Source organism: Salvelinus fontinalis, chromosome 9, assembly GCF_029448725.1.
Source record: "Salvelinus fontinalis isolate EN_2023a chromosome 9, ASM2944872v1, whole genome shotgun sequence".
In the NCBI taxonomy this organism is placed as follows: domain Eukaryota; kingdom Metazoa; phylum Chordata; class Actinopteri; order Salmoniformes; family Salmonidae; genus Salvelinus; species Salvelinus fontinalis.
Window position 1 is genome coordinate 15,159,000 of NC_074673.1, and position 52,794 is coordinate 15,211,793.

The following is a 52,794-nucleotide window of genomic DNA, read 5'->3' on the forward strand; positions in this document are numbered from 1 at the left end:
TTTCTGTTTTTTTGTCTTATTTGTTTGTTTCACAATAAAAAATACCCCCACAATCCATTTTAATTCCAGGTTGTGAGGCAACAAAATAGGAAAAATGCCAAGGGGGTGAATACTTTTGCAAGCCCCTGTATATTAGCTTCATTTCGAGGTGACAGCTTTATAATGTATTGTAGCCAATCTAAAACGTGTATGCAAAGGTGGATGTAAGAGAACAGGTTGCGCCGGTTTTAAAGTCTGGCCACAATGAGCTACTGGAGACATTTTTCCTGTATGCATGTTGTTCCAGGGACAACAAAATAATGAGGTCCCTGGGTATGATGTCCCAGGCTAGGGGCCTGGAACAACATATATTTAGGATGTTCCTGGGACAATATTTAGGCAAAGAGATTCCATCCTCTCTGATTCAGGTTTGATGTTCTTCAATGAAGTTCCTGGCCTGGGAGCCTCTAGCAGCACTTGTAACACTGGGTTACTTTGTAGCTACATACTGCTACCTAATGGTAGGTAATATTGAGACAGAATCCTCCTCAGACCTTCCAGAGTCCACTATGGAGGACATGTTAGAAAATCTTGTTCAGACAGGGATCTCAATTCAGCAACTTTGGATGAAACCATGTGCTCATACTATTGACATGGGGCCTGTGGCTCATTAAACTTCCCATTGTGGATGAGCAGTGTGAACTTTAGATTTGACTTGTAGGATTGCGCTCTTTTTAGTTTCACAGGTAACAATGACATCACACAAAAGCCATTGGTGACTTTAATATTCACATGGAAACGTCCACAGAACCACTCCAAAAGGCTTTCGGAGCCATCATCGACTCAGTGGGTTTTGTCCAACATGTCTCCGGACCTACTCACTGCCACAGTCATACTCTGAACCTAGTTTTGTCCCGTGGAATAAATGTTGTGGATCCTGGACTATCGGACCACCATTTTTATTATGTTTTCAATCGCAACAAATAATCTGCTCAGACCCCAACCAAGAATCATCAAAAGCCATGCTAAAAATTATCGGACAACCCAAAGATTCCTAGATGCCCTTCCAGACTCCCTCCACCTACCCAAGGACGTCAGTTTGGAAACCCAAATTGGTCTACACGGAAAAGTTCTGGCCTGGTTAGATCTTATCTGTCAGAAAGATATCAGTTTGTCTCTGTAGATGGTTTTGCCTCTGACAAATCAACTGTACATTTTGGTGTTCCTCAAGGCTCCGTTTTAGGACCACTATTGTTTTCACTATATATTTTACCTTTTTTATCATATTACTCCAGTGCTAGCCTCTACACTGACTTCCTGTTAAGGCAAGGGCTGATTTCAAGGTTTTACTGCTAACCTACTAAGCATTACATGGGCTTGCTCCTACCTATCTTTCCGATTTGGTCCTGCCGTACGTACCTACACGTACGCTACAGTCACAAGACGCAGGCTTCCTTTCTGTCCCTAGAATTTCTAAGCAAACAGCTGGAGGCAGGACTTTCTTCTATAGAGCTCCATTTTTACGGAATGGTCTGCCTATCCATGTGAGACACGCAGGCTCAGTCTCTACCTTCAAGTCTTTATTGAAGACTCATCTCTTCAGTAGGTCCTATGATTGAGTGTAGTCTGGGCCAGGAGTGTGAAGGTGAACAAAACGGCATTGGCGCAACGAACCGCCCTTGCTGTCTCTGCCTGGCCGGTTCCCCTCTCTCCACTGGGATTCTCTGCCTCAAACCTTATTACAGGGGCTGAGTCACTGGCTTACTGGTGCTCTTCCATGCCGTCCCTAGGAGGGGTGCGCCACTTGAGTGAGTTGAGTCACTGACGTGATCTTCCTGTCCGGGTTGGCGCACCCCCGTGAGGGAGATCTTCGTGGGCTATAATCGGCATTGTCTCAGGATAGTAAGTTGGTGGTTGAAGATATCCCTCTAGTGGTGTGGGGGCTGTGCTTTGGCAAAGTGGGTGAGGTTATATCCTGCCTGTTTGGCCCTGTTCTGGGATATCGACAGACGGGGCCACAGTGTCTCCTGATACCTCCTGTCTCAACCTCCAGTATTTATGCTGCAACAGTTTATGTGTCGGAGGGCTAGGGTCAGTCTGTTATATCTGGAGTATTTCTACTGTCTTATCCGGTGTCCTGTGTGAATTTAAGTATGCTCTCTCTAATTCTCTCTCTCTCCCATCTCCTCGGAGGACTTGAGCCCTAGGACCACCTGGCCTGATGACTCCTTGCTGTCCCCAGTCCAACCTGGTCGTGCTGCTGCTCCAGTTTCAACTGTTCTGCCTGTGGCTATGGAACTCTGACCTGTTCACCGGACATGCTACCTTGTCCCAGACCTGCTGTTTTCAACTCTCTAGAGACACCAGGAGTGGTAGAGATACTCTGAATGATCGGCTATGAAAAGCCAACTGAAATGTACTCCTGAGGTGCTGACCTGTTGCACCCTCTAGACCACTGTGATTATTATCATTTGACACTGCTGGTCATCTATGAACATTTGAACATCTTGGGCATGTTCTGTTATAATCTCAACCCGGCACAGCCATAAGTGGACTGGCCACCCCTCATATCCTGGTTCCACTCTAGGTTTCTTCCTAGGTTCCGGCCTTTCTAAGGAGTTTTTCCTAGCCACCGTGCTTCTACACCTGCATTGCTTACTGTTTGGGGTTTTAGGCCGGGTTTCTGTACAGACCTTTGTGACATCAGCTGATGTAAGAAGGGCTTTATAAATACATTTCATTGATTGATTGATACAACCCAACCAGGTTAACCTGTCTGCCAGTGTCCATAATATAGGCCTATGTGTGATTGAATAATCCATTTGTGATTTAAGTCAAATGAAAGTTACCACCCTGCTATCATCAATTCAAACATATCAAACCTGACTTATTCCAGGAAAGAAGGGATGAATGCATTTCATTGAAATTTGTGGCATATTGGGAGAATTTATGAAGAGTCCTGTCACATTTGCCCTATGCTAGCACTAATAATTGTAATACATTGGTTTTAAAGCGCCTGTTAAAAATAAAATAACAAGGACACTATAAAACAAAAAATAAGACAATAAATCAAGGATAAAAACAAAATTGTGAGTAGCTTAATGTCTCTTGTGTTTCAGATCTAGCCAAGGCATTGGATCTAATGCTTAGTGTACACAGAAGGTCTGCTCTGTATGTGGCTGCCTCCCAGGAGTACTCTGAGGCCCACAAACACATCCCCATTTTACCATAACAGGTACACTATAGTGTTAAGGTGAGAGGCTAAGGCTCAAAATAGTAAATATGTTTAAAAACAATAACTCTCAGAACTTGTCAAGATGTAACACATAATTGATGGGATTTCAAATGTTTTTTTTCCTCCAAATTGAAAATAAATGTGTTGGTCAAGGTAACTTTGAAAGTAACCAGTTGGTTCATACAATGTTGCATACAAATATACAAAATAATCCAGTCTCATGGTAAAAAGTTAAGTCAAACCTTTACATTCATGCTTTCAGCCCTCAAGGCATTGGTTTTCGAACTCAAGAAAAAATTATTGAATTACATTCTGGTTTAAATGGAGGGGGAATTTCTTTGCAACCATTTCAAAACAATGCACATTTTCTTTTTTATTTTAAAATGTTAGGAGGATGGTCTCCAAATATCTGAATGCACAAATTCGCCTCAAAGCTCTCATTCTCAAAAATTCGAACCATAACATTCTCACACACTGTGTGCTAGAAGTACTGCCAATCAAGGTAGTTGTAAAGTCTGGCTGGTTCATGTCACTTTGTATATGTAGGCGATGATGTCTAGCTGGTACTGTGTATCTTAAATGTTGGCTGTAGCTTGGATGGTAAACTCTTTGGCAGGATTCTGATTTCTCACTTATTCGCTCTCCTTGTTTCCTACAAATAGAAACAGATTACTTCTTTTTTATCCCCTGCTTTTTCCACACGAAAACCACTTGTTAGACTTAGAAACAGTATAAAAGTAAACAGTAATCTTTGATTTCAAATGATGAAACCAGGGAGTGTGAGTGGGTGGTACGTTTAATGTGTCCAGTCTCTAGGGGCTCTGTGCCAGTAATATTAAATATCTTCTGGTTTCAAATGGCCTCTATTCCTTGGTTGGCGTTCATTTTGCTTTGTGAACCAGTTTTCTTCACAACCCCGTACTGGGGGTTGTGTTTAAAACAGACAGGTGCTGTACACGGTGACTTTGTGACTGATCTCCTGCAGCAGCTCTTTGACAGCCTTCTCCAGATCCACCAACTGGTTGGCCTTGTCTTCCAGAGTCTTCTGGTTGTCCTCGTAGGACTTCTCTAAATCTGGATGGGAACCAAAAAGGAGAGATCCTACCGTCAAACTACTTGCTCAAAATCACAGGATGTGTAGTATCCCTCCACACACCGGCTTTATAATCAGAACATGTAGAATGTCATGCAGTGAATACACACACTTGAGGAGAGAAAGTTAAAGGGCCTGCGTAATTTCATGTTCAACTCTTGATTGGAAAAAGTGAATCAACATGAAGATCTCATAGCTATTACAAACAGATCATGTTTATATATCCACTAAGCAGACACCATTGAAAAGTAGGGTCTGTGTAGTGTAATGTTTGTGATAATGCCTGCCTCGATGCGTTGTAAGGACATATCATGGTTGGACCCTAAGGGTGTGTGTTTTAGGTAGTGAGTTGTGATTGTACACTGAACAAAAATATCAACGCAACATGCAACAATTTCAAAGGTTTTACTGAGTTACAGTTCGTATAAGCAAATCAGTCATTTGAAATGAATTCATTATGCCCTAATCTATGGATTTCACATGACTGAGAATACAGATATGCATCTGTTGGTCACAGATACCTTAAAAAAAGGTGGGGGCGTGGATCATAAAACCAGTCAGTATCTGATGTGACCAACATTTGCCTTATGCAGCGTGACACATCTCCTTCACATACAGTTGATCAGTCTGTTGATTGTGGCCTGCGTAATGTTGTCCCACTCCTCTTCGATAGATGTGCGAAGTTGCTGGATATTGGCGGAAACTGGCACATGCTGTCGTATATGTCGATCCAGAGCATCCCAAACGTGCTAAATGGGTGACATGTCTGGTGAGTGTGCAGGCCATGGAAGAACTGAGACATTTTCAGCTTCCAGGAATTGTGTACAGATCCTTGCGACATGGGGCTGTGCATTATCATGCTGAAACATGAGGTGATGGCAGTGGATGAATGGCACAACAACGGGCCTCAGGATCTCGTCACTGTATCTCTGTGCATTCAAATTGTCATCGATAAAATGCAATTGTGTTTGTTGTCTGTAGCTTATGCCTGCCCATACCATAACCCCACCTCCACCATGGGGCACTCTGTTCACAACCTTGACATCAGCAAACCGCTCACCAACACGATGCCATACACTCTGTCTGCCACCTGCCTGGTACAGTTGAAAACAGGATTAATCCATGAAGAGCACACTTCTCCAGCGTGCCAGAGGCCATCGAAGGTGAGTGTTCATCCACTGAAGTCAGTTACGATGCTGAACTGCAGTCAGATCAAGCCCCTGGTGAGGACGACGAACACGCAGAAGAGCTTCCCTGAGACTGTTTCTGACAGTTTGTTCAGAAATTCTTTGGTTGTGCAAACTCACAGTTTTATCAGCTGTCTGGCTGGCTGGTCTCAGACAATCCTGCAGGTGAAAAAGCTGGATGTGGAGGTCCTGGGCTGGCGTGGTTACACGTGGTCTGCGGTTGTGAGGCCGGTTGGACGTACTACTAAATTATCTAAAACGACGTTGGAGGCGGCTAATGGTAGAGAAATCAACATTAAATTCTCTGGCAACAGCTCTGGTGGACATTCCTGCAGTCTGCATGCCAATTGCACAGTCCCTTAACTTGAGACATCTGTAGCATTTTGTTGTGTGACAAAACTGCACATTTTAGAGTGGCCTTTTATTGTCCACAGCACAAGGTGCACCTGTGTAATGATCATGCTGTTTAATCAGCTTCTTGATATGCCACACCTGTCAGGTGGATAGGTTATATTGGCAACGGAGAAATACTCACTAACAGGGATGTAAACACATTTGTGCACAACATTTGAGAGAAATAAGCTTTTTGTGTGTATGGAACATTTCTGGGATCTTTTATTTCAGCTCATGAAACATGGGATCAATACTTTACATGTTGCGTTTATATTTTTGTTCAACGTATTTTCATGCAAGGCGCTCCCCAAGCTGTTGTGTAAGATTTATGTGGTGCATGTCTATGTGTGTGTGTGTGTGTGTGAGAGAGTGTCAGTGTGTGTGGATAGAGACCTGTGTGCATATAGCCAGTGCAGGTATGTGTGTGTGTACTGTACCTTTCAGTAGCTGCAGCTTGTCACTGGCCTGTAGCAGAAGGTCTGTGGCTTCCTGCTGTAGAAGCTCCGCCCTCTTCTTGGCATCGGCCACGCCCCCGGCCTCCTGTTTGATCAGGTCCTGCACGGTGCTGTACTTATCCTTCAGCTCCGAGTCCAGGTCCTGCGCGCACACACACACACAACACACACACAACACAACACACACACAACACACACACAACACGAACACGAACAGTCATAAGCGAGGTCAGCAATTTATTGTGAGAATGACAAGGATGAAAAATAAACCACAAACTCTCACTTCCCAATTTAACACAAAGTAGCTCACAAACCTTTTTGACCTGCTCAGCCACTTTGTTGATGCTCTCTGCATCTCTCTCGGTTTGTTCAGAGCTAAGCGAGGTGTTCAGTGCCTTCTCTCTGAGCAGTGTGATGTCTTTCTCTAACCACAGCAGCCTCTGGGTGGCGTTGTTCAGCTTGAACTCTGAGTCCGCTGTCTCCGACTCCACCTTTTCAGACGTAAAGACAAGCACAGGGTGTCTTTATGGTATACTTGTACATTTTAATGGGTCAAATACTTTAGCTGTGCTTGATTTAGTTTTCCCGGTACATGGAACCAATGGATTAGTCCCAAAAGTTCAAACTTGCTGTGTGTGATAAAATGGAGGATGTTGACTCACTGAGGACAGGAGGTCGTTTGTGCCTTTAATGTCTGTGGTGGCCTGTTTGATGGCCTCGGCTGCTGCTTTCTGGGCACGCTCAGCCTCTTCCAGAGCCTGCTTCACCATCTCTGCTGTTTCCCTCACATCTGTGGCCTCTTTACTGTGGGACACACACAGAGGGAGAAAATAATAAGCCCACCAAGCACCATCAACTGTGCTCCATTCGAGGATAATCTTGACAAGTGTGTGTTAATGTGTGTCACCTGGCTCTGCCTGCCTGCTTCAGTAGGTTCTCGGCTCTCTGCACGTCGTCAGCGCTGTGGTTGAGGATAGTCTCCACTTGGGCCAGGTCTCGCACCCTCTCCCTGATCTCGTCTGTCAGATTCTGGAGCTGGGCTGGCGTGCTGGGCATCTGCATGGCCAGCACCTCGTTGGCCACTGCCTCGATGCTCTCCATGTCTGCTGCATCCTCTAGGGGGTGCCACATGAGAGACAAGGGTTGTACTAAGCTTGTGAAAGGGACAGTTGTACTAAGTTTGAGACATGTATAAGTTACAATCTTCTAGAATCAATGGGTGAAATTATTTGAAACATTTAATTGAAATTACAATTGAACAGCTGGATTGTACCTTTAAATCACAGGTTAATAAACATATGTAGTTGATTGGAGGAGTAGACATACGTGTGAGGAAGTCTCTGATCTGTCGGATGAGGCTGCGCAGCTCCTCATTGCTCTGGTCCACGCGCTGCTTGGTCTCATTTGTCTTCAGCAGCACGTCCTGGGCACTCAGCTTGGCCTCATCTGCCTTCACCTTGGCCTCTGACACCTGATCACAAACAAACAGGTTAGGAACCAAAGTGGGTGTATTTCTTGTCTAAAGAGAGTTGGTTCATTTTAATTCAAAGACAGGATCTCACCATCTTGGAGAGCTTGTCCACCTCCTCCATGGCCGTGAGGATCTCCTGGTCAAAGTGGTTGGCCTTATGCCAGGCATTGTTGGCCAGGGTGACCAGACCGTCACACCCCTCGCCCCCACACCTCCTGTTCCCCTCAGAGTCCACACAACTCAGACCCCCGCACGGAGAGTCTACACACGCCTCACCAGCTGGGCTGCCGCACGTCTGCAGAGAGAGGCGCAGTAGAGTGAAAAGAGTTGACAAGTTCAAATGGGATCTAAGCATATGCTTCTCATTCAATCAAACCTATCATTCTTCCTGACCTACACAGAAGCTTTGATTTAACAGCTCAAGAAAATGTCTTGTTTTCGATGGTTTTATCTTGCAAACTGGAATTTGACTGAGTCTGATCTGTGTCAAACTCAGATCAACATCAGCAAGCCAGTTTCAGGCCACAGTTATGGCCTTGCTTGGCCTTACCTTCTCACTGAGTTCTGATAGGTCCAATGTCTCCAGCTGATCCGCCAGGTCATCCAGTCTCTTGGCGTGTTCTTCCTGCCTCCTGTGGAACTCGTCCCTGGTGTCGTTCATCTTGTCCTCCGTAGCTTGTCTTAGAACAAAAGAGCTCTCTACGGGGTTGCCTGGGTCGGTGGTGGAGGCGTTGGCCTGAGCCCCAGCAGCCAGAGACTGCTGGTAGTACTTTGTGACACTGTCTGTCGCTCCTGTCATTACAAAAACAATGTTCAATTTCACAGAGTTGACAAATGGAAGTATAATGGACATGACATTGTATATCACAATCATCAACAAGTCGAACAGCCTTGTCCCAGTCCCTTACCCCGAACATCAGAGTTCTTGATGAGCTCCACTTGGTCCAGCAGCTCCTTGACGGTGCGATCCAGTTTCTGGGCGTCCTCTTTGAGAGAGTCCAGTTTGGTGTTGGTGCTGTTGTCATCAGATGATACCTGGGCCAACGCCTCCTCAGTGAGGTTCAGCTTGTTGCTCATCTCTTCCATTAGATCTCTAAAGAACAGAAATGGATCATACAGAAATAATTAGTATATTATTGCTTTTGATGTGTCTACTACTGTTTTTGCTATTGATAAATATTGTCAATGACCCATTTTGACCCCACCCTTTGACCCCACTTACGTGGCCTGCTCCAGTAGCTGCTGTATCTCTGACAGTGGCTGTGTAGCCGGGTTCTGGGCCAGGATAGTTCTTATGGACCCGGCGCTCTGCTCCATGTTATCTATGGCATGTTTGTATGGTCCGGTGATGCCGCTGGCCTTGATGGTGTTCACCTTGTTGACCAGCCTGTGGGTCTGATTGGTCAGCTGACCTACGATCACGTCCCAGTCGGCGAAGCACTGGTGGCAGCGTTCGCAGTAGGGGAAGGTGCCAGAGTAGCCCCGGGCGCAGAGGTTACAGCGGGGACCAGACACGCCCTCCAAGCACACACAGTTACCGTTGGCCTTGTTGCACTGCTGCTCGGCAATGCCTTGTGGGTCACAGTCGCACGCTGCAAGGCAATAGGAAACATAGGTTTTACTACTAGTCTAGCCTTTTTTTCATTCAACTCTGAAACTGTTTGAGCATGACTCAAAAAACAACACTTTTTCTACAACTAATTTTGTTCCATCCTGATCCTGACTAGTCAGTCACCTTCCAGAGATCCTGAATGGGAGGGAGACATTTCAAACAGGTTGATGATGTTCCATAACAATGGACAAGAGCCTATAAAGCGGTCTTACAAAGCCAGGGAAGTGCTTTTAAGCAGCCAGCCTCTCTCTCGCTAGACATCTTGACCTCAAAGGACACGTCTGTCTCGTCAGGTCAACTTACAAACTCATTCAGTTTATTGGGATCCTCCTAAAGTCATTTCAAAGTGCTCCACTGTGGAGAGGGGAAAGGATGGGAGCTCCTGTTGCTTTATGGGTCGTAACCTTTATAGGTTTGTAATCACGCGTTAACGTGTCAAGCACAGTTAGCACCCTGTTGTAAGCACCTCTGAAATGTGGACTAGCAAGCCTAACCTTTGGTTCTAATAATACTTTTGACTTAATTTTCATTATAATTCAAGTTCTTTAATGCTAGCCATATTGCATTTTAAATATACTGGTAAGCCTACATGTATTTCTGGGTGAGTGTCCATTGGGAGTATTAAGAGTGGCCAGCTGATGTATTGACTGGTGGATAAAATGTTTTCGGTGGAGTTTCAACTCGTAAAGATGATGTCAGTTGAAATTCTGGTGAGCCAAAGATCAATGAACCGCAGCCATCCACATTAACCCAGTGACTTAAGGGGGGCTGGTTGAGTGAGATGGGATGGAGAGAAGGGGGGCGGAGGAGGAGGAATGGAGAAAGAGGAGGATGTTTGCCCACTTCAAAGCCTTGTTAAGGGAAGTGTGTAGAGTGTGTGGAGAACAAAGGGGCCACCATGGGGCCCCTAAAGACTCTGCAAACAACCCCCCAGGAACCACTGATGACAACCATATACCTAACTGTGGTACCTCCTGTGGTACCACTCTTACACACAAACTTGAAGAATGTATGGTGAAGTGTACATACTTTCTTGCACAAACCACACATTTGTACAACCACAAACCTTTACAAATGTGTAGATGTACACACATCCTGAAAAATTACTTTTTGTCACCTCAGGGTGCTAAAGCAACAAAAGAGGATGGGAAATGGGGGCTTAGATGTGTGGCGTAATCCTCCTATAGTTTTGTAAGGCAGGAGGATGAGGGGCCTGGGCTCAGTGGAAATATGTAATGAATGTGACCTGTCCTTTTGTCTCCCCTGTCTCTCTTCCTCTGTGCGTTAACTGGCTGTGTGGGGAGTCACTCACCAGTCTCCATTATCAGCAGACAGCCCCAAACTAGGGCCCCACACACCACACTACAGCACCACCTCTGAAGGTCCCCATTCACACAGCCCCCTCCCCCACTGCAGATTAAAGCACAGCCTCTGTTTACACTGGGTGATGGCTTTGACACACAAAATGGCCACATAGGCCAGGTACGGAAGAGAGGTAAATATTGACCCTCACCCCCTACCCGTCAAAATTAACAATGGCCCTCAGAGCAGATTAAACACACTACAAGCAATATGTAGAGGGAACTGGAATCCATGGCGCAGTAAGACATGGCTGATTAACGCAGGCTTTCGGCTGTTTCTAACAAAATCGCACAAATTTTTAATAAAGGCCTTTTATAGAAGGTAGCTGGACCTCTTTTCTTTCTTTTCTACACAGAATCTGTTGTATGTTACAGGTCAGATAAGATGATTGCGAGCAGGCAGGGTAGGGAAATTCCAGCTGTTTTAGTGACATGGATCCCACCATGGCTTCTATTCCTCTGTGTGGGGGGATGATGGGGGCACATCAGTAAACGACATCTTTAATGGTCTACAGCTGGAGCAGTCTTTCACCATGGGCCAACACAGACGCACGCACGCACGCACGCACGCACACACGCACACACGCACACACACACACACACACACACACACACACAGCCACAAAGGCTTTGATGAACCAGAAACAGTAGACATGGCTCCCACAGACAGACAGTCTTCAAATGGTAAACTGATGTGATTAAAAGGGTCAAATCATTGCAAAAGCCACAAAAATGGCTGGAGGTGCACAAGAAAGTAACTGTGATATCAATTAATGTGACCACAAATTGAGCAGTTGACCGTTCCCTCCCTTCATTGAATTGTTCAAAGTGTACAACGTTACTATGTTTCCAGAGAAACCAACATACCACAAACTAACAGGGATCTGCACCATTTGAAGCTAGTTTTAGTGAAATGTTTGGCTGTTAGACTGATCCAGATTAGGGGTATGTCAACATTAGTTGCGGTAAATGAGGTAATCCGATATCAGGGAACCAGAGCAGACTTCCTTCTCCAAACAAACAGTCAGGACTGTCAACACAGATCCTTCTCCGCAGAGCGAAGAAACACAAACCTTTCCGGAATGCAACACTCCCTGCTAGTAGCAGCAAGCCACAAGCCTGAGAAAACTGCACTGTGACGGGACAGCAAGGACTTTTATGACGCAATTGACATGGTGCATCCTGCCTGGAAGGAGTTCGATGTTTAAACAGCCGTCAAAGTGACCTCTGCAATTTTAGTTTGATCACAATAATTTTCTAATTTCATTGGTAACAATGCATACAGAAGTTTAAAGTAGATTCAACTACCACAGTGAGCCATTTATACATTCACTGCACGTTTCCACTCAAGGGACTAGCCTACATCAGAAGCCAATTCATGTGTCCTTCAGTAGATAATTAAGCAGGCTGCTCTGCTCCAGTGACGTTACCCTGGGACAAAGGCTCCTTTCTGTCAGCAGCAAGCACTGTGTTGGACAGCTGTCCCTCCAACAGGACACCCCATCAGAACAAAGGTGCATTGTGGGGACGGCGGGATATTGGGAGGCTCGGACAGATCCCCCGCCTGTTCGTCATAGAAACACAGACGTCGGGTGAGAGAGCACATCTGGCCTTAATTTTGGCTCCCACAGTAAGGAGAGGATGCTGTGAATTTCTCCACCACAGCTGAAACTCCTACACATTCCCATGATAAGAGGCTAGGGGAATGGGGCTGCTTGTTATATCTCAATGATTAACACTAAAGGCCTGCTTTGTGTGTGTTGCAATTTAAAATAGTTGGGTTGGAGCTTTCTCACACACACACATGCGCACACACACACTCCTTAATGTGTGTCAAGATGGGGATTTAGGCAGTGTAATGCCAGCACCGATAACTAATATGCTTCTGATTGAGATGTGGCAACTCACCATTGCATTTGACTTCAGGGTCTCCCCAGAACAACTCTCTGCACTCCTGACACATTTTACCCCCAAAGCCAGGTTTACAGGAGCACTGGCCACTCAGCTGTGGACAAAACACATAAATATTAGTAATGTGACATTAGGATAGGATTAAAGAGACAGGAGTATTAAGACCCAACAGAAGAAGGGTGTGGCCTTGTGAGAACCCACCTCGTTGCAGGACGTTCCAAATGAGTGGTTGGGGTCACAGTCGCAAGATTCGCAGCCCTTCTTGCTGGCCATGTTCCAGGTGTCGGGGGCACACTGGTCACAGTGCTGACCCACCACATTTGGTAGACACTGGCACTGCCCACTGCCCAGATCACAGTGGCAGTTGCTCACCGCCGGGCACGTGGCTGGGTTGGTACCCAGGTGGTTACACACACACTCTGAGGGAGAGAAGAGACGTCGTTAGCAGGTTAGCAATTGGACAATGACAACCACTCACATTGATATGACAAACACATAAAGAGTTGCAAGTAAAAAAAATTTACTCACTTCTGCAATTTTGTGTGAGGGCATCTCCATAGTAACCCAGCTTGCAGCTGTGGCAGCCTCGACCCTCGGTGTGGTAGAGACATTTGAGACATTCACCTGTCCTGGCATCACAGGACTCCTGGTCCAGCATGTCAATGTTGTTGTTGCACTGGCATGGTTGGCACTGCCCGCCGTTCTCATGGGGATTTCCATAGTAACCTGGGGCACATTCCTCACATCTGGCACCTGTAGGGGAGAGGAAAACATAGAGGAAGAGAGAAGAAACGAGAGGTAAAAGGGGGAGGAGAGAGAGCAACGTGCTTAATTAACCCTTCACCAAAAACAGTGTCATCACTTACCTCTACAACAACACATCTTTTCACCTATCCTCACAATCAGAAATAATAACTGCCTATACATTTACTGCCACAATAACATATGTCCTCCTGTCAAATCAAGCCATATATCAAACTGTAAATGTACACGGCCGGCAGCTATACATCGTGGACAGTCACCAAGCTTCCACAATGTAACAAGAATGCATACAAATCTACTGCTTCCTAGGAAACAGGTCTGAACAGAAGCACTTTGACATGAGTAATCCTGCCATGCGCTGCTAGTTTACAGGGTGCTCTATACAACTTGGCAAGTGGTTGTTATTGGCTGCCTACCTCTGTATCCAGGGCTGCAGATACAAAACACCTGGTAGTGAGAGTCCAGACCGTGATAACATCCACCGGCAAACTGCCGCCCGCTACCTGGCCCGTCCGGACACATACAGGGACGACAGTGATCCCCTGAACCCAGGACAGGGTCGCCATAGTAACCTTCCAGACACCTGTAGGGAAAAGGCATAAGGTGGTTGGTCATAATCACTCTATCATTCACATGCATGTCTATAATATCTAAGTTATCTATATTTTAGGAGACTGATTGACTACCTATTCTAATGCCGACCCATCCAGCACATACACCAATGAGCCTCCTTAACCCTTGACCCCTGACTCCTCAACCAAGACTAACACTTGTCTGACCTCTCACAGTTGTGCCCGGTGGTCTGTTCTCGGCAGTTCAGGCATTCTCCAGAGTAGGGGTCACACTGCTCAGTGTGGCCATTGCAGGTGCAGGGGCGACAGTTGGGGAAGCCCCAGTGTCCCGGCAAACAGTGGTCACACTGACGGCCGTACGCCCCGGGGATACAAGCACACTGGCCAGTAGCCTCATGGCAGAACGCATGCTCCGATCCCTGGGGATTGCAATCACAGGCTGGGGGGGAGAGAGCGGGCACAGAAAGTGATGAGTGTCCGATTCAGTGCCTTTTTTTTGCAATACAAAACACATACACTCAGTCACTTTTCATTCAGTCAAACTCACATCTACAGCCACTGGGTCCAAAGAGGTAGGTGGCAGGGGAACATTTGTCACAGTTCCTGCCTACTACATTGGGGCGACACTGGCATTGCCCGCCGCTGGCATCACACACCGTGCTGAGAGAGCCCTGCGGATCACACTGGCATGCTGGGAAAACAAATACAGGAGGAAATATTAAAGAGAGAGTGAGAGAGGGAGGGAATGGGCTTAAAATTGAGTTGAACACATAATCTGGAATGATCAGTTCAAATGGGGGCAATAGTTGCTGCTGGATACCCAAGCTGTTTTGAATATGGTATAAGTACTAACTGTACATAAAACTCTGGTTAACCCTTTATCTCAATACATCTTGCTTCTGACATACTAACAAAGGTTTGTTTTATTAATTAAGGCGACTGAGATATTTAATCAACAACACTTTTTATATATATTACCCTTACAGGCTGACAGGGCCTGTAACCTTCTCAATAGATGAGTGGAAATAAAGAGAAAGCCAGGGACCAGACTTTCCATAGAAGACATTGAGTCCATGTGGAGGAGAGAGACAAGTGAACTGGTATTCACTGGGTCACATCATGGGAGGGGGATTTTAAGCAAGCATGGGCGTGTGTGTGGTGTGTGTGTGTTCAAGCTTACGTACATGCAACCTTACAGAGTGTAAGTGTTGTGTCCCTATATCCACTAAACATCCCCCGAGCGGGTACTGACATGCTCTAAGCCAGACTCTGCCCAAGCCTAGACTCCTTCAACACTATCCTCTGAAGTCTCTGCTGTCCTCATAAATCTGAAACTTCTCCAAACCACTATTGTGTAAGTGGACACCACAGCAAGGTGGGAACCTTCAGATCTAGGATAGGCTAATTATTTATGGGACTAGATTATTAAACGCAGAACTTGAAGACTGTGGTTTAGACGCTCTGATCTTTACCAACTGCTAAGAATGGGGTAAGACTTAAAAGGGAAAGGCGAAACCACAGGATTTTTAAAGACCTGCAGCAATGTGTAGATGAGGGACCTACATCTGTGCAGGAGACCTCAAAAAACCTGCTAAGTGAGACAGGATTATGTGACTTTCACAGCTGGGAGGATTTGAACTCATACTGACTGCATTCCCAAGAAAAAATGTATACAATAAAATCATATCACACTTAGGTCATATTTCAATAACAATTCATTCTCATTTAACTACATGTTGCAATTTAAGTGCTGTGATATAGACGCTATGTTTAATTTTCCTTGATGCTTACATGTGTTCAGAAAAGTTTTTCTCAAGATAATAGAGTATTATATTTGACTTCATCTTTTATATTATGTTATACTCTTGTAATCTAATCAGACCACCTACATGAATAAATCCATGAAATCTGTCCTACGATAGCATGGACCCGGTATATACTACTAGACTGGCAACAGAGACAAGTTCTCACTGTCTGGCAGGGTAGGAGATTTACTGCTGCGGCGGGCTGAGAAATTTCCTCTGTGGTCTTTTCAGTGTGTCAAGATCCGAGAGGGCTTATAAATCAAGCTTAGGGCCCCAGGGTCCAATACAAGTCCACACATGAGGAGAGTAGACAGACATAGCGTAACTGTTGATGGGGGACATGGGTTGGAAACTGAAGACAACGGCAATATGCCAGAGGCACAGGAAGGGATAAGATACGGAATGAAAGGAAAGGAAATAAACAGATAAGAAAAGAAAGGGATTGAAACAGCTGATGTATAGAGGAGAGAAAAATATACTTTTAGTGTAGGGAGTGTACGAGGAGATGGACTGAGGATGATTGTCAGACGGAGGACAACATTGGAATGAAATCCTGTCATTTACAAACAATGCCGACCAGGGTCAATTGTATGTGATTGACACACAAACTTTATGATAATGACCTTTAGTTAAGAAACCATCTTTAGTTAAAGTGGAACTGACAGCGTTTGAACTACTTTGCAGATATGAAACAAATAGGCAATCATAATATCAGTAAAAAATATAAAATTCCCAGTTTATGCTACAAAACCAACTGCATAAAAATAGGTTCTATTTGAGTCTAAATTCCATGACGTAGAGTAAGGTATTGTTGTCAGAATAGATGGATGCAGTTCACTGCATAATTAATATAGCTTATTCACCAATACATTTCTTGGTCGTCCAGCAAATATTGCTATCAGGTTGTAAATCACAGCTGGCCTGGTACATTGTTTGCTGCCTCCAGCAATTCAGGTTCACTGTTTCAGTTTCATTGACTGAATATTTTGGACAAAAACAGACAACTGTAAAGAAGGCTGGGAATGTCAATACAATCAAACTAGCAAGGGCAATGACCAGATAACATGGCTAATAGGCTAGCTTATCCATTTATGTAGCAAGCTAAAAACCCAGAGCCACCGAAAAACTAATCCAATCGTCAAATGAAATGACATCCTCCCAGCAGCTAACTAGCTAGCTGCTGGGAGGATGTCATTTCATGTGACGATTGGAAGAGTTTTTCGGTGGCTACAGCTAGAGATATTTGGTTAGCTAGCAAGAAATGTGAAATTACTAGCCATGCTGAACTTGAACGACTATCCACAGTTAGCATATCTCTTAGTTGCCAATCAAATGCAGTTAGCATCAATCAAATGGGCGGACGGGCAGGCAGGCAAGTTCCCATTCAGTTGTCAAAACGTGGGTTGAGACAAACATGCATTGGCAGGCAAGCCACAGAAGGGTAAGCTGGCTACTATTCCCCATAATTTATCAGTGCAATTTTTACAGCCAACTACAACTTGAAAACATTTGAGAAGGGTTTATCTACTGTGCCCTCATTAGATTTGAGGTCATCTCATGCTGGCTAACATTAGTAGCAGGAGTGTGTGGAAAATGGCTTATTTGCATATACAGAGCCTTCGGAAAGTTTTCAGACCCCTTAACTTTTTCCACATTTTGTTATGTTACAGCCTTATTCAGCCTTAGCAATCTACACACAATACCCCACAATGACAAAGCGAAAACAGGTTTTTAGAAATTTTAGCAAAATGTATTAAAAATAATAAACAGAAATACCTTATTTACATAAGAATTCAGACTCTTCGCTATGAGACTTGAAATTGAGTTCAGGTGCATCCGGTTTCCATTGATCATCCTTGAGATGTTTCCACAACTTGACTGGAGTACACCTGTGGTAAATTCAATTGATTGGACATGATTTGGAAAGGCACACACCTGTCTATATAAATCAAATAACATTTTGATTTATATAAGGTCCCACAGTTAACAGTGCATGTCAGAGGAAAAAGCAAGCCATGAGGTCGAAGGAACTGTCCGTAGAGCTCCGAGACAGGATTGTGTCGAGGCACAGATCTGGGGAAGGGTACCAAAACATGTCTGCAGCATTGAAGGTCCCCAAGAACAAAGTGGCCTCCATCATTCTTAAATGGAAGAAGATTGGAACCACCAAGACTATTCCTAGAGCTGGCCTCACGGCCAAATTGAGCCCTTGAAAAGGGCTTTGGTCAGGAAAGTGACCAAGAACCCGATGGTCACTCTGACAGAGCTATGGAGTTCCTCTGTGGAGATGGAAGAAACTTCCAAGGACAACCATCTCTGCAGCACTCCACCAATCAGGCCTTTATGGTAGAGTGGCCAGATGGAAGCCACTCCTCAGTAATAGGTACATGGCAGCCCGCTTGGTGTTTGCCAAAAGGCACCTAAAGACTCTCAGACCATGTGAAACAATATTCTCTGGTCTGATGAAACCAAGATTGAACACTTTGGCCTGAATGTCAAGCGCCACATCTGGAGAAACCTGGCAACATCCCTGGCATGGTGGTGGCAGCATCATGCTATCAGAATGTCTTTCAGCAGCAGGGACTGTGAGACTAGTCAGGATTGAGTCAAAGTTGAATGGACAAAGCACAGAGAGATCCTTGATGAAAACATGCTCCAGAGTGTTCAGGGCCTCAGACTGGGGTGAAGGTTCACCTTCCAACAGGACAATGACCCTAAGCACACAGCCAAGACAACACAGGAGTGGCTTTGGGACAAGTCTCCGAAAGTCCTTGAGTGGCCCAGCCAGAGCCTGGACTTGAACCCGATCTAACATCTCTGGAGAGACCTGAAAATAGCTGTGCAGCGATGCTTCCCATCCAACCTGACAGAGCTTGAGGATCTGCAGAGAAGAATGGGAGAACCTCCCCAAATACAGGTGTACCAAGCTTGTAGAGTCATACACAACAAGACTCAATACTGTAATCGCTGCCAAAGGAGCTTCAACATAGTACTGAGTAAAGGTTCTGAATACTTATGTAAATGTGATATTTCATATATATATATATAAATTAGCAAACATTTCTAAAAACCTGTTTTTGCTTTGTCAATATGGGGTATTGTATGTAGATTAATGAGTGATAAAAACAATTTAATTAATTTTAGAATAAGGCTGTAATGTAACAACATGTGAAAAAAGTCAAGGGGTCTGAACACTGTAGGCTTACTGCAGCTCTGATTGGCTATGGCGCACCGGTCTGTGTAGAGTCAGGTCCTGAACGAGACTGATATGTTTTTATTAGGTTTTATTTACTGCAGTGTCTATTAATTGTCCAAATGCACAGCCGCTTTCCCACTCCATATTGCTATAGAATTTTCACAAATCTCTTACGTCATTACCAAACCTTCTATCAAAGTATGAAAATGTGAAAATGACCTTATATAAGTGATCGCTTCCCATAAAATGTTTTTTTTTAAAGGCATTATATTCTTCCTAGGGGTGTATATGAACAGATTTTAATACGATTTTATGTTTCTAAAACGCTGTCAGTTCCACTTTTAGTTAAAAAACCTACTTAGACCTTTAGTTAAGAAACCCTTTTAAACCCTTAGTTGAAAAACCCATACATGAGCAAACAAGTATGTTCAAGCACACATGACTGGAGTGTGGTGCCATACCTTTAGCTCCCTGGTGCAGCAGAGCGGATATGCTGAAGATAAAGTTGTGGCAGATGTCTGTGGACGGGGTCTTCACTACGCTCTGACTGTTCTCCAGACAGCGGTAGCGTTGGAAGGTGTCCCAGGCACTGCTGGTGGCCAAGTCACCGCCCTCAGAGCCAGTGAAGATCTCCAGGTTCTTACAGTGGGGCATCAGCACAATCTACAGATGGGGAAGAAAGTTACAGGAGATGGAATGAGATTTAGTATGGAGTCAGCAAGGGCCCAAAACTAATATGAAATCCTAGTAGCTGAAATTTCTGCCTAACTCTCGAATAGACATCGATGGATATTTCAAGCAAAAGTCAGAGTTGTGTCTACGTGTTTGACAGTGTGTGTGAACTAACCGAGTCGATGAGTGTATATGGGGACTGGACGTCACTGAGTGCGGAGTAGAGGGGCAGACTCAGACGAACAGTGTAGTTCATCCCTGCCTCGAAACACACTGGTCTGGGGAGCACTGCATATCTGAAGAGACAAGAGAGAGAGAGATGGATGTCAGAAAACACATGTTTAAAAAATACTCCTATGACACACACTAAATCAGTGTTTTCAAAGGGGAACCCTCAGGGCGTATACATGGTGCATACACAGACTCAGAGAATACCTAATACACAGACAAGAATCTACCACCTAATATACAAATTCAGAGGATACCTAATATACAGACTCAAAGTATACCTAATATACAGACAAGAATCTACCACCTAATATACAAATTCAAAGGATACCTAATATACAGACTCAAAGTATACCTAATATACAGCTTTGGAGTTTACCTAATATAAATACTCAGAGGATACTTAATATACAGACTCAGTGGATACCTACTATACAGACTCAGAGTTCATCTCTCACACCCACCCACCAGTTACCCAACAGTCCTCCTTCCTCAACATTGACAGAGGAGGCGGTGTGTGTTTACCGTGATCCGGGGTGGAGGGATATCATCTGGTTGTCGTCGTCAGGCATGGTGTTGGCACAGCGACTGTCAGCTGAAATCACACTGGGCCGCATCACCGTCATCAACACCTCCTCCCACTGGTCTGGTAACTACGGCAACGTAACAGGTACATAGACATTGGTAAACAGGTAAACAAAAGGGTAATGACAGGACCTTGACAAGCAGTGACGTTACCTAACATAATCAATTAAGTAAAGGAAGAAATTAAAACCCTCTGACACTCATGTGCCCCGGAGTTTACGTCCATTGGGAAGGCAGTATGTGCTGGGACTGACCTGAGGCTCGTAGCGGATGAGGATGTCATATTCCATGGAGTGGGGGATGTTGTCAATGGAGAACTCCAGGTAGGCCCCCTCGGGAACATTGACGAAACCTATCCCTGTCCAGGTGGGGCCACGGTCCTGAGGGTGGGGTCTCTGCACTACTGTCACACCCTGGAGATAGAGAGGGAGAAAAGAGTCACAAGGATTAGTAGGGAACACCCATGATCCCAGAAGAACTTAGAAGAAGAAAGACACATCAGGGTCATTGGCCAAAGGTCAAAGGTAGAAAGGTAACTCACAGGTCCAAATTTGGCATCCTCTGCCTCGTAGGTGTAGTGGTCCAGGGCGATGAAGTAGAAGCCTGACTCCACCTGGTCACAGCGCCGGCCAAACATGTGTTCTCGACACACACACTGACCAGTCTCTTGGGAACAACTGGAGTGAGAGAGAGAGAGAGGACAGGGAGGGAATGTCAGGGAGTTTAATCAGAGTTTAAAAAGTGTTCATCTTAGTGTTGCATTCAAGGTAACAGTTCCTTTTAAGACTTCTGTGGCTGTATGAAAAGAGGCAACTATGAAGAATCGTTTAGAAATTATACATTTTTTAAGTGAGGCATTTAGATTAATGAATTAGCCAGGTGAACTTTGAGCTCACTCGTTATTGATGGCTCCACCCAGGTCACAGTCACATGGTCTGCAGCCATCCATGTCATTGCTTAGCCCCCAGTGCTGAGGCTGTAGGACACATAAACACACACACGCACATTGTTAAAAACAACCCTTTAATGACACCCATCTATGCACAATACCCCACAATGACAAAGTGACAACATGTTTTAAGACATTTTTGCATATCTTTAGAAAAGTTTATGCATAAATATCTCATTTACATAAGTATTCACACCCCTGAGTCAATACTTGGTAGAAGCTCCATTGGCAGTGATTACAATCTTTCTGGGTAAGTCTTTAAGAGCTTTCCACACATGGATTGTGCAACATTTGGCCATTATTCTTTTTTAAATTCTTCAAGTAGACAGAACCAGGTTTTACTCTACAGTAGGTTTAGCTCCATTTTGTTTCTTTTTTTATCCTGAAAAAAATCCCCAGTCCTTAACGATTACAAGCATACCCATAACATGATGCAACCACCATTATGCTTGAAACTATGGAGTAATGTGTTGTTTTAGATTTGCCCCAAACATAACACTTTGTACTCAGGACAAAAAGTGAATTGCTTTGCAACATGTTATGCAGTATAACTTTAGTGCCTTCTTGCAAACAGGATGTGTAACGGCTGTCACTGTCGTTCTCCTCCTCAGACGAGGAGGAGCATGGATCGGACCAAGATGCGGAGTAGGAGGTATTCATGATTTTAATGGCAAACCAACAAACACTACAAATTAACAAAACAACAAACGTGACTAACCTGCAACAGTCCTGTGTGGCCCAAACGCTAACACAGGAAACAAACACCCACAAAACACCAGTGAAACCCTGGCTGCCTCAGTATGACTCTCAATCAGAGACAAACGATACACACCTGTCTCTAATTGAGAATCATACCAGGCCGAACACAAAACCCCACATAGAAATAGAAAACATAGACTGCCCACCCAACACTCACGCCCTGACCAATAAAGACATATAAAACAAGAGAAAACAGGTCAGGAACGTGACAGGATGCATATTTTGGAATATTTTTATTCTGTAAAGGCTTCCTTCATTTGAGTCTGTCAATTAAGTTAGTATTGTGGAGTAACTACAATGTTGTTTATCCATTCTCAGTTTTCTCCTAGCACAGCCATTCAACTCTGTAACTGTTTAAAGTCACCATTGGCCTGATCTCTGAGGGGTTTCCTTCCTCTCCGGCAACTGAGTTAGGAAGGACGACTGTATCTTTGTAGTGACTGTATTGATACACCATCCAAAGTGTTTTAATAACTTCACCATGCTCAAAGTGATATTCAATGTCTGCTTAAAAAAAATCAAACTACCAATAAGTACCCTTCTTTGCCAGGCATTAAAAAACCTCCCTGGTATTTGTGGTGCAATCAGTGTTTGAAATTCACTCCTCGACTGATGGACCTTACAGATAATTGTATGTGTGGGGTACAGAGATGAGGTAGTCATTCAAAAATCATGTAAACACTATTATTACACACATGCAAATTATTGTGACTTGTTATACTCCTGAAATATTTAGGTTTCCCTTAACAAAGGGGTTGAATACTTATTGACTCAAGACATTTCAATTTCTAATTTTAATTTATTTGTAAAAAAAAAAGAACATTAAAAAAATATTATAATATTAATAACGTTGAAAAACATAACTTCACTATGACATTATGGGGTATTGTGTGTAGGCCAGTGACCCCCAAAAATATTACATTCAGGCTGTAACACAACAAAATGTGTAAACAATCAAGGGGTGTGAAAACTTTCTGAAGCAGTGTATGTAGTAGATGTGTGTAGCAGATGTGTAACTAGTGGCCATTGGTGACGTCAAATGCCATGAGATCATAAGTCAACTATCTCTTACAGAGTGAAAGCGTTAACCTTTTGGTACATCAGACAGCAATGTGGACTTTGATTAGCGACTCTTGTGTACAAGTATGTAAATCAGAAAAATAATGTTCCTTACCATACATTGGTCACAGTCCCTCCCGGTGACCAGGCGTTTGCAGTAACAGCCTCCCGAGTCTGTATCACATGGGCTCCCTCCAGGAACTGTCCCCAGGGCATTACAGGTGCAGGCTGGGAAAAACAACAATTTATAGGTATTCAAATAAAATGTAGACATCTTACTGCCTGAAAAAGCTACAGACTCCAATAACACATGAGTAAATGTGTGTGTGTGTGTCTTTACCCATGCAGCCCAGAAGGTGGTCTCCCAAGCCGTAGTGGGCCTGTTTGCACTGGTCACATTGCTCTCCCTCCACATTGGGCTTGCAGCGACACTGGCCAGCGATCAGTCCAGACGACACATCAGTCATCCTGTCACAGATCCCACCATTCAGAGAGCCCACCGGATCACAGTTACACGCTACAGAGATGGAGAAACATCAGGAACATTGAGTTAGGCATTATGATGTAAAATTGAGTATTGCGAGTGGAACTGGGGGAGTAGAAAGCTGTAATGGTGACTAGCTAACAGGACGAAGAAAAAATTGTGAAATCCACATTCATGGAATGGAAGTCAGACTTAACAAGCAAAAGGAAATGGTCAAGCTCAGTATCAATGGGAGGTATTTGATCTTTCATAAGGGAAGTACATCCTCTTCAAGAAAGGTACATATTATAATCTCTGAAGGTTATTTTAAAATCCCTTAAAAATGTTCTTTCATCTGCTTGAAGAATTTAGTAGCTACTGTAGCTACCTGCAGGCTAACAATAATATCAAACTGAATACCAAAGGGAAGAAAAAAGGCTTACAAAGGGTGTTACAGCATTGTTGGGAAAGAGCAAGCAAGTAAGGCATTTCACTGTACTTGTGCAAGTGACAATTGTAACGGCTGTCATATTCGTTCTCCTCCTCAGACGAGGAGGAGCATGGATCGGACCAACACGCAGCGAGGTATGTAGACATAATGATTTATTAAATGCAAAGACGAACACGAAAAAACACTTGGAAAATTACAAAACAATAAAACGACGTAGACAGACCTGAACATGTGAACTTACATAAACACGAAGAACGCACGAACAGGAACAGACTAACCAAACGAACGAAAACGAAACAGTCCCATGTGGTGCGACATACACAGACACAGGAACAATCACCCACAAACAAACAGTGAGAACAGCCTACCTTAATATGGTTCTCAATCAGAGGAAACGTCAAACACCTGTCCCTGATTGAGAACCATATAAGGCTAATAGAAAAGAACCCAACATAGAAATACATAACAAAGAATGCCCACCCCAACTCACGCCCTGACCATACTAAACAAATACAAAAACAAAGGAAAACAGGTCAGGAACGTGATAACAATAAAAAACTTGAAACTTGAATGGAAGTTCTCTCTCACACACCTCAAACACAAGGACTCAAAACACTGGTGAGACAAGTATGAAAAGCCTAACAAGCCCATCATTCACACATCAAAGCAGTTTAGGATGAAGTTCTCCCAGATGCTAGTCTGAGGTCAGCATCCCCTGCGGCCTGAGGTCAATTTCTACCTAGAGCCATGAAAGCCTAGGGGGTAGGTGACACATGAGAAGGGTCTCTCTCCACCCTACAGTGGTTTGGAGTTAAAAGGAGACACCACTGGTTTGGCTGATAAAGCTTCAAAAACCCAGGTGTTCTCTCTCAGATCCAGACCACAGAGGCAGGATCAAAGAGCCAGATGGGAGGAGAAAATATACAAATATATTTCTAAAGAGAGACAGACAGAGTCACGGATGAGATGAGGGAGAGTGGGGAGTAGGAGTTAAGTGTAGAGATGGAGGGAGGAAGAGTGGAAGAAACAGTAGAGGGGAAGAGGTGGAGAAGTAATGGGGAGAAAATAACAGGATGGATGGATGGAAAGATGGATGGAGATAGGAAAGACTGGGTTTGGATGGTGGGGTGTGGAAGAGTAGAGGGGGTTGGAGTTTGAAGTTCAAGGTTCAACCTACGTTCACAGATACTGGGGTGACGGATGTCCCTCTCTGGGTGCTGGAAGTAGAAGGGTTTGCACTGTTCACAGTTGTGTCCCATAGTGTTGTGCTGGCACTCATTACACACACCACCGCTCACGTTACCCGTGGAGACGTATACTGCCATGTCGAAGTGACACGAGTCTGAGTGCTGGTTACAGTTACATTCTGCAGAGAGAGAGACATATTGGGGGAAGGGAGGGGGGCAAAGACAACATGCTGATTCACAGTGTTTATAAAAAGGCAGTTGGAGGGTTGTAAACGGTCTGAGCAGACACTGCAGCCTGTCATCACAAGTGATTCATTGAAAGGGGACACAAACTATAATATTCCCCTTTGGGAACTCTTTATTAAGACAGTTTGTTAGCTTAAGGTGGCTTACTTTTACAGGCGTTGGTATTGCGTCCCTCGGCTGGTCTCCAGGGCAGGTCATGGTAGAAGTCCTGACACTTCTCACAGTTCAACCCCATGGTGTTGTGGTTGCACATACAGTGGCCATGGACCTTAGGGAAAACATACAGAGGTGAGAAACTAGCATTAATAAGCACTTACAAGCAGTGAATATGCCATTACTTCGTTGCTATGCATGTACATAAACGATTTATTGATATCCCCCTTAAAATGATTTCACAGGCCATAATCAGGGTTTAATAGGGCAGTTCAGGGATCTATCAACTACTGTACAGAGACTGAGGCCTCAGTGCTATTTGACTGCGCTCCCCTTGACCATCATGGTCAATTACATCTGAGATATCAGTGCAAAAGCAAAGGGAAACTACAGACGAAAGCCGGTCCATGTATTCCTATTCCAGATGGCTGCAGGACATGTTTACAGTGTTGACTAGCTCTCATCTGTTCTGCATTAAACTGAATGGACAAATGCCAGTTTGCTGACAGATAGACAGACTCAAACTAACAATTCAATATTAAAACCTTCAACAAAATGTCAGATACGTGCCACGCATTTGGTGTCATGACTTGAGCTGTTATAACAGGCACTATGTCACTCATGACAGGATTGTGTTGCTTTTATGTTAGGCATCTTCAGGCAAGGTGTAACTGTATCTTGTTTTGTCTTTAAGACATTGTAATGTGAGGGAATCAATTTGACAACCACTCTGCAAAATGGGTTTGAGAAGAATAAGAGAGTTTGATTAATCTTAAGTTTTGTTTTATTTATTTAATCTTTATTTAACTAGGCAAGTCAGTTAAGAACAAATTCGTATTTACAATGACGGCCTAGGAACAGTGGGTTAACTGCCTTGCTCAAGGGCAGAACGACAGATGTTTACCTTGTCAGCTCGGAGATTCGATCTAGCAACCTTTCGGTTACTGGCCCAATGCTCTAACCACTAGGCTACCTGCTGCCCCAAAGTTAATAGAGTTACTTTCCTATTTCTTGGTGAATAGGCTTTATAATAACAGTGAACAAGAGGTAGAGTAGCCTAGCCGCAGACAGACACAGACTGTAAACAGACCATAGCAGAGACTAAACAGGAAGTGCGCTGCCTTTTCTCTCCCTAGCATACACAGACAGACAAACATGTACACACACAGACACATGTTGTCCACACACAGTCTACCAAGCACACACAGATGGAGAAACACATTCTCACCAACACAAACTCAGTTGTTCTCAAACAGTGACAAACACATGTAAATGCACAGACTTCGTGAATCGTGAATTCACGTCACCCCAAAAAATGTATTAAAACACACTGTTTTGCAATGAAGGTCTACAGTAGCCTCAACAGCACTCTGTAGGGTAGCACCATGGTGTAGCCGGAGGACAGCTAGTTTCCGTCCTCCTCTGGGTACATTGACTTCAATACAAAACCTAAGAGGTTCATGGTTCTCGCCCCCTTCCATAGACTTACACAGTAATTATGACAATTTCCAGAGAACGTCCTCCAAACTATCATAGTTCTTGCAGCATGAACCGACATGTTGTCCACCCAATGAAAGGATCAGAGAATGAATCTAGTACTGAAAGTATAAGCTACAGCTAGCTAGCACTGCAGTGCATAAAATGTGGTTAGTAGATGACTCAAAGAGAGAAAAAGACAATAGTTGAACAATTTGGAACAAATGAATTTCTTTAAAAATGAAGGAGAAGTAAGAGAGAGAGAGAGATAGCTATATTTAGTTGTATTTTTTTCACTTTCACATGGCTAGAGAATGCTGGTAGCTAGTTTAGCCTACTCAAACAATCGACTAAAATAGTGAAGGATGCTATGTTAGCTAGCTGGCTATGGCTATCCAACACTGGAACTTTTCCAAGTCAAGTTCAGCTTTTGGTTTTATTCATTTATTGCCACTGGGGCCCACTGGTGTAACTGCTAAACTGCTTGCTAACTGTACACTGTACTGCATGAAGCGAGATTACTAACGTGTTAGTTCTAGTAGCTATGTTGACTGATGTTAGTTAATATGGTGACAACAATGTTGGCTGCGTGTAGGGGTTATGATATGAAGATTTAGCTTGGAAAGTATTTTTTGCATGGTCACAGACAGCTGATTTGTTGTGCACTGAAGCCCACAAGCAAGAGGAAAAGATGAGAGGAGGAGCACACTTAGATGCGAGAAGGAATTAACGACCAAACTGATCATGCTGTTTGTATGTGGCTGCTATGAAAGTGAACTGTGTTTGCATGTGATCAGGTTTGTATTCATTCTGCCGATTGTGTTGAAAAACGTTTCTTAAACAGAAGTAAATGAAACGAAACAGGGATAAACATACCTGAATAGAACTCTTGTTTGTAACTGTTGGACTAATGATTACATCCAAGATCAACCAGATCATTCCACAGAGGGCTGTGTATCTGCGGGTTTTCGCTCCAACCTTGTACTTGATAGATGAATTAAGGTCACTAATTAGTAGGGAACTCCCCTCACCTGGTTGTCTAGGTCTTAATTGAAAGGAAAAACTAAAATCCCTCCGACACTCCGTGGAATGAGTTTGTTACAGCTGAGCTAGATGCAGGCAAGCGTATGCAAGGCAGTATTGAATGTGCCACTGTCTGTCACCTTGATTACTCAAAATGTTTCTCTCGACCTGTGTACCTACATTGTAAACTTTCATTCATAGGCTAGGTTGTAGCAACCTCATGGTCTGTATAGGGACAATTAGAGTATCATGTAGCAGCCTAAACCTATCGATGTTACATTGAGTTGGGTGAATGGAATATAAATGATAGTCATCCAATATGCTGTAACAGAAATAAAGCCATTCTCGTAAAAAAATGTGCGTCCTCCCTCATCTTAAACGGCACCGTCCGCCACTGACCTAATGTACTACAGAAAACAAAACAGGCAATCAACTGGGTGATGGCGGGTTTGTGGGACTATGTAGTAGACGATGAAAACTAGGATAATCTTATCATCGAGAACTCACCATTCCCTCAACAACATCCCCAGCCCCATCGACGGGCGCGCACTCAGAGGCGTGTCCGTAGCAGAAGCAGTTACCCCGTACCACCAAGTCGTAGACAGCATAGTAGTACTTCTCCTTGATCTCCATGCGGGAGTCCAGCAGGTTGTCTCCCAGGGTGTGCAGCTTGGTGAACTTCACCCTTAGGTTGGTGATCTTCAACATGTCTAAAGGAGAAAGAGACATGTGTTAGCCATTAGCTTGTAGCCCTGAGGTCATTGTATGTAGACATTTATTTTGCAGTTACAATATAGTCGGTTAATAAGCAACATAGCTGGTATTTGTCCAAAAATGGGAAGGATAATAACAATAACTTATTAGCAGACATACATCATTAAGTACACATATTATAGCTGGAACTTACTTTGGATTCTGGGGCTGTAGGGATCTTCAATACGGAAAACTGGATCCAAAACTCGGAAGATGACCTACAGAGACAGATGTGGGATTACACGATTTTTTCAAATGGCTTCTTTTCTCTCAATACATCCAGAATATTGTGTCATATGTAATTAGTTATTACTTCGTTATTAATTAGTTATTAATTAATAACTCAGTCATGCATAAATAACTCAGTCATGCAAAACACACACCTCTCCCTCTGTCGATGGTTCGATGTCGGAGTAATGTGAATCGCAGATGACGTCATCCACTTTCTGCATGGGCCCCGAGGATATGGCAGGGAATGCTGACTCACAGTCGTAGGCGAAGTAACGGTACACCTGCCAGTTCTTCCCAAAGTCAGCCGACCGCTCAATCACCATGGCAGCAGGCCGGAAGGTCTGTCAAAGAGGAAAAACCATTCTTATGCATCTTGGTGATATACATATGCACTGAGGTTATAACCAGCAATTTGACCATGAGTACATCTGGAAAATGGCCCACCTTTTCTAAACGTACATCATCCGCTGTAATAAAAGATGACGTGAGTACCATAGCCAGGAGAGAAATGTATTATGATGTATTAGGATCCCCATTACCCAACGCCAATGGCGACAGCTAGTCTTATTGGAGTCCGACATATAACGGAAAAGACATTACAGACAAAATACTTTACAATTTACATACATTTAAAAACATTAACATGTAGTAAATGTGTGCATCTATCAGTTACACATACCTGTCAGTACATACACACAACAAGTAGGTCACATAGGGGAGAGGCTTTGTGCCTTGAGATTTTGCTTTATTTATTTTTTGAAACCAGGTCTGGCCTGTATTACTTTACTCACATTTGCAGCTCATTTATGCTGTGTAACAGGAATTTTGAGTTTAGGAAAGACTGACTGCGGCACTTCTTGTTTTTATAAGAAACATTCATGTGTTGGAAAATTCGAAATTGTTTGCATAGTCAACATACACACAGCACTGACACACACACTTACCCCACCAGACATGTCACCAGGGGTCTTTTCACAGTCCCCAGGTCCAGTCAAATTTAAGTAAACGTTCAGTATTATACACAGCCATGAGTGCATGGAACTCCATTCCATCTTATATAGCGCAAGTGAATTTCCAACACATTAATGTTTCCTATAAAAACAAGAAGTGATGCAGTCAGTCTTTCCTCAACTCTTAGCCAAGAGAGACTGCCATGCATAGTATCAATATTAGGTGTGAACTGATCGAAAAAGATTAGATACCATAATGCCATAATTACAATGTCAATTCGGTTATACTACGGGAACATCTTTATGTTGAAATATCTATGGATAGTAGGGACATAAGACATGTTTCTTCACATCCTTCCTATCATAAGCTGCTACCCATTGGGTATGTCAGTCACAGTACATTTATTCATAACTTGAAATTAATCTCAAATTGTTATTTCAGCTGTATTTGTCACACAAAATTGATGTCACAGTTTAGTTCAATATTGGCTGTATTACAAAATTCCTGTTACACAGCATAAATTAGCTGCAATTGTGAGTAAAGTGATACAGGCCAGATCTGTGTGGAGCGAACAACCCCAGACTGGTGGGCGGTCTGTTCTCCATTCCTCAGGCTCACACAGCTGTGTGTGTGTGTGTGTGTGTGTGTGTGTGTGTGTGTGTGTGTGTGTTTGTGTGTATGGTAGACCTCCCACGAGGCCAAGCCTTCTGATAATCTCTAGAGTAGACGGTCCAGCCAGCATCCCCTTACACACTACCCACGCTCCCCCACATTGAGCCCTCTGACCCGGTCTCCCCATTGGTTACCTTGAAGGTCATGATGAGGTGGGTGAAATGAAACTCTGCCTCCAAGTTCAGCTGGATGGTCACTTTCTCAAGACCTGGGGAAAGAAGGAAGAAGCGGGAGAAAGAGACAAGGAGGGAAAGGACAGGGGGAAAGAGAAATAATGTTAAAAGGGAGGGAGAGATAGAGGGGACAGAGAAAAAATAGAGGGTCAAACGGCAAGGGAAGAATAGAATTTAAAAACGTGATGAAGTCAGAGAGGGTGGAGAGCGGAAGGAGAGACAGAAACAAAAACATGAGTGTACATACAGGTTTCCAATTGAGCCAAGCATAACACAAGCTGGAATGGTTAACTATACAGTACATGACACTTATCCACTCTTCACAGTGCATCTTCTGGACCAAAAAACATGCATTAACTCTTCACCTCTCCCTTCATAGTATTTTCATGGTTAGTTCTGTTCTATGATATAAAGCTCATGGCTTCCGTTCTGATTCCTGACATTCTTCTTTGCCACAAAATGGGGCAGTGGATTTTACGCATAGCTACTGGGTAGTTAAGCAGCAAATAACAACTTAACCATTTCAAATATCTCTATTTCTTTGGTGAAACTAATATTAATTGGTTATGTTTATCATTTAGCAATAAGAGCAAGAACAAGCCACCACTTATCAATATGCAACAATGTATAACTTCTCTAGGATAGGGGGCAGCATTTTCACTTTTGGATAAATAGCGTGCCCAATTTCAACTTCCTTCTACTCATCCCCAGAATATAAGATATGCATATTATTAGTAGACTTGGATAGAAAACACTCTGAAGTTTCTAAAACTGTTTGAATCATGTCTGTGAGTATACCAGAACTTATGTAGCAGGCAAAACCCCGAGGACTAACCATTCAGATAAAAAAAAATGTAGGTCACTGTCTGTTCAAGTTTTCATTGGGATGCTAGATTTCTAATCAACCTGTTTGCAGTTCCTACCGCTTCCACTGGATGTCACCAGTTGTTGGAAATAGGTTGAGGTTATTCCTTTGTGCAATGAAGAAGAACGGCCATCTGGAATCAGTGTAACGTTATGTGTACTGTTTGAGAGTTGCGCAAGACTAGAAAAGTAGCGTTAGTTTGTTGATCTCCTGTATTGAAAACAGATAGACCCGTCTTCAATTTGATCGATTATTAACGTTTAAAAATACCTAAAGTTGTATTACAAAAGTAGTTTGAAATGTTATGGCAAGGTTTAGAGGTAATTTTTGAGATATTTTGTAGTGACGTTGCGCAAATTGGAAGCACCAAATAAATGGACAATTTGGATATATATGGACGGAATTAATCAAACAAAAGGACCATTTGTGATGTTTATGGGACATATTGGAGTGCCAACAAAAGAAGCTCGTCAAAGGTGAGGCATGATTTATATTTTATTTCTGCGTTTGGTATTGCGCCTGTAGGGTTCAAATATGCTACACTCTTTTTGTTTACTGTTGTGCTATCATCAGATAATAGCATCTTATGCTTTCGCCAAAAAGCCTTTTTGAAATCTGACATGTTGGCTGGATTCACAACGAGTGTAGCTTTAATTTGGTATCTTACATGTGTGATTTAATGAAAGTTTGATTTTATATCATTTTTTTGAATTTGGCGCTCTACATTTTCCCTGGCTATTGGCCAAGTGGGACGCAAGCGTCCCACATATCCCAGGGAGGTTATTAACAGGAGAAAATGTTCGAACTCATCATTAGACTATATACAATTAATGCGTTACTTTAGCAACAACACAGAGTTCATCAACTAAGCACGAATGCGTTTCCCCCCATCTTATATTGTAGAATGGGACTATTGAGTGTCAGTTTTACATCAGTTTTGGGGGAACCTCACCTGTGCTTATAATAATTATAATGGAATAATAATAATACATGCATTTTATATAGCGCTTTTCATTACAAGTAGAATCTCAAAGTCGCTTTAAAAAAAATATTTAAAAAATACAACTTAACAAAACAAATGTATTAGGATCTGTGTTCTTGGGCGATGGTCTTGCACAGCTTTTGAGGAGAAGACAGTTGGAAAAGGTAGTAAGAGTGTTGTGCTTTGAGCTGGGGCCTACTGGGACAGTGTTGTAATAGAGTGGATCTAGTACAGTAATGTCTGGATTATGAATGGAAATTCCCTGTCTCTTTTGCCAGGCCCATCTGTGTAGTTGGCCGCTCCACTAGTGAGTATTAACCTCCTTCCTGTTCTTTCCGGAGAAATATTCCCAGCGCTTTATCCTCGGCCAAACCTCCCCTAACTCCTAGTCAGATTACTTTCTGAATCTTATATCCTTCCAGCACTTTTTTGTGAGTTAACTCTTCAAGGCAAGATGCACTTGGGATAGCTGAAATTGTATCTAAGTTGTGGACGATTTCAATGCTTTTGGCCTCCTAGTAATCATTAACAATGCTTCAAAACCAGGGGTCTTCAACTTGTTCTTTCCGAGGGACACCCTCCCAGGCAGACCGTGACCCAGGGACATGCGTCAGCAAAAAAATGTTTTGCACATGTTTTGTCATTTCATCAGGTGAATGATAATGGCAAGGAGAAGTAATCACCATTTTAAAACTAATAGATTTGGTACATAGTTTTTTTTAAATAATTTTGACCTCCCCATATTATAATTGGAAGAGGAAGTGCAAACTCTAACATAGCCTATTAGCTAGAAAGGTTACTCCAAACACATTTTCACTAAAAGCAGCTGTTAAACTGGTTAAACAAAGGTTAGCCATGTGTTGGCAAAAATGTATGTCCAAGTCTTGAGTGGATGGTCGGGGGGCCGGAACATAATTACAAATCATTTGTAGATAGCAAATTGACCTCAAGAAGCCCAAGCAGATACAGTATAATGTTTGACTGAAACATATTTTCAAACCTTGCTTGCATATGTATACAATTACATGTTTCTCTCTACTAAGCGTGGGAATACTTGAGAACTGATTTCTTAAATTAAAATAATTTGGAGCTGATTTCCTGGTGTTTTTAGTCTATTATGTCCAACAATAAAAATGTAAAATAAATGTTTTTTTCTCAGAAAATGTGGGGGGCCAAATAAAACCACACACGGGCCAAATTCGGCAAACGGGCCGCCAGTACACAGGGTGTAACCCCGCCTCATCTAACAGCCACCTAGGTAATCATTCCCCATGGGATAATCCTGTCATTCCAAAGTTTAGAAACTGGTCATCATCTAATAAGTCAGCCATTTCTGCTTTCTCTTTGATGTCTCCCTTCACATTGATTAAAGGGGTTAGGGAAGGGATTGGAGGGTGAACATATACTGAGGGGGGAAAGAAGACCGAGTCGCCTTTAATTGAACTCATCTACCTACTAGCCATCCACCAATTTCCCCCCACGAGAACTCACCATTCTCTGACTGCCACCAGGTTTTCAGGCGGTTGGGGGCGAATGTGGTCACGACATTCTCCACTCGGTGGCCGGTGGTGGCGTTAACCACGCTTTTGACATAGACGTCGGTGGAGTCACACACAAAGCATTTCTTCTCTTCCTGAAGAGACCGTGAAGATTGGGAGAAAGAGAGATAAAAATGTCAGTGTGATTCTTGGGATGCCAAGCCGATTTCTCCCAATCAGGTGAGGGTACAGATAATGAACATCTTTGAAGAGCCCATTCATACAGAAGTAATTGAAATTGGGTATTTTATCAAGAGCAGATATAGATGCTGAAATAAGTGATTGAGCTAAATAGGGGCTTAACTACTTTGAAATGAGGAGTCTGTCTTGCCCTGGTCTCACTCATCAGTGAAGGCTTACCTTAGGCTGCTGACAATGCATGTTTCGTTTGGCCACCAGAAGTTCAGAAAACACACTATGTGTACGTGTGTGTGTGTGTGTGTGTGTGTGCGTGCGTGCGTGCGTGCGTGCGTGTGTGTGTGTGTGTGTATACACATGCTCAAGGGTTCAAATTCAGCATCATCTGGATTTCCTTCCGTCTTTTCACCACTTGACAAGAAAACAACTTTACAAGATTGTAAACATTCTACACATCCAGAGCATGCAACAGAATAGTGTGTCCCCAGCCACACACATTTGTTTGAATTCCAGTTCATAGATATGTGTTTGATAAGAAATGTAACCCTGTTGCATCACGTCTTTCACTGACACGATCTGGTTTCTCTCTACTTCAGTGGTGACATAAACGTAATTCATTTAATTATATTAGATTTCCATCTTAAATTCTTTGCATGCTCAGGGCAAACCATACTTTAAATCACACGTATCAAACTAATTTCACGGAGGGCTGAGTGTGCCTGTGGGTTTTCGCTCCTACCTTGTACTTAAGTGATGAATTAAGGTCACTGATTAGTAAGGAACTCCCCACACCTGGTTGTCTAGGGCTTAATTGAAAGGAAAAAACAAAAACCTGCAGACACTAGGCCCTCTGTGAAATGAATTTGACACCCCTGCTTTAAAAATATGCTCAACACATCATAGAAGTGTTCACAAATACTCTACAGTTAAGGTGGGGGAGAACAAGAATCAGCCATTTCTAGTACATTTGATTTAGGTGGATACTGATGAAATAGGATGATGTCTCAAGCAAGGCAACCATTTATTTTCATGTAAGTGCACGGCAAAAGTATTTGATGGTGGCTCCTCAAGTGATGGTTGTTTGATATCTCTAACCATGGAATGTCTGTGCCAATACAATGAGCCCCCATGCATCCAAGCTGCTGGCACAGCCACTTTCAAGTCATTGTTGTTCTGAACCTCAATAATGCTTATAGAATGATTGTGTGATCCAGGAAGCAGTCTAGACAACTCAGAGGGTCGTGCAACTCCTAAACCAATCCTTCCCAAATCCTAAACATCTTTCCCACTCCTACGCTCATATTGAGAAAGCAGCAGTTTAAGAAAAAAAATGTGAAAGGAAGTCCTTGTATTGAGAATAAAAGCCCAAGGGATATTTGGAATATATCCCATTTATATATTCCACCCCCAACAGACAAGAGATTGACTGTAAACCGTACAGTAGTTATTATGGAATCTGAACGCCACATTGCCCATGGCAAGAGAATTTTAATTTTGAGCATGCATTTATTCCCCATTAAAATAAATAGGGGAGCTTTTCTTACTGAGGAAATGAAACAATATTATCATTTAATATGTGATACTGTAATTAATGTTTAATTTTGAGTTAACCACATAGCCTGTTTGTGCCTCTTTGCACTTTGTTACTTTGTTTAGTAGTAACCTAGATGACTTGGGAAAGGAATCCCTTTCCAGGCATGCAAGACAATGAATATAGCACCATTTTATTCTCAACACCAATTTTCACAAGGTCAAAACTATCTTCCCATTTCCAAGAGCAAACACCCTGAGGTTAGCAATTACAGGAATGCTTTATTATGGAGCATATCTATGTATTGCTTATCTCCCTCGCTACTACAGGCATGAATGAGAGACTCCAAATGCTGCGTAGAGGCACAACAAATCAGAGCTTGCTTTTCTTGAATATTGTATATCGGTACTTTTACGCGCTCGTGCCATTGAAATAATAACGAATCCTATTGATTGAACTGTTGTCAACTTGGAGTAACTATATTTGTGTGATAGTTAATGAAGTATATAGGCCTATAATAACACCTGGGGCCTAGTCCAAATAGTCTCTGTACTTGTGCCAGAAGCATTTACCTGTAAATGACTGACGATACAGAACGGCTCGGGCCGGTGGAGGCCGCATGTGGAGTTGGCAGAGAGTTGGTGGGCTCTGCCGATGAGAAGGTCTCCCGTGGCGGGGTAGCAGCTCCCCTCTGTGCACACATCGCTGAACTCTGGTACCTGGGCAAGGACGCACGCCCCTGCGGCTACACAAAGAAGAGGCAATATTGAACAATGGGATTTATTCAATACAGGTTGCGGAGTGACGTTTTATTGTACAAAAATGTCAAAGACAACTGAACTATTAGATAAAATAGCCGAAGTATTAGAATAAAATACTAACGAAAAGTGCTCAAAGCTTTGGTCTCCCTGTTCATAAAACTTTTGATAAAACACAATCTGAAAAACAGGGTATAAACCTTCCATTTCAATGGGTCTTTGATTTATATTAATGCCACTTGAAGTTATTTAATTGTTTCATGCCGAGTTTATAACAAGAACAATATGTGTCATAGTCAAAAAAAAAAAAAGAAATCCACATATGATGAATTAAATTAGCCTACGAAACGTTGACTATTTAAACTTGTAGAACTAATATCCATTTAAATATGCTTAACTGTATTTTCTTCATTAGGCTACATGTAAAGTTTATCATTATGCACTTTCAGTTGACTCAATGTTGGACATCCGTTCTACAGAAAACATTTCAAAATGATAAAAATAATAAACTTACATAGCAGGGTCGCAATTTGAAATATCAACATTTTTGGTGTGCTTCCTATCCGTGAGACTGTGTGTGGTTCCTTATGGTAGGGTTTTGCCCTCACGCTTTTCTTGTCCCGCTACCCCTCAAATCACCACTGAGAAAATTGAGTAATTTTTCTGTCCCCCTCTCCTCAAGCATGCGCACAGGGTGTAACTCGCCCTCCCCCAAAGCCTCTATTCGATAAATCCAGTGAAGTCCTATAACCAGCAGCTACAAATGCTCATCAACTAACTTGTATAGTTTGACGACCAATTACATCATAGATAAATCATTACCTGTGGGCTATCTGAAATGTGGCAGATCATTTGGAGCAGAAGGATCATGTTGACAGCATCTCATTATGCTCACATTGAGAGAAAGTTCAAACTTACACATCTAATAGGATTGTAAATGTCTTCTCTCTCAGATACCAACCCCCACCGAGACCTACTCATCTAGAACAAAGGACATTCCTCCACTAAGGCAGGAAGCTGCCCTATTATGTCCCTAGGCTCAGGTAAAGCTGGGATAATATAGGTACTGAAGCCATACTACTCATTTACTGTACTGAAGAGAAATTAGGTTAAGAGCTTAAAACTTTCCTGTACAGTTGTTGGTAATGACAGATTACCAAAGACTAAACTATGACCTACAACCTTAATTATGTGTCACAGGGAGTTTGGGGGGTGGGGGGGTGTTTGTGTGTGTGTGTGTGTGTGTGTGTGTGTGTGTGTGTGTGTGTGTGTGTGTGTGTGTGTGTGTGTGTGTGTGTGTGTGTGTGTGTGTGTGTGTGTGTGTGTGTGTGTGTGTGTGTGTGTGTGTGTGTGTGTGTGTGTGTGTGTGTGTGTGTGTGTGTGTGTGTGTGTGTGTGTGTGTGTGTGTGTGTGTGTCTGTCAGTACAAGCTCCAACCATAGCTGGAGGAGAAACAGGGTGGCAGTTCAAATTCAATTATCTTTGAAATGGCAAAGAGGGGGACTGTAGGAGCAGATTCAATGAGATTTTTGAGTCTGAGAAACTAGACTATGTTCACAGTCACTGAGAATATTGAAGAAAGAAAGACATTACTTGTGGTATTCATGAACCATTCCTTGGTTTACTGCTGAAAATAGCATCAACATTTAGGCTCCGTCAAGGGACAAATGACTAGTCCTAAAACACAGAAAAGTGGTCTCACTTGCAAAAATAAAGTCTTCATTAAATTAGGCTAATACAGTGGCATCTCAATCTCATTCTGAACGAATACAACCAACATGCAAAAAATACTACAATCTGTCCATTCAAGAACAGAAAAATGCAACCAAAAACCACAAAGGTTAAAAAAGGTTCTCAAATAATAGCTCCCTCTTCTGTAATTAGCTGCATCACTGGTGATATTTCCTCTAATCTTCAATGCAGTGGATCAGTGGCAACCTGCAATTAGGTAGAGCCATTAGTGGTCTGTGAATTCCTCACGTTTAAAAACATGACCAGGGGGCAGGGAGGGAATGCAGACCCCAGTCTAAGACACATTCTCAGGGGTGAGTGGGCTAACTCTCCCCTGGGGGGTATGAGATGGAACTCACCCCCAAGAGTCACTATAGAATTAGAGCAAACAATAGACCTGCCAATTGTTCAATTTATATCCATATATTTAGAACATACACTACCATTCCAAAGCTTTGGAATTAAGATCTTCAGTTTTTGGCAATTTTATGCATGACAGAGCCTTCATTTCTCAGAACAAGAATAGACTGATGAGTTTCAGAAGAAAGTTCTTTGTTTCAGGCCATTTTGAGCCTGTAATCGAACCCACAAATGCTGATGCTCCAGATACTCAACGAGTCTAAAGAAGGCCAGTTTTATAGCTTTTTTAATAAGAACAACAGTTTTCATCTGTGCTAATATAATTGCAAAAAGGGTTTTCTAATGAGCCTTTTAAAATGATACACTTGGATTAGCTAACACAACGTGCCATTGGAACACAGGAGTGATGGTTGCTGATAATGGGCCTCTGTACACCTATGTAGATATTCCATAAAAAATCTGCCGTTTCCAGCTACAATAGTCATTTACAACATTAACAAAGGTCTACACTGTATTTCTGATCAATTTGATGTTATTTTAATGGACAAAAAATGTGCTTTTCTTTAAAAAAAACAAGGACATTTCTAAGTGACCCCAAACTTTTGAGATGGAACGGTTGGATGGAACGTTAACATTAACGGCTGGGTGGAACGTTAACATTAACGGCTGGGTGGAACGTTAACATTAAGGGCTGGGTGGAACGTTAACATTAAGGGCTGGGTGGAACGTTAACATTAACGGCTGGGTGGAACGTTAACATTAACGGCTGGGTGGAACGTTAACATTAACGGCTGGGTGGAACGTTAACATTAAGGGATGGGTGGAACGTTAACATTAACGGCTGGGTGGAACGTTAACATTAACGGCTGGGTGGAACGTTAACATTAAGGGCTGGGTGGAACGTTAACATTAAGGGCTGGGTGGAACGTTAACATTAACGGCTGGGTGGAACGTTAACATTAACGGCTGGGTGGAACGTTAACATTAACGGCTGGGTGGAACGTTAACATTAAGGGCTGGGTGGAACGTTAACATTAACGGCTGGGTGGAACGTTAACATTAAGGGCTGGGTGGAACGTTAACATTAACGGCTGGGTGGAACGTTAACATTAACGGCTGGGTGGAACGTTAACATTAACGGCTGGGTGGAACGTTAACATTAAGGGATGGGTGGAACGTTAACATTAACGGCTGGGTGGAACGTTAACATTAACGGCTGGGTGGAACGTTAACATTAAGGGCTGGGTGGAACGTTAACATTAAGGGCTGGGTGGAACGTTAACATTAACGGCTGGGTGGAACGTTAACATTAACGGCTGGGTGGAACGTTAACATTAACGGCTGGGTGGAACGTTAACATTAAGGGCTGGGTGGAACGTTAACATTAACGGCTGGGTGGAACGTTAACATTAAGGGCTGGGTGGAACGTTAACATTAACGGCTGGGTGGAACGTTAACATTAAGGGCTGGGTGGAACGTTAACATTAACGGCTGGGTGGAACGTTAACATTAACGGCTGGGTGGAACGTTAACATTAACGGCTGGGTGGAACGTTAACATTAACGGCTGGGTGGAACGTTAACATTAACGGCTGGGTGGAAAGTTAACATTAACGGCTGGGTGGAACGTTAACATTAAGGGCTGGGTGGAACGTTAACATTAAGGGCTGGGTGGAACGTTAACATTAACGGCTGGGTGGAACATTAACATTAAGGGCTGGGTGGAACGTTAACATTAAGGGCTGGGTGGAACGTTAACATTAACGGCTGGGTGGAAAGTTAACATTAACGGCTGGGTGGAACGTTAACATTAAGGGCTGGGTGGAACGTTAACATTAAGGGCTGGGTGGAACGTTAACATTAACGGCTGGGTGGAACGTTAACATTAACGGCTGGGTGGAACGTTAACATTAACGGCTGGGTGGAACGTTAACATTAACGGCTGGGTGGAACGTTGACATTAACGGCTGGGTGGAACGTTAACATTAACGGCTGGGTGGAACGTTAACATTAACGGCTGGGTGGAACGTTAACATTAACGGCTGGGTGGAACGTTAACATTAACGGCTGGGTGGAACGTTGACATTAACGGCTGGGTGGAACGTTAACATTAAGGGCTGGGTGGAAAGTACATGAGAAATAAGGTGTGCGTGCTCTCCCCACAACTAGAATGAGCAGTGACCTGGAAAGAGAGGTAGTGAGGTAGAGAGAAAGAAAGACAGAGAAATTAGCTCAATGTAATTGAAGAATCCATCCACTTTTGTGAAAATTGGAAAACTCTAAACAAACAACAATGCGAATAGTTATCTATCCAAAACAGAGATGTATGGATAAACCACTTCTCCAATCTTTTTGGCTCTATAACAAAAATCAAACAGCAAAACCATATACATGATCAAATACAAATCTTAGAATCAACTATTAAAGACTACCAGAACTCACTGGATTCTCCAATAACATTGAATGATCATCAAGGACAACCACCCGAGCCACTGCCTGTTCACACCGCTACCATCCAGAAGGCGAGGTCAGTACAGGTGCATCAAAGCTGGGAGCGAGAGACTGAAAAACAGTTTCTACCTCAAGGCCATCAGACTACTAAACAGTAATCACTAACTCAGAAAGGCTGCTGCCTACATTGAGACCCAATCACTTGCCACTTTAATAAATGGATCTCTCTAGTCACTTTATACAATGCCACTCTATGTAATGCCACTTTAATAATGTTTACATATCTTAAATTACTCATATTACATGTATATACTGTATTTTATACCATCTCACCATCTAATTTTATACCATCTCACCTTGACTATGCCGCTCAACCATCGCTCATCCATATACTTAAATGTACATATTCTCATTCACCCCTTTAGATTTGTGTATATTAGGTAGATGTTGGGGATTGTTAGATTACTTGTTAGATATTACTGCACTGTCGGAACTATAAGCACAAGCATTTTGCTAAACTCGCATTAACATCTGCTAAACGCCCATATCTATTGGGTGAAATACCACAGTGTGCAATCACAGCAGCAACATTTGTGACCTGTTGCCACAAGAAAAGGGCAACCAGTGAAGAACAAACACCATTGTAAATACAAACTATATTTATGTATATTTATTTTCTCTTTTGTACTTTAACTACTTGCACATCATTACAATACTGTATACAGACATAATATGACAATGTGTCTTTATTATTTTGGAACTTTTTTGCGTGTCATGTTTACTGTACATTTTTTATTGTTTATTTCACTTTTGTTTATTATCTATTTCACTTGCTTTGGCAATGTAAATATATGTTTCCCATGTCAATAAAGCCCTTGAAATTGAGAGAGCGAGAGTGAGCAAGAGAGAGAGAGAGAGAAAGTGTATGCTGGAGCTTAAAGAAACAGAAATCTAGGATTTTACAAGTTTAAAAAAATGGGCAATGTGCATTAAATGAGAGAGAGAACATTCCGTTGTGAATAATGGCTGCATTCCAAACCCAGCAGGGACCCATTCCAAACCTGATAGTGTGTTTAATACCATCACATCCCCAGCTAGGCTGGGGGGAAACATTGTTTCAGGCCGGCAACAAGCTCTGTATAGACCAGGCCAATTCAGTATACACAGTTTCACAAAATAACAGTCAAATCTTACAAAGAGATCTACTTCCACCAGAGACCAGGGTAGAACTTGGAAAAAAAGTTAGAGGTAGAATAACTTGAAACCTGAAAACGGTAGGAATAAAAGCTTTCCCCCCTTTTATAACATCAAAGATCATGTAAGCAGATAATTAGGTAAGCGGGTGCTTCTCTCTCAACTCTGTCAGTTTTATGATCACCACACGCCCCTACGTGGATGATTAGGAGAACTACACTCTTAAATCAGTTGCAAAACTCGAGAGGTAGAGAGGAAAGGGTAGGGTGCAATGAACAGTATGTGAGGAAATTCATTTTACACAATACAACCTAGAACCTGAGAGAACCTATCTTTGACATGACATCAGAGTAGGAACAGGTTCCAGACACAGACCATTTTGAGCATGTAAATATAAACAGTAAATAAACAGAATAAACAAAATAAAAGTTGAATGTGTAAAAATAATACATATCCATGCCACTTGGCACATGCAAGATCAGATAATTATTATAGCATTTAACTTATTTGACTACTACTGGTCACAGTTTAGGGTCAATTCCATTACACATATCTTTGATCTATACATGAATGTAATTTAAATCTCTTGAACTGACAGAGTTGATGATCATTATTACACAGGCATTATAAAAAGTTGTTAGTGCTGCCTATGGCATCTGCAATGACATGCTTATGAATGTGTAAAGACAGCATTATAATAAGTGCTAGAAGTCTGTGACCCTGTATACCATCTTGAAGATAGAACCCTGAATCCTCCTCTCTTGATCCACCTAGGGTGTTAGGAGGTACTGTCAATGTACCTATCCACGCGGGAGGCAATCTCCCTTCGGAGGGATTCCACCATCTCCAACAACATGGCAACCTCCATGGCTTTCAGTGATAAGGGTCCAGTAAACCAGCCCAAAATGTTTTTCACTGTAAAGGAGAAGGGAGGGAGAGGGTCTGTCAAAATGTAATTAGTCAGGTGTTGGTCATAGCCCAGACAGTGAACAACACTTTAGCCAAATTAACTGAGAGGTATACTACAAAACAGGACCAATGAGTTAATCAGCTAACTTTGACCAGTACAATGAGTTGAGAGGGCTTTCACATTATCCGAGGTAAGTCAAGGTTTCACCAACATCCACATACTGATGAATAGGTATAGACATGTATAAGTCATTCACTAAATACCTGCAGTGAACGCTATGGCTTTCAATGGAACCTCCTCTGACAACTACACAAAACCACATGTTTAGATACAGTACTATGTGGTAACCACACTCTTCAAGAGAAAACAGGTCACAAAGACAGAACTACTTGTTTGGGCTGCAGGGGCAGTATTGAGTAGCCGTATAAAAGGTGCCCATTTCAAACGGCCTCGTACTCAATTCTTGCTCGTACAATATGCATATTATTATTACTATTGGATAGAAAACACTCTCTAGTTTCTAAAACCGTTTGAATTATATCTGTGAGTAAAACAGAACTCATTTTGCAGCAAACTTCCTAACAGGAAGTGGAAATCTGAAATCGATGCTCTGTTCTAGGGCCTGCCTATAAATGTCCTTGATATATATCAGTATACATGCACTTCATACGTCTTCCACTAGATGTCGACAGGCAGTGAGAGAAGAAAGTGAGTGTATAACTTGATCTGGGGTCGAATAAATGCTCTTTGTATGACGTGTCACCAGTTTCCTGTTTTCTGGAGAGCACGTGAAGGGACCTGGTTTTGCCTTCTGTACAGCTGTCCTTATAGACGACTAATATCTCCGGCTTTGATTTTATTTGAAACATGTGACAATATCGTAAAGTATGTTTTTTCAATATAGTTTTATTAGATTGAAATTTTTTCGGGACGTTAGGCGTGTTGCGTTGTCTGCGTTTGTTCACGAAGGAGAGCTTAGCGCCACTTTGCTAGCTTTCCGTGCTAATTGACTGGAGAAGAGGACATTCTAAATCCAAACAACGATTGTTCCCGACAAAGGACCCCTTGTACAACATTCTGATGAAAGATCATCAAAAGTAGGACCCATTTTATGATATTTCATATATCTGTCGAACATGTTGTACTAGTAGTTTGCGGCCAGGTTTTGGGCACGCTCTCGCCATAACGTAAACTGCATATCGTAATTAAGTTATTTTTAGAATTCTAACACGGCGATTGCATTAAGAACTAGTGTATCTATCATTTCCTATACAACATGTATTTTTTAGTTATGTTTATGAATAGTTATTTGGTCAGAATATGTGAGTGTCAGAAAAATATCCGGACGTTGTGGGAAAAAGATGCTTTGTTACGATCGCTAACTTTTGCTGCTGGGGAATGGCTTGTGTTTCTGGCTATTGTGGTAAGCTAATATAATCCTATATTGTGTTTTTGCTGTAAAACACTTAAGAAATCGGAAATATTGGCTGGAATCACAAGATGCCTGTCTTTCATTTGCTGTACACCATGTATTTTTCAGAAATGTTTTATGATGAGTATTTAGGTATTTGACGTTGGTGTCTGTAATTACTCTGGCTGCGTCGGTGCCATTTCTGACGGTAGCTGTGATGGTAGCTGCAATGTAAAACTGATGTATAGCTCAAATATGCATATTTTTCGAACAAAACATAGATTTATTGAATAACATGTTATAAGACTGTCATCTGATGAAGTTGGTTCTTGTTAGGTTGGTTTTGTGCATGCTACCTGTGCTGTGAAAAATGTCTGTCCTTTTTTGTATTTGGTGGTGAGCTAACATAAATATATGTGGTGTTTTCGCTGTAAAACATTTTAAAAATCGGACATATTGGCTGGATTCACAAGATGTTTATCTTTCAAATGCTGTATTGGACTTGTTAATGTGTGAAAGTTAAATATTTCAAAAAAATATATTTTGAATTTCGCGCCCTGCACTTGAAGTGGCTGTTGTCATATTGTGCCCGGCTTCGGGCTTGCAGCAAGAAGAAGTTAAGAACTACTGAAGACGGAAAAGAGCTTCCATCTCTCCAGGAGCTTCTATCGTCCCATCTCCTGTAGTAAGAGACAATGGTAGACTGTTACGCACGCCTCTATAAAGAGGGAACGCAACTCCCTGCTGCAACTCAACTCTCCGTGAAGCGAAAGAGGTATGGACTCTAGGTGCGAGTAAGGATGACAAAAGTCAGAATTCACCGTTTACTAGGATTTATTTCCTTAAACGGTAATATGGGGAAAAGGGGCTGGACGGAACCAAAGCAAAGAAAGTAAATATCAAAGCTAACTTGCTAACCATAGCACCACCTGGTGCCCTAACCAAAATACAGGGGGTGGTCCGCCCAGGTCTTACCTAGTGTGCCTAGACATTGAATATACTACGGGTATATGTATGCCCTCGGGCCTCTTGCCTAAGCACTCCCTAAGTGCCTTCCCCTTCCCCCCTGGGAACAAATGAAACAGAATAATTATTAACAATTTCACAAACACTTTACAACAAAACTGAGTAAACTAACTCAGGCCACTAAAGAAGCTTTGACAAAGCAACAAACACAGAACATATCAAAGCTGCTACCAACAACAACTAACACATTACATACCACACTTTCTGTTAAACAGCCAACACTATATCACAATCTAATTCTCCAGCAAGGATCTCAGCCTGCCTATCATCTCTCTCTCTCTAATCATTTCTCTTTTCTTCTGAACAGAACACTGGCTTTTATATCTTCTGGTGGCAATGGTGATTAGAGTCAGCTGCTTCTTGACAAGGGGGCGGAGTCAGCTCCAATCATCAATTAGCCTGGGGTCGACCAATCAGCTGGTTGGGGAGGCTTCCAGGAAGCCGTCTCCTGAAACACACACACTCAAATACAACACAGAAACTGGGGAACGTAACACGCCCACCACAAAAATTGCAAACATAGTTTGTAATAACAAAACTCAACGCTTCCCCAGTTAGTAAACCCGTGATAGAGCGTCAGCAACCACATTCGCCGAGCTCTTCACATAAGCTATCTGTACATTATATCTTTGTACAATCAGAGCCCACCGCATAAGGCGGCGGTTCTGATTGTACATTTGCTTCAAGAACACTAAAGGATTATGGTCCGTGAAGACCATTACAGGCAAGGCACTGGATCCCACATATACTTCAAAGAACTGTAAGGCTAGCAATAAAGCTAGCGTCTCTTGTTCAATTGTGGAGTACCTTGACTGACAGGAGTTGAACTTACGGGAGAAGAAACTGACGGGCCGATCCACTCCGTCTTCATCTTCCTGTAAGAGAACCGCACCCACCTCCACTATACTAGTGTCAACCTCCAACTTAAAAGGTTTGTCATAGTTGGGGGCGGCGGCAAGCACTGGGGCACTACAAAGTAGCGCTTTAGCGGACTCAAAAGCATGGTTACAGTCCTTGGACCACCTAAATGGTACCTTGGGACTTAGCAGATATGAAAGGGGAGCTACTACCGTCGAGAAATTCTTACAGAATGTACGATAGTACCCTACCATCCCTAGGAATCTGCGCAACTGGCGTCGAGTCATGGGAGCAGGAAAAGCAACAATTGCTTCCACTTTGCCAGTTACTGGGCGCACTTGACCTCGTCCCACTTGTTTCCCTAAGTAAGTCACCGTAGCCTTCCCAAACTCACACTTAGCCAAATTGAGGATTAAAGAAGCATTCTCCAACCGCTGAAACACACTTTTCAAAGTGGAGAGATGATCAGACCAAGTAGACGAATGTATCACCACATCAAGGTATGCAGTACAATTTGGCACATCTGCAAACACAATGTTAACTAGACGTTGAAAAGTAGCAGGTGCATTACACATGCCAAAGGGCATCACAGTGTATTGTACAAAGTTATCAGGCGTAACAAAAGCCGATATGTCAGAAGCTCTAGAGGTCAGAGGCACCTGCCAATAACCTTTTAACAAATCTAACTTACTAACGTAAGCAGCAGAGCCAATTCTATCAATGCAGTCATTTAATCGAGGTAGAGGAAAAGAATCAGACTTTGTAACTGCATTTACTCGACGATAGTCCGTGCAAAAGCGGGATGTACCGTCAGGCTTAGGAACAAAAATACATGGGGAACTCCAGGAGCTGTTACTGGGTTTTGCCATGTCATTCTGTAATAAATAAGCTACCTCACTTTTCATTACCTCCCTTTTCTTTGCATTAACCCGGTACGGATGCTGACGTATAGGAGCAGCGTTCCCTACATCCACGTCATGTTCCAAGATGGACGTGCGACTTGGAACGTCCTGAAACGCATTGAGAAAACGGTTTATCAATAGGATAAGGTCCTTAGTTTGATCGTTATCCAAATGTTCCATTTGAGAGGGTAACTTCTTCAACATCTCTGAATTACATAGGCGTTCACACTGCTGTAACGTATGGCGTAACTCCAACCCGTCCTCCTTATCCTCCTCTAGGTCCCAGCCAGGCTTCAGCACCACCGCAGCCACACTGGAGACGGCGGGCTGGACCGGCTTACTTGAGGAGCTGTCTGGAGAGTCACGTACATAATATGCTTTTAGCATGTTAACATGACACACACGGGAAGAACGCCTTCGATCTGGGGTCTTTATCACATAGTTGGTGTCACTGAATTTCTTTTCCACCAGATATGGTCCAGAAAAACGTGCTGACAGAGATGAGCCAGGAATTGGCAACAAAACTAAAACTTGATCCCCTGGTGCAAAAGAACGGCCAACAGCCTTTTTGTCATAATGCACCTTCATGCGTTTTTGCGAAGAGGAAAGAGACTTTTGGGCTAACGCACATGCGACGTGGAGTCTCTCCCGCATCTTACTGACATAATCCAACACATTTTTAGGGGCGCTACTGGGTGTAGGAGATAAGATATGCTCCTTCAAAACTTTCAGCGGACCCCGTGGGGTGTGTCCAAATACAAGGTCAGCAGGGCTGAACCCTAAGGACTCTTGTATGGTTTCCCTTATAGCAAATAGGACAAAGGGCACCCCCTCAACCCAATCGGTACTGGTATCCATACAATACTTGCGTAGCATTGCCTTCAGCGTCTGATGCCAACGTTCGAGAGCCCCTTGACTCTCTGGATGATACGGACTTGAGACCTGATGGGAAATACACAGCGTCTTTAACACATTTGAAAACATTTTGGACATAAAGTTGGATCCCTGATCAGTTTGGATTACTTTAGGGAGTCCAAACGTAGAGAAGAACTTCACTAGTGCCTTCACCACAGTCTTAGCCGTAATAGTACGGAGAGGAATAGCCTCTGGGTATCGAGTAGCACTGCACATAATTGTTAGTAAGAACTGGTTACCTGACCTGGTTTTCGGCAATGGACCTAAACAATCAATTATCACTCTTTCAAACGGTTCCCCCACCACAGGGATCGGGCAGAGTGGTGCTCAAGGAACTGTTTGATTCGCTTTCCCAGTGAGTTGACATGTGACATGTTTTACAAAATTGGACCACTTCAGACTTCAAACCTGGCCAAAAGAAATGTCGAAGGACTCAGTTATAGGTCTTTGTCATCACCAAATGTCCAGACCACGCCTGGTCATGGGCGAGTGACAGCACCTGCTGTCGGAACGGTGTAGGAACAACCACTTGACACAATTCACTCCAGTCATTAACATTGTCATGAGCTGCCCATTTTCGCATCAAAACTCGTGCTTCAATAAAGTAGGCGGTCTCCTTAGTTTTAGCTTCCTCGATGGAAATTACCGAAGCAAAACACTTGAAGACTGGTGTCTCCTTTTTGACATTCAATCACCTTCTCAGGGGTGACAGACAAGAGAATGTCATGTAATTGGGGCGCGATTTCGCAGTCCCCTGCCTTAGTTTAGGAGTAAAAACTGTCGGCCTTGCAGAAGGAATATTCGGTGCATTGTCTTCTACTTCAACATTCTCAAAAATGGAACTAGCCAAATCCACCACGCCGTCAAGCTTGCGAGATTGTGCCCTCGTTAACACACAGGCAGGAAAAACATGGGGAAATGCTTGAACCAATTTCTCATCTGCAATTCTGATTTGTGGGTTGTCTACCACCTCCAACACAGGAGTAACGTTACCACCAGCAATATCATTCCCTAGTAGCAATGTGACTCCTTTTACTGGCAGTGTAGACACTACACCAACACGGAAACGTCCTGATACCAAGTCTGACACTAAGTGGACACAGTGTAATAGTACAGGTACTGTTTTTGTCTCTATGCCCTGTAATATAACATGTGAGCCACAATATGTTTCAGGAGACCAGGGTAAAGCATCAGTAATGATTACTGACTGTGCCGCCCCAGTGTCTCGTAAGATTTTAATGGGCTTTTGATCAGCTTGTTCTCCAGTTAAGGAAACACAACCGGTAGAGATAAACGGAGCATAAACAGGATCCGGTTTCTCAAATGCTGAATCAATACCTCGGACCAACGGACGAGCCAAAGACTTGACTAAACCCAAACTTTTTCTTTTTGGGGACGGTGACTGGGACTGTTTCGGTTTATTTTTCAAAACTGGGCAGTCCGCAATCACGTGACCCTTTTGGTGACAGTAAAAACATTCACGGATTTTATGAAAAGGCTTGTCAGAGGAAAAGCGACCTGAACGAGGCACTGATGACGTAATCAGTCTACGTTCAAAACGAGGCGCACCAAAAACAGTCTTGTGTGTCAAAGCATACTCATCTGCCAACACTGCTGCCTGGGCCAATGTCACCACTTTCTGTTCATTTAAATGAACTACAATTCTATCAGGGAGGTTGCTTTTAAAATCCTCCAACAGCATCAACTCCGGAATACAAGCAAAGGCGTTAGCTTTGCTGGCGGAACACCATCGATTAAACAGAGACTCTTTGTCCCTAGCAAACTAAACAAAAGTACGGTGAGAGGGTTTCTTGTGGTTCCTGAAGCGCTGTCTATAAGCTTCAGGCACCAACTCATAAGCCCGCAACACGGTAGTTTTAACTGTTTCGTAGTGTAAACTGTCTTCCAGGGAGAGAGCAGCTACTACTTCCTGGGTTTTCCCCAGACAATTTACATTGTAACAGGAGCGGCCAAACCGAGTGGCCAATGTAGCGCAGCGGCCACACGCTCAAACGCAGAGAAATAGGAATCAACTTCCGACTCTCGGAATGGAGGGACTAAAGCTATATTTTTACTCACATCGAAGTGGGCTTGATGATGAGCAGCTTGTGGAGTCGCACTGGAGCCAGCATCTAGCTCCAGTTGTCGGATCCTCGCCTCCTTGTCGGCTTCTATTTTCCTAATTTCAAGATCAAAATGCATTTGTCTCTCCTTATCTTGTTGCTCCATTTTTAACCGGGCCAGCCTCACCTTCAGCCTAGCGGTCCCGTCTGAACGACCTGAAGCAGAAGATAAAGGATCATATCGAGGCAATGCCAAGGGAGTACGAGCAACCCCTTCCTTTGCCCTGTCCTCCGACTTGGCATCGGAAGGTCTACCTGTCTCCTCTCCTTGCAATGAGAGAATTCTTTCTCTTATTAATCCCTCCCTGACTAGCACCAAAAGCTCAGCCTTTAGGACTTTCTCAGGGATAATGAATCCATAATGGTCAGCTATAGCTAGAAGGTCTACTTTTTCGAAACCCCAACAAACAATGAATAGAGGGCGCTTCAAAAAACTTGGAGACGGCTGAGGCAGCCATCTTGTACACAACAATCTACTGAACACACAAACTAAACAAGTCATCCAAACTCACAACCTACCATCACACCTCAATCACTAACCACATAGAGCTCAGTGCAGCAGGGTCCGGTGGGTTTAATGGAATCCCGGATGAGCCCCCATTATGTTACGCACGCCTCTATAAAGAGGGAACGCAACTCCCTGCTGCAGCTCAACTCTCCGTGAAGCGAAAGAGGTATGGACTGTAGGTGCGAGTAAGGATGACAAAAGTCAGAATTCACTGTTTACTAGGATTTATTTCCTTAAACGGTAATATGGGGAAAAGAGGCTGGACGGAACCAAAGCAAAGAAAGTAAATATCAAAGCTTCCCCCTCTCCTATCTAACCTTCCTACCCACTTAACTTGCCAAACTTAGCACCACCTGGTGCCCTAACCAAAATACAGGGGGTGGTCCGCCCAGGTCTTACCTAGTGTGCCTAGACATTGAATATACTACGGGTATATGTATGCCCTCGGGCCTCTTGCCTAAGCACTCCCTAAGTGCCTTCCCCTTCCCCCCTGGGAACAAATGAAACAGAATAATTATTAACAATTTCACAAACCCTTTACAACAAAACTGAGTAAACTAACTCAAGCCACTAAAGAAGCTTTGACAAAGCAACAAACACAGAACATATCAAAGCTGCTACCAACAACAACTAAGACATTACATACCACACTTTCTTTTAAACAACCAACACTATATCACAATCTAATTCGCCAGCCAGCCAGCCAGCCAGCCAGCCAGCCAGCCAGCCAGCCAGCCAGCCAGCCAGCCAGCCAGCCAGCCAGCCAGCCAGCCAGCCAGCCAGCCAGCCAGCCAGCCTATCATCTCTCTCTCTCTCTCTAATCATTTCTCCTTTCTTCTGAACAGAACACTGGCTTTTATATCTTCTGGTGGCAATGGTGATTAGAGTCAGCTTCTTCTTGACGAGGGGGCGGAGTCAGCTCCAATCATCAATTAGCCTGGGGTCGACCAATCAGCTGGTTGGGGAGGCTTCCAGGAAGCCATCTCCTGAAACACACACACTCAAATACAACACAGAAACTGGGGAACATAACAAGACTCACTCACAGAACATACACAGGCACGCACAGACACACACACCTCATACACATGCAGACTATTTTACTCAGAGTTGGGGAGTAATCAGTTACATGTAATCTGATGACAAAAAAACAGTAGGTGTAATCAACTATATTACCAGCGAAAATATTGTCATCAGATAAGATACTTTTGAAAAACTAGATTACTTCCTGGATTACTTTTAAATTCAGAAATATTCAGGACGTTTGCAAAAAAATACATTATGACACCTTTCTGTTTTCTCAATGACATTCAATTCAGCATTGAAAACAGTTGCAAGTTTAAGTTTGTTCCACCTAAGCAAGTCTGACCATAGGTCAGAGACCACTATGACACACGAAAAGCGTTTGATGGATCCTTTTTGGTTGCCTACTGAGGGGAAAGGAATCCAAAAGTAACTGGAAGTAATCATTACGTTATAGAGTTTGGATAAGGTAACTAGTAACTAATTACATTTAGAAGTAACCCACCCAA

The 52,794-nt window shown here is 43.0% G+C and overlaps 1 protein-coding gene across 1 annotated transcript; it reads right to left on the bottom strand.

The window, feature by feature from the left end:
- Positions 1–737: 737 nt before the first annotated feature.
- On the bottom strand, positions 738–37,509 carry LOC129862139 (laminin subunit beta-1-like). The gene is made up of 33 exons (XM_055933513.1): positions 37,390–37,509; positions 36,690–36,862; positions 34,402–34,543; positions 31,025–31,098; positions 29,420–29,608; positions 29,191–29,254; positions 28,791–28,993; positions 25,779–25,899; positions 25,376–25,564; positions 23,625–23,801; positions 23,400–23,512; positions 21,414–21,493; positions 21,059–21,194; positions 20,772–20,930; positions 20,458–20,585; positions 19,880–20,000; positions 19,494–19,695; positions 14,579–14,722; positions 14,239–14,470; positions 13,876–14,042; positions 13,226–13,450; positions 12,899–13,116; positions 12,695–12,791; positions 9,036–9,405; positions 8,722–8,906; positions 8,364–8,605; positions 7,905–8,108; positions 7,669–7,813; positions 7,250–7,457; positions 7,005–7,146; positions 6,657–6,833; positions 6,325–6,484; positions 738–4,288 (listed from the first exon to the last, which is right to left on the bottom strand). Exons 1-33 carry the CDS (start codon positions 37,418–37,420, stop codon positions 4,149–4,151), a joined length of 5,358 nt encoding a protein of 1,785 aa, XP_055789488.1. The 5' UTR covers positions 37,421–37,509; the 3' UTR covers positions 738–4,148.
- Positions 37,510–52,794: the final 15,285 nt, after the last annotated feature.

Coding starts and splice junctions, on each gene's coding strand:
- LOC129862139 (XM_055933513.1), bottom strand. CDS start 37,420: ATGTTGATATTTCAAATTGCGACCCTGCTAT. Junction 21,494..23,399: donor GGGACTGTGACCAATGTATG/GTAAGGAACATT, acceptor TGTGTCCTACAG/CCTCAGCACTGGGGGCTAAG. Junction 8,109..8,363: donor TATCAGAACTCAGTGAGAAG/GTAAGGCCAAGC, acceptor CTCTCTCTGCAG/ACGTGCGGCAGCCCAGCTGG.